At 44.2% G+C, this 72,089-nt stretch overlaps 2 protein-coding genes and 1 pseudogene across 2 annotated transcripts; all 3 read left to right on the top strand.

Moving 5' to 3' along the window:
- Window positions 1-9,375: 9,375 nt before the first annotated feature.
- C15H1orf68 (chromosome 15 C1orf68 homolog) lies at window positions 9,376-10,325 on the top strand. Its single transcript, XM_051157627.1, has one exon. It carries the CDS (start codon window positions 9,441-9,443, stop codon window positions 10,266-10,268), a length of 828 nt encoding a protein of 275 aa, XP_051013584.1. The 5' UTR covers window positions 9,376-9,440; the 3' UTR covers window positions 10,269-10,325.
- Window positions 10,326-47,502: 37,177 nt separating this feature from the next.
- Kprp (keratinocyte proline rich protein) lies at window positions 47,503-51,086 on the top strand. Its single transcript, XM_051157625.1, has 2 exons — window positions 47,503-47,522; window positions 48,928-51,086. The coding sequence occupies exon 2, from the start codon at window positions 48,956-48,958 to the stop codon at window positions 50,960-50,962; it is 2,007 nt and encodes a 668-aa protein (XP_051013582.1). The 5' UTR covers window positions 47,503-47,522; window positions 48,928-48,955; the 3' UTR covers window positions 50,963-51,086.
- Window positions 51,087-52,260: 1,174 nt separating this feature from the next.
- On the top strand, window positions 52,261-53,006 carry LOC127199078 (sodium/potassium-transporting ATPase subunit beta-3-like; annotated as a pseudogene).
- The last annotated feature ends 19,083 nt before the right edge of the window (window positions 53,007-72,089 follow it).

Genomic DNA, 72,089 nt, shown 5'->3' with positions numbered 1-72,089 from the left:
TTGGGTCTGAAGTGTTGGTCAATGCCTCTGTCTTATGCTTGGTCCCCAGGTTTTAGTGCTATTGAGGGTTGGTGAGACCTTCAGAAGGTGAGCCCCAGTGAAAGAAAATTAGATTATTGGGCAGGGGTGTACCTTACAGGGGCTCCTATCTTATTGCAGACTCTTGTTACTTCTTGGCTGCTGTGACTTTCTGCCATAATGTGTGTTCTCACCAGAGACCAAGAGGGAAGAGCCAAGTAAATGCGCATGAGCTGAAATTCTGAATCTATGACTTGATTTATCTCTGGTCCTTTTTTTACGGTGCTTGGAAACTAGTGAGCACACGTGGGATGAGATGTCTTTTTATTTTTAATACATTTGCAAATAATAGCATTATTTTGAACAATATTTTTTTTAAAAAATTGTAACTTGTTTCTTCAACAAATTTTAGATTTTGCTTTGAGTTTTATGAAAGCTACCGGTGGGGAAAGAGTAACTTTCTCCCTAATGAAAGCACAGTGTGCCCTCCACTTACTTGAATGTTTTGTGAGCTGTTTTACAGTTTCATTAATTTGAGTTTTGATCACTTCTTATCAAAATGGCTTGTCATTTTAAGCTTTATTTTTTTAATGAAATTTGCCATTCCTATTACTATTTTTAATCTGGTTATATGATAGTAGGAATTTTTCTTGTTAATGTCAATTTTTTTCCACACTAGAACATGTAATATTCTGTTTCTAAACACATCATTTCAAAACAACAATAATTTTGTGCTCTACCTTGTCTTTTACATTTTAAATAAGTTATTTTTGACAACTATATATGTGAGTATGGTGTTTATATCGTATCCTCCCTTCACTCCTCCCTCCAACTCCTTCATCCTCTTCTTTTTCAAATTCATGGTATTTTACTTTTTATTACATAAATAAACACAACCTGCTGAGGTCATTTAGTGTTGCTCATATGTGTTTTAGGGCTGACATTTTGGGATTGGCTACCCCATGAGGGGATGGTCCTTGAGAAGCCTGACTTTCCCTTACTCGACCTCTAACCATTGCTTGTAGGTATTCTAGGGGTGGGGGCGTATGTCACTGTGAAGCCAAAGAGCTGGTCTTCACGGGTGCAGCCTCCTCGTCAGACACGGAGGGCACCACAGATATCTCACCACAGTCCCTCAGCTCTTGTGACCTTTCACCCTCCTTCCTTGTTGTTCCCTGGGATATAGCCGTGCTTTTAGACGACGGTGGACACATACTGCGTCACTCCTAATGGTCCTATGTTTGTGAAAACAACTAATAAGGGCTGTTTTCCTCTTAATGGAAAGATCTTCTCCTCAAAAAAGTCCCCAGACACAGCTTCTGAGGGGAAAAAAAAAACCCTACTCTTTTCATTAAACAACTTTTTTGAATTTACTTATTTTATTTTATGCTCATGAGTGTTGTGCCTGTGTGTATGTATGTGTACCACGTATATGTCTGGTGTTCACAAAAGTTAAAAAAAAAAAAAAAAAAAGAAGACAATATCCTCTGGAATTAAGGATGGTTGTGAGCCACCATGAGGATGCTGGGAACCAAACATAGGTCTCTGCAAGAGCAACAAATATTCTTAAGGCTGAGCCATGGCTCCAGCCTTCTCATCTGCTCTGTCTTCCCAGAGATGCAACTCCGATTCCCTCTGAGACAAGGGTGAAAATTTCTCTGGGAATTCAGAGCAGGGTGCCGACAAGGCTGGAAACAGGGCCGGACAGAGGTTGGGTGATGAAGGTGGTGGACTGTGAAGAAGGACACGACAGTGACCAAGACAGGCCAGGAGCAATGGACGGAGCAAAGGACACTACAGTGACCAAGACAGGCCAGGAGCAATGGACGGAGCAAAGGACACGACAGTGACCAAGACAGGCCAGGAGCAATGGACGGAGCAGGAACCAGTTTGGGAAAAAAGTCATTTTTGTCACTCAATGGGAAAGGTGACAGGGTTGTTGCTATGACTGAGCCGTTGGTGGAAAAGAAACTTTTCTCAGATTCTTTTAGATCCCAAATTCATATACGATTTTCTACTGATATCTGAATTCCTTGTCAAAGTAACCCCATGCAGGTAATATGTGCTTACTGTGTCTTTGAAAGAGCAGAGGACATTTTACATTACTTGATCCATTATTTTCACAGTCATCTACCAGTGGCCTAACAAACACCAGGAGCCATAGAAGATCTAGAGACACAAAAGTAAAGGAGACATATTCCTGTCTCACAGTTTCTATAAATGCATCTACTTTACGCATTCTTTCCTTATAAGTCTGGGGAAGAATTTTAAAATAGGAAAATTTTATATAGTTCTAGATACAGAGTTTAGAAGAATGAGTTTCTGTGTATGTCGATATTACCATTCAAGTCTACCCAAACCCCTCCCAGATGTCTTGCCACTAAAGCCACCATCAGTGCCGACCTCTCCCCTACCTGTTCCCCAGAGGCCTACCCATGCCAACTGGCTCTTTTTCCGCTGTGGCCTCGGTTCTGGGAACTGCTGACTTCATCTCTGGTATCTAGTTTTGTGGATGGCAGCTATTGCCCGAGCCAACCCAGGATCTCCTAATTCTTCTGTCACCCACACCAGGATTCTGGCTGCTGTGGTGGTGGTGGCTGACAGTGTTTCTGGGGAGCAGATTCACCACTGGCCATTAACTGGGGGGCTCTGGACATTGCTCCAGGACATGAGAGAGCGTTAAAGGAAGGACGGCTTTGGCCTGGTGCTTGACTTCTCTTCCTTCTGACTTGGTGTCGACCTCAGTCACCTTAACAAACATGAGAGCTTGCATCTCAGCCCTCACCCACCATCTGTGTGCTTTGAATTCGTGCTCCTTTTCTGCACATTCATCAGATTATTGAAAAAAAAAAACAGTGTAAATTACACTATTTCCAATAGTATATTTACTTTCAAGTCTCAATTTTACTGTTTTTTTTTTTTTTTTTTTACATTTATTTTTTTTTTTTAATCTAAATCACAACTTCTTTCTTGGGTAGACATACAGACATTTTGCCTGGACTCCAGAAGAATCAACTGGCTAAAACATTAATTAATTCTTAATATTTTTATAGAAAAATCTAAAAATTTTCAATATTTGTGAAAACAACTAATAAGGGTCAGCTAGAATTCCAAGTGGGTCTATTTAAATTAATTAGTTCTGTTCACTGTGTGTGTGTGTGCACATGTGTGTGCATGTGTGTACGCACATGTGTGTTTGTGCTTGCGTGTGCATATGTGCATATCCATGTGCTTGTGCACATGCACATGTGTGGAGGTCAGGAGATAACTTGTGGGTATCAGTTTTCTCTTTTCTCTGATATTGTGGAGATTGAATTCATCAGGTTTGTACACGTGCTTTTTCACACAACTTGTTGGCTCTGAACTTATATTTTAAAATTGACAATTAATATCTAGAATATATAAAGAAATAAAAAAGTTAACAACAAAAGAACAAATAGTCCAAACAATAAATAGTCCATTGACTCAAAAAGATACTTTCCCAGTAAAGCGCAAATGACCAAAAAGTACATGAAAAATTTGTCCCACATAGTAGTAATGTGTCAGGAAAGTAAATTTAGAGTTATACTGATTTTCATCCCAATCATCTCAGTCAGTTTGGTTATCATCAAGAAAGCAAACTGATAATCAGATTAAACTCTACCAAATATTGACAAGAATTCAGCAGAGGGGAAGACCCTCTTATCCACTATTGGTGGAAATGTAAATTGATATCCTTAAAGAGATTAATATGGAAGTTTCCCCCACATAAAAAAGAGAACTACCATATGTCCTGTCTATATCACTTCTGGGCATGTACCCACAACGAATCAGCCATCTTACTTACTATGGAGGCACCCGCAGACCCATGCTCACTGCTGCACTGCCCACAGAAGCAGTTACAGAGTCAGGCTATGGTCCACCAGAGGATGAACAGTTAAAGGAAACAGGAAATGCATACACAATGGGATTTCCCCCTGTCACAAATAAGAATGAAATAGTGTTGTTTTCAGGAAAATGAATGGGATTTCAGATATACCCAGTGTATCATGTTAAGTGAAAGAAGCTGATCCCACAAGGGCACACACCATGTTTTCTGTTATACATAGACTCTAGGGATAAGATAGAGTGACTAAGGGGTGAATATGGTTAGAGCATATCCCATGGGCATGCCATAAGGAAACTCCTTACTTTGTACAGTAAATATGCATTATGACATAAGAACTTAATAAAGCAGCACATATTCTTTTGGGAAGCAAGTGGGAAAGTTCTGGATCTTAACAGTGTCGCTCGTTGTTTGTGTTTTGCACATAAGGGCTAGTTAAAGTACTATTGCCCTCCAGACAATTTTCAAACAAGTCTATTTACTGTCATCTGCCAGTCAGACTTAGAATCTGTGGAAGCGTTGCCTTGAGTATTTTCCTGCCCTCTCGGTCAGGGAGGGAGTGCTGCAGATGTAGTACTCTGAGACAGTTGTTCTTCATCTTTGAGACCAAAGATGAAAACATGCCACTGTGTGCCCATAAGGTGTCTCAATAAAGGTTTAACCAAGGAAGATGAACCCATCGTGAATATGGCCATGACTGACATCCCAGATGAGAAAAGGGGAGAAAGCAAGCTGAACACCAGCGTTCACTTCTCTCTGTTTCATCACAGCAGACACAATGTGACCAGGTCCCTCATGTGCCCACTGCCACGCCTTCCCCATCACAACGGACAGCATCCCTTCTAAACTACAAATCTTTCTGTCAATAGTTGGTTTTGTCAATAATTTTGCCACATCAATGAGAAGAGTAACTAATATCAGTTCTCTAGAGACAAAAGCATTAGCTACAATAGACCCGAAATTGCTGAAGTGTCTATGCTTTGTGACCATGCAGGAGCCTAAAAAGAATTCACCCTGGGGAGGCAAGAACTGAAATGGGTATTGGAGTGGCTCCTGCGGTCTTTCCTGGAAAGCTACTGGAATAAACCTAGATTGTTGTTGCACCAACACTTGCCACTAGTTTCATATTTTATTTCCTTCGCTTATTTCCATCAACTGCGTCTATCATTTTCAGGAGTATGCTCTAGCTCACTTACTATATACAGTAAGGGTGCTTCAGGATGTTGGTGTCTCCTCAGGTGAACCAGCCACTCTACTTGAAATAGAAAGGTCCAGCACAGTGAATTTGTTATGAAAGGCTTGGAAAAGCTGAGGGAGTCTTAGTATTACTTAGAAATTTGGAAGCAACAGTCACACTCCTCTGTAGTTCTAGAACCTACTTAGCAGCTGTGATGGCTTGGGATGTGCCCTCACCAGCAGCCATGGCATAGGCAGCTTACAAAAACGGTACTTGAAACTCTGGTCCTACAGTGCCCAGAGCAATGTAATGGGTGAGAAAGGGCCAAGGGGGGCTGTGGCCAGAGGTGGTTGTGACAACCCCTTTCAGTCATAACAAACGGGAAGAATTGGCCTATTTCTGGTGCTGTCCACCTGCTCCGGTCTCAAGTTTACTGTCTGGATGCTTAGGATTCCTAGATGAATTGACAATCTAATATGTGCTTCCTGATTATTCAGCCGGGAAATTATGAAACATGTTAACCAAGAGATTCCAAAGAGCTTTTAAAACCCACTAGGACTTTCTGCATAGAATAGGACCGGAGGCCAGATCCGATGACTTGTTTTACGACCCTCTGTCTCAGAGGTAATTCCCTCTAATTAATCTCACGTGAGCCTATTGGACTGTTACCGCATAAGCCCACAAGTCTGTGATCCTATATGCTGCCAAAGGGACAAAGGGGCGGGGCCTCTGAAACTTTTTGGGATATCCTCATGACTCATCTTGACGCTGGCACTAATCTCCTGACTCCTGCAACTCTGACTTCCAGCCTGGAAAATGGGTGGAGTATAGCCCACCCACCTGTCTGCATGGCACATGGATGCAGGATCTCTCACCAGTGATGTCGGCGCTACCGGAAGACATCAAAGCCATTAGTGAGAACCTCACCCCACAGAGCAGGAATTGAGCCAATCAGAGCCCGCAGCTGGCATGAGACACGCAGATTGGCTAACGGCAGAGCAGGATCACTTTAACCACAGGAGGAGGGAAATCAATCTGCTCTGTGCCCTGAACGTAACAAATCATTCCCTACTTCCTTTCATTTATTTGGTTAATGTTTCCCAGGTCCTAAGACGAGATATGGTCATCGACACATACTTACCAACACCTGAGAATTGTAAACTAATGAGAATACCTCTATGGGCAGGTAGGCTGTGGGAGCATACATTTTGTGTGTAGAACAGAGCCTTATATTCAGTAGTCTAGACTAGCCAGAGGAGCTGAAGAATTGTAGGACAAGGGGTCAGTTCTCTTCATCTGGGTTCTGAAGAGCCTCTGTCCTGTTCTGCGGACGTGTTCTGAGACAGCCGGCCTTCTAAGTCTTTATCATTGCTGTGAATTGTGTGTGTGTTTGTGTATGTGTGTGCTTGTGTGTGTGTGCATGTGTGTGTGTGTGCACACGGGTGTGTTTGTGTGTGTGTGTCTGTGTGCATGCACACATGTGTGTGTGTGTAGCCCAAGGGCTGCGCAACTAAAACAGGCAATCAGAGGCAGCATGTTGTGGAGAAATAATAGGCTCTGAGGTGTCTCCCGTCTGGTTTTAAGTTATGGCTCAATTAGTTTTAGCTAAGTGGGTTTTCACAGTTGCCTTCGTGTGTCCTCTTCCATTTCAGCTACCATTGCGAAGACTAAACTAACAAGTTATTGGTGTGGAGAGTTTGAAGTCCACCCCCCGGCCCCACCCCGACCCCATCGAAATCACGTTCTTCTCCTTCCCATGAGGCATTGCTCCTGGGAAACAACTGAGGGCTGTGATGGCTTGGACCCATGTCCCCCCCTTTAGTCCTGCTTCCCCCTGACAGATAGCGGTCCTCACATTGATGGTACACAGCGTGGCAAGCCCACTGGGCAGGGATGACAGGAAAAGCCAGGATTCTTTCCAAGGCCGAGGCAGATCTTCTCCTTCTCCTTTCCTCAAAATTGTCCAGAGCAGACTTTGTAAGACTCGTGTAGGATGTGGTGGGGTTAATGGACTAGTGGCACTTTGATTTTCCTTAGGAAAATGTTTATGGATCCTGGGAGAACTGAGGGTCTATTTGGAGTCACTTTAGGACCACCTTTCACCCAAGAGGTCACAGTGACCTTGTGGAGCCTTGACTGGGTAATCTAAAGGACTTGGCATTTGAAACCGACTCCAGGCAGAAGCTTGATAGCGTCCCATAGCAGATACCACTCACTCTCTGCTGGCTCAGTCGGTGGTGACTATGGTGAGATATTTTGACCCTCCTGGGCCGCCTTATCCTCTACAGCCTATATCACAGAGTTATGATGAAAGCTAAGTGAAGACACAGACTGGGCTGGTATTCAATAGTGCTCAAGAGATATCACTTGCATCTTTCTCTCCACGGTCACTGTATTGAGAAAATGAAATGTGGCCGATATTCATAGACTGTGTCTACTACAGCAAGCTGGCTACACTTGAGTTCCGGCTTGCCGACTTACTTCCTTTGGATGCTCCGTAACCTCCTTTTACCCACCCTTCAGGCCTCTGTTGCATGCACATGCCTCATAAATTTTTGGCACGTAAAAATATTCAACTAACAAATAGATTTTTATCAGTGTCACCACTCACATTCATTTGGATGGAATTCTTCCAGTCCTAGGTCCCTGGACTCTCTTCCCGGAAATGAGACCGGGGAGGTGAGCTGAGGGAAGGCCACGGGAGCAGGCGAGGCTGAGATGAGCCGGCGCAGGGAAGGCCACGGGAGCAGGAGAGGCTGAGATGAGCCGGCGCAGGCCTAAATCCTGGGGTCTGAGGTCATACACCATCCGTCCACTTCCAAAATTAGAATAACCTATGGCTCATGCAACAAACAAAGTTGTGGTGGCTTTCTGGGGCTATACTGAGCCAGAGACCTAACTTACTTTTGGGGATTTGAGATCGTACAACACTCATCCAGTCCCCAAATTGACTTAGAGTAACCTATGGCTCATGGAACAAACACAGTGTACCTGGTGACCTTCCTTCCTGCTATACTGAGCCAGAGACTACCATACCAATGTCTTTCCCTAACAACTAAGACCAGCAGAGGACCCCCCCCCCCTCACTGCAGTCCACAGAAGAATGCTCATGTCAAGTTGGAAGGAACAGTACTTTTTGACACAGTGTATGTGTGTGTGTGTGTGTGTGTGTGTGTGTGGGTGTGTGTGTGAAATAGTGGGAGTCTTGAGTAAATCACCCTGATATTAGAATTCCATTGCACAGGAATGACTCATGGCTTCTAGGAAAAGAAGGAGCCCTGTTTCATGAAGAAGGTGGCCCCTTTTAAAATCTCATATTTAGGAAAATTCAATTATCAAGTAGAGACATGCTCTGCCTCTGACTGAACGGCCAGACATACTGGGGAGGAATCTCACCAATGCCACATCGGCGCTTGTCCTCGTGATCGCAGGTGCTTCATTTAAATGGCATCAAATTGCTTCATTGCCAGCCTATAAAAGTCTCACCATAACACAAGTTCCTCAGAGCCTTGACTTCGTCCACTGTTGCTCCTGCTAAGAAAGAAGGTAAGTCTTGCCGACCTGCAATAGGGACTTGGCAAGAAACAGAGTTGAGATGGAGCTGGGGTGGAGTGTTTTGGAATAAAGAATGAGCCAGGAATAAACATTGAGGACGTCTGTGGAAAAAGAGGATGCCATTGATAATGGAAAACTGGGGCTTTGGCTGGATAGGGCAGGGGGCAGTTCCACCTGGGCAGGGATTTCAGAGGACTGGGTTCCTCTGGGGCCACGTGCAACATCTTTTCTTGGCTCTACTAACTATCAAATTAAACCAGCATTCAAGTGCTCCAACAGGTAGAGACTTACTAAGGTCTTGAGGCCGCATATTGCTTTCTTGGGTTCAGTTTAAGACTCAGGTTAGCTCAGACACATACATCTGCCCTCCCCGAGGACTTTCTGGATTAGAAGAAATAAGAAGGGATGCCACCCCTAAGGGGAATAATGGTGGAGGGCAAACTGGTTGAGAGTAATGCAAGGCTGATTTACAATGTAGACACTGAAGGATGAAGGCGGAAACCTGCAGAGTTTGGTAGAAATGTGCAGTTGCTGTTTCAAGCCTGTCCTCTGTTTCCTACTGTGGGAGAAGAGTAGCAGGTGTGAGTGGTGGCTTGTCTGAAGTCACATAGCCAGCTAGAGGTGTAAGGAGTGAACATGGAATCCTTGACTCTGCACCTACCTTACTGCCAGATGGACAGTCTCTGGATGGTAATGATCTCAAAAAAGGAGACCTTTTTCAGGTCACCCTCCCAAGTGGATGCACTGCAGAATTATCTGAAAACTTTTCTAGTCTTAGAGTTTTGATGGATCTTTTCTTTTCAGATTTTTCAAAACCACAGCAAGATGTGTGATCAGCAAAAGCAGCCACAGTTCCTTCCATCTTGTGTGAAGGGTTCTGGACTGGGAGCAGGTCAAGGTAGCATTGGCGCCTCTGGGGAAAGCCAGGCTTCAGGACCGGTACAAACTGTTGGTGCTCCAGGGCCTGTTCCCTTCCAGCCTCAAACCATCGTGAGATACTACTCAGCTCCGGTTCCAGCTCAGACTTATGTAAAATACCAAGTTCCATGCCAGACTAAAACTTACGTGAAATGCCCAACTCCTTGCCAAACATACGTGAAGTGCCCAGCCCCGTGCCAGACGACATATGTGAAATGTCCAGCCCCGTGCCAGACAACCAGTGTGAAGTGCCCAGCTCCGTGCCAGACAACCAGTGTGAAGTGCCCAGCCCCGTGTCAGACAACCTACGTGAAGTGCCCAGCCCCGGGCCAGGCTCAGACGTATTACGTGCAGTACCAGGTTCCTTGCCAGACCTACTACACCCAGGCGTCTTCAAGCGGTTTAAGTTCTCAGTGTGGTGTCCCTGACCCATGCTCTGTCCCATGTTCCATGAGCTACTGCTGTTTGGCTCCCCGGTCCTTTGGGGTGAGTCCTCTGAGACGCTGGGTCCAGCGGCCCCAGGGATGGAACACAGGATCTGGTTGCTGTGAGGATTCTGGGTGCTGTGGCTCCGGAGGCTGTGGCTCTGGAGGTTGCGGTGGCAGCGGCTGTGGCTCTGGAGGCTGTGGCTGTGGCTGTGGTTCTGGTTGCTGCTGTTTAGGAATTATTCCCATGAGGTCCCGAGGTCCTGCATGCTGTGACAACTGTGACAACGACGATGACTGCTGCTGTTAAACACAAAAGGACTCTACCCTGCTTCCAAAATTTACCTCCTGCTATGTCTTCTGAAACTACCAGCTTCCCCGTTTCTCCGTAACTTGCTTCCTTTATCAAGGCATCCTGCCAGAGTTAGCACAGCCCCCAAACTGTGGCAAGAATAAAGCTCTAAGTGCAAGGCATGGCGGCTCCTGTTGACTTCTTTGCTCTGTGTTTATGCCTCTCGTTAGAAAGCCCTGTCTTCCTCTTGCTCTTGGCTTTCAACTATCAGATGGAAGATCTAAATGAACAGCACAAGTAGATAAAGCTGGTGAACTTCCAGCTCGGGATCCTGACGTCATCTAGTGCTGTAAACAGCCCCGTCCGAGCTAGGGAGCGAGGCTGTAGCTTTTGGGTTTGGGGTCGGCTTCCCTCATTTCTTCTGATTAATCTGCGGGGATTTGGTCGCAGACCTTCACTGAGGCGTGGCTTTTGCTGCTGTTCCTATGCAATTCTTGAGTTCCTTGACACCATAGGATGGTCCCACTGTTGTGAAAGTGGTTTGATACTGGTGGGCTTTGTGTGTTAATTTTTTCTCATTTATTAGGCCTTTCTTCTTGAGGATACAGGGTTCAGGCCTGATGCTTTAGTCAAGGCCTCTCTTGCTCCGGGAAGACAGTGTTCAGGTCAGTTCTGGCAGTAAGAAAGGTATCTCCAAGAAGAAGGAGAACCTTGTGTGACAAGCATCCTAGCTCCGAGGCCAGGTCGCCATTGTCGTTAGTACTCAGTCACAGACGATTCTGAATGACGTTTTATGTCTGAAGGCTCTAAAACGTGTACACACACACACACACACACACACACACACACACACACACACACACACTATCTGGGTGATGTTGGTTTCTGGATTGACAGTTCAATTAGCAAAATGACTCTTAAGTAAGATGAGTCCAATCCCCAGGACCCACATATAAGTCAGTGTTTGGCACGTTAGCCCGAATGCTGCACACTGGCAATCCCAGTGTTTGGCACGTTAGCCCGGATGCTGCACACTGGCAATCCCAGTGTTTGGCACGTTAGCCCGGATGCTGCACACTGGCAATCCCAGTGTTTGGCACGTTAGCCCGAATGCTGCACACTGGCAATCCCAGTGTTTGGCACGTTAGCCCGAATGCTGCACACTGGCAATCCCAGTGTTTGGCACGTTAGCCCGAATGCTGCACACTGGCAATCCCAGTGTTTGGCACGTTAGCCCGAATGCTGCACACTGGCAATCCCAGTGTTTGGCACGTTAGCCCGAATGCTGCACACTGGCAATCCCAGTAATGGGGGGGGGGGGGTCAGCCAACATAGTCTACACAGCAGAGAGACCTTTTCTGAAAAATAAAAACAGACAAACAAACACCAGGAAACATACAAACAGCAGCAGCAGCAGCAATAACAACAGCCAAGGTTGATGGCACGCTGAGGAACATCTACAGCTGACTTCTGGCTTCCAAAGGAATGCCTTCACCCATGCACACGCACATAGACACACACATACAAAACACACCAAGGGTAACTTCTGTCCGCAAGAACCACACAGGCCTGGTACACAGAGACATTGTATTTAGCGAATCCATAAATGATTGGCAGAGAGAGGGTGGGCAGGTAGAGGAGCAGGAAACAGTGGGATATAACTAGGAAATTGTTTAGTTGTATCTAGTGCCCTGTTGTCTTTTAATGTTTAAGCACCTGATACTCCTTAAATCAGAGTCGGGAATGGCCTTGCCCAGGATCGTGTGCTCTTCTTGAACCACCAAGTGGTACTTGCAGCGTGGGAAGATTAGTGTGCCGCTCACTCTGAAGTTAACACAGGATGAGGGGCCTTTCTATATTGCCTGTTTAGCAGTTCTGTAACTAGCGTAAGCTATACTTCCAATCTTTTCATTTTTCTTAATTAAAAAGAATTCACATGCATTTACATGCGCCTGAGTGAGCTTATGTAAACAATGTGTGTACAGTTCCCATAGAAGCCAGAAGAGGGAATTGGGTCCCCTGGAACTGGAGCTATAGGCAGTTGGAAGGCTCCATGTGGATGCAAGAAACTGAACCCAGGTCCTCTACAAGAGCAGTACGCATTCTTAACTGTTTTGCCATCTCTCAATCCCACCATCTCTTTTTTTACACTAGGTAACAACATTTTTTTACTATATGACGTGATGTCTTAAAAAAAAATCTTTGGAAGCCAGGTATGGTAGCACACACCTTTAGCTCCAGCACTCAGGGAGGCAGAGGCAGATGGATCGCTGTGAGTTTGAGGCCAGCCTGGTCTACAAACTGAGTCCAGTGTAGCAAAGGCTATGTTGGAGTTAAAGATGGTTGTGAGTTGCTATTATGTGATGGCTGGAAACCAATCCTGGGTCCTTCAAGTGCTTTTAACTCTGGTAGCCTCTTTTTTAGTGTTTGGGCTTTACCCATATTTACATTACTATCTATCCATCCAGCTACACATTACATGCTAGGATCCATATATGGCCTTTTTTTTGGAATTTGGCTTACCTCACTTAATATTATGCTTTCCAGATTCACCCATTTTTCTCTTTACAATTCATGGATGTACTGTCTGAATGGAGTAAGTAACACATCTAATTATATCCTGTCACTGTTGACTTCTAGTGCTCTGTGCATCTAACTAGGCCCTTGCTATTGGCCTTTTGTTGAAACAAGCTTTCCATATGTAACTATGGCAGGCTTAGATCTTGTAGATAGTCCAGACTGGCTTTGAACTTAAGGATGAGCGCTGTAAATTCACAGCTTAGGGATTGTGTAAATTACATGCATTATTCTCAGGCCAAGAAATTTATTTTCAGTTTGAGAATTAGGTCTCTGACCTCCATGAAGACACATGATGGAATATCACATAAATACTTTCCACAACCCATGTCTTCAGCAAAGCCCTGGTATGTGTTAGATGGACACACAGAAAAGAAAACAGAGGTTGTTTCACTTCTCAAGGCACCTGAAATGAGTACTTGGGAGATTCTCCCAGTAAATGCAACACTGGTCAGCAGGGACCCTTGTTTTATACAGACTTCAGGAGACCAAACAGCCCAAAGCCAGAGTTTGGCTGCTTTCAGGAACATGGCCAATCTGGAAAGGCTATAGGGAAGTCATATGACCGATTTCCAAGGATTCATCAGTCAATAGATATTGAAAGATATTGAAATATGTTTTGTCTCAGGTGCCATTTGTGTGGTTTTGGGGGTTTGTAGGGGAGAGGCAGGGGAGAAGAAAGTGAACAATTCAGTATTCGAACGAAGGAATAAAGGAATGTGACTACTCAACTACGATGGTAAGGAGGGTTCCAAACACTGTGTAGTTTTACCTGGTCAGGAGAATAGAATGACATGGCTCGGAGAAAGTGCGGCTCATCCAGGCTGGACAGGACTCGGCTGGGAGGGAAGGCATTCCCTGCACAGGTGAGAGCACATATGGGTTCTGTGCTGGGGGCTCAATACATTGAAGGGTCTGACAGACAAAGAGAGGAGCAGGTGGGCAGCAGGAGGGCCTGGAATCAGGCCAAGTCACCAGAGCGGTCTAAGCAGCTGCTCTCAAACTCCATGGAGGCAGGTGAGAACACGTGATATTTCCATAGTGAAAAATCTCACATTTCAGAACAATAAACACAATGTAAATCAGTTGAAAAATAACATTAGTTTATCTTGTTCTCTCCTGGTCCTGTATATAACTCCATCTCTGCGCCTAGCTGGCACAGCTGTAAAGTGACAGGTATGAGTCAAGGATTTTAGGTGATATTAGGTCCTGGTATGAGAGGACCTCAACTACATGATGGTGACTCTCTCTCTCTCTCTCTTTTTTTTAATTTTTTATTAATTTATTCTTGTTACATCTCAATGGTTATCCCATCCCTTGTATCCTCCCATTCTTCCCTCCCTCCCATTTTCCCCTTATTCCCCTCCCCTATGCCTGTTCCTGAGGGGGATTTCCTCCCCCTGTCTATGCTCATAGGGTATCAAGTCTCTTCTTGGTAACCTGCTGTCCTTCCTCTGAGTGTCACCAGGTCTCCCCCTTCAGGGGACGTGGTCAAATGTGAGGCACCAGAGTACGTGTGAAAGTCATACCCCACTCTCCAATCAACTATATGGGAGAATAGCAAAGTAGAAGGATCCAGAGGGTCCTAGAAACCTACAAGTAGAACATTATGATAGGCAGATTTGGGCCCAGGGGTTCCGCTCAAACTAAGGCACCAGCCAAGGACAATATAGGTGGTAAACTTTAAACCCCTACCCAGATCTAGCCAATGGTGACTCTCTTTTTCCTAAAACTGACAGGTTAGAAATGCGGCCTTCTAAATGTTTGGGTCCTGGGAATTTGTAGGCTAATAAAAATGCCAGTCTGCATTTTACAACCTGAACATCTTGCTATGCCATTTCTTATGTGAAACTGATTTTCTGGCTCATAGTCTCAGGGCTACAGTATATGCTGGGAACTTCACGATGGGTAGTTTTGAGGACCTCAGAAATTCAGAGCATAGAAGCAAATACTTTTGAGGTGGGAAGTGTCTTCTTGGACAGGTCATGACGCTGCTATGTGGAATTTAGCACTGGTCACTTCCCTGTAGATTTATGGAGTAGAAAAGTCCTCTGAGTAGAATCATAACTTCCCCAAACCAATGTGTATGTGTGTGTGTGCACGTGCGTGTGTGTGTGTGCGCGTGCGTGCGCGCATTTACACAAATCTATGGCCAATATTTTAAAGAATCTGTAAGAGAAATTTCTCAAATCTCTGTTTAATCTCAACACCTAGAAGAAAAAGCTAACAATAATACTCACCAACAAACAGTTGAGGGTCTTCTATATGCCAGTCACTGTGTTGGTCACTGTGCTGTGGTATTCTCTTACTTGAGTACTGAGACAGTTGGACTGAACTGCAGCAGTCTGAAGGGAACAATATGGCTCTACTGCCAGGTCTAGACTTGAGTGAGACCCTACGACTCCAGGCAGGTAACACGAGCTCTGAGTTCAGGGGGAGTGTGTAATAAAATCCCTGGCAACAGTACCTAGGATATCTTAGGAATAATAGTTAATAGCTTTTCTCCCAGGACTGCAGTCAGTAAATATGTGTGTCAGCTTAGGAAACATGAGGAGGTGGGCAGACAAAAAGTGTGGAAGTGGTAGCATGATTTGAAATCCTTTGTTTTGCAGTAAAACGCAGCGAGAGAAAAGAATTTTGTTGTAGACAAAGTTATGAAGATTCATCGTTGAACACATTCCTGCTTCTTCCACCTCTGTCCTTCGTCCAACTCTTCCACAAATTCCTTTTGTTACACTGAATAAATCACCTCCTTGGACCTAAATTTCTTCTTCTGTAAAATGAGTACTTTCAGAGGAGACAGACTCAAGACCTATGTAATTTTAATTCTCTGAATTTTACTTGAAGATCACAGAGAATATCCGCCTAAAATATTAAAAACAGGGCAGAGAGGTTTGGTTGGTACCCACGAGCATCACTTGAAGAGGTTTGGTTGGTACCTACGAGCATCACTTGAAGAGGTTTGGTTGGTACCTACGAGCATCACTTGAAGAGGATGAAGGAGGAGCAGAGTCAGTGCTTGGTAAGAAGGGCATCTGGACCAAGTCATCGACAGAAACTGGCAAGACTATCTCACCATCAGATGTCATTTCTGCGTCTCCACCCAGCTGATGGCAACTCATGACCTGATTTGCACACCTGCTGGGTGAGACAGATGGGTGTTAAGGAAGGCTGGGCCACAGGGGAAAAGAGGGGGTGGAATAGATGTCAGCACTAAGGGCTGAGAAGGGCAGGCAGTGAGCACGCACGGACAGCCTCGTGTCCTGCACCCGTGGGTCTGTAGGAGACCTGTCTGTCTTACCTTACCTTAGCCTGAGCACTCTGAAGTGACAACTGGGCCTTATTTGTTTGAAACCAGGAAACCCACACCTAGGGTGAAACACAATATGTCCTTGTCAGATAAAATAATGACTCTTCCTGTTTATGTGTCTGTTCTGTGGGGTTTGCTTCTCATGATCCCAGGGACAGCATCAATGGCTGCTTCTGAGGCTTCCTAATACAGGGGCAAACACTTTTGTGAGCTGGCCGTGGAGCTAAGCGCTCCATCACATACATGGCCTTCAACTACAGGACTAGGTGCTGGGTCCACTTTGTGCTCTTTCTTACTTTGTTTCCTTCCTGGCTGCTTCGTTGCCTGATGCTGCAGACTGTTTCCATTTCCTTACTGTGTTCCTTTCCTGTTGGACCCCTGGTGCCCATTTACCATCTGTATACCCACACCAAAAACAATGCAACACTCAAGCAAGCAGCGTTATTTATTGGAAGAATAGTTTTCACATCTCACCCAGAGAGCAGATATAGTTTTATCCTCATGTAGGAGTGAGCTTTTCTTTTAGAAATTTATTTTTTTTTATGTGCATTTATGTTTTGCCTGCATTAATTACTATGACAATGCTGGTGATGGCCCCAGATCCCCTGAAATTGGAGTTACAGATAATTGCAAGCTGCCATGTGGGTGCTGGTAACTGAACCCAGGTCCTCTGAAGGAGCAGCCACTGCTCTTAACCACTGAACCATCTCTCTCTAGCCCCAGTAGTGAGCTTCTGAAGCCTAAGTAACTGGCCTAAAGTCACAGTAACACCTCAGATTTTAGCCTAGCTTTACTTCAGGGCCCTGTTTTTCCTCATTGCCTTGCTTTGTTCTCTGTTCCAGAACCTCGGTTCTCACATGGAGAACACTTGTAGGCGACACCAGGATTCTTCTTCCTGTTAAATAAGCAGCATCTTTCTTTTCAGCCTCTTTCCCCACTGTGGCTTTTAGTCCCCCGGATTCCCCATAAGTACCAGCAGTAATGCTAACCAAAAGCCTCAAGTGAAATCTGGCCTCCACCCATTTTGAATTATAAAGCAACTTTAAACCCAACTTTACCCCTATCTTACTCAAATCATAGACATGTACAACAGTAAACGAAACAATAGCACTGTCACTGCTTCTCGTTTACAGCACAGAAAACTGGGAGTCTGGGATGGCAAGGTGCACTCAACCAGTTGAGAGGATGGGCACACGGTCAGGCAGGATCCAGAGCAGGAGTCCTAAACATGACTCACCCCTTGCTTCCTTCCTTTTTTTTCTCATCCTCCTGTTCTTTGTCTTCCTCCATTTTCATGTTGTGAATGCTTCAAAGGCTCTTCGGATTGAGCCCATCTCTCCCAAGAGTGACCCCTCGGAACACAATAGAACACACAGCGCCAAGCACTGAGAAGGGCAGGCAGTGAGCAATGTTCTCAAAGATGCCCGTGGCCGGCCTCATGGCCACCCCATGCAGAACTACAAGGAGACTTGTGATTAGGGACTCAGGTTAGGGATATAACAAGACCTTTCTAGAAGTTCCGGGCAGAGTTGGACTTTATCTTGGCATCTTGAGAGTTATCTATATTATTTATTCCTGAACCTCTAATACTCAGTTCTCACACCTTTGGAAAATGTTTATAATGCTCATGTTCCGTGCTTCGAGCTGGGTGTAGGGAACTTTGAGGTAATGGACGCATGGTTCCTGCCTCCCTCTGGTGAGTTTGGTGTCCTGGTTAAGGTAGCACAGCAAACAGCAAAGATAAAATACCACAGTAGGTAAGACAGTGTGGGAACACAGAGGAAGGATGCTCCTCTCAGACTGAAGAGAGATTTACGAAAAGCTCATCGTGAAACTTAAGCTAGAGAGGATCAGAACTTTAGCAGAAGATGGAGTGACTCACCCGAGAAATGTAAATCTGGGAGTTATTGAAAGACTGGGGTGCAGGTGTCTCCTCCAGATGTCATTGTTTCTGGGGACAACAATAGTGTGAAGTTCATAGGTAGCAGGTGATTGGAACACAGCCACAAGCCTGTGGGGTTGGCTCCTGGTGAGCACTAGGAGTGACCCTGATAAGTCTAGGATGGAGCTGCCACACTTGCTGTCCTGTCTGGACAGTGCCTGGTGGTCTAAAGGGAACCATGAGCTGCCTGTGGCTCAGTGAATGGCAGGTGTACCCTTCCTCTGAGTGGATCAATATTCTTAGTGCCAATCACTTCTAGATTAGTTGTATTGACTAACAGGCAAATAAGAACTCAAGGAACCGTGAGAGCAGACTTTATGTCTCCTTGGGGGCTAAAATACTGGGGTTTATGTAGGAAATACTGGCAGGAATATAGAAAGCTGACATATCCATACTGTGCATAAAGATGGAAAGTCATTCCCAAATAGGAGAGAAGTAAATGCCATATTTTCAGCAAAACCATCTACTAGCAAATTTTCAATGTCCCCATTTAAACTTTTTCCCTCTTCTTTAGTCCATCCATCTTTATATTGGAATTTTAATTTTTTACTCAACCAGTGTGTTTTCCTTCTGGCATGGAGGATTAAGAAAAGAGTTTGCAATTTTGAGCTTCTGATATTTTCTGTTCCTATTTTTAATATATTTTTTTATTTTAAACTTTTATTTATTTAATCACTTTACAGCATGATCCTATCTGCCCCCCTCTCCTCCCAGTCCTGCCCTCATGCCCCCGTCTCGTCTCACTATTCTATTCTCTCCTTCTTCTTAGAGAAGGTGAGATCCCTAAGGGGTGCCAACCCACCCTGGCACCTCAGGTCACAGCAGAGCTAAGCACATCCTCTCCCATTGAGGCTAGACAAGGCAGGCCAGCTAAGGGTAAGGGATCCAAAATCAGGCAACAGAGTCAGAGACAGCCCCTACTCCCAATGTTAGGGGACCCAATCATAGAGTTGCCCTGCTGAGAACTGTGTGTTAGTATCTCAGTCCCTTATACCAGAACGTATCTTCTGGCACTGTAGCTGCTAAGGCTATGGTTGCAAGGAGGGAGAAACATTGAGTTCATTTGAAGAAAAGAGATTAGCACTTTAGTTTTGCAAAAGTCTTTTTAAAAATATATTTTATTAATTTATTCATATTACATCTCAATTGTTATCCGATCCCTTGTATCCTCCCATTCCTCCCTCCCGCCCATTTCCCCCCTACTCCCCTCCCCTATGACTGTTCCTGAGGGGGACCTCTTCCCCCTGTATATGCTCATAGGGTATCAAGTCTCTTCTTGGTAGCCTGCTGTCCTTCCTCTGAGTGCCACCAGGTCTCCTCATCCAGGGGACGTGGTCAAATATGGGGCACCAGAGTTCGTGTGAAAGTCAGACCCCACTCTCCACTCAACTGTGGAGGATGCCATGTCCATTGTATAGATCTGGGTAGGGGTTCGAAGTTTACTGCACGTATTATCCTTGGCTGGTGCCATAGTTTGAGCAGAACCCCTGGGCCCAGATCCACCCATCATAATGTTCTACTTGTCGGTCTCTAGGACCCTCTGGATCCTTCTATTTCCCCATTCTCCTTGCTTCTCTCACCTAGAGTCCCAACAGGAAGTCTTCCCCTCTGTCCCACTTTCCTGGTAAGTGAAGACTTTCAGGAGACATGCCCCTTGGGCTAGTGTCCAGATATAAGTGAGTATATACCATTTGACTCTTTCTGCTTCTGGGTTAACTCACTCATTACGATCATTTCTAGTTCAATCCATTTGTCCACAAATTTCAGGAATCTCTGAGATTCCATCTTTCACCCATCAGAATGGCTAAGATCAAAAATTCAAGTGACACCACATGCTGGCGAGGACGTGGACAGAGAGGAACACTCCTTCATTGCTGGTGGGAATGCAAACTAGTACAGCCACTTTGGAAATCTATCTGGCGCTATCTCAGAAAACTGGAAATAAAGGCTTCCTCAAGATCCAGCTATTCCACTCCTTGTAATATACCCAGAAGATGCTCCAGCACACAACACAGACATATGCTCAACCATGTTCATAGCAGCCTTATTCATAATAGCCAGAACATGGAAACAGCCTAAGTGTCCCTCAGTAGAAGAGTGGATAAAGAAACTGTGGTACAGTTACACTATGGAATACTACTCGGCAAAAGTCTTAATTATCTTTTACATTGTCTTTATTTTAGAAAAAAATTAATTTAAAAAACCATGTTTTTAATTGAAACAGACACATCATGCTCCTTCTTCCCGGTTTACCCTCCGGTCCCTCCCGCTGCTCTCCCTCTGACCCCTCCCAGCTGCCCTCCCTCCGGTTCCTCCCGCTGCCCTCCCTCCGGTCCTTCCCAGCTGCCCTCCCTCTGACCCCTCCCAGCTGCCCTCCCTCCGGTCCCTCCCATGCCCTCTACTCTTCAATAACATTTTTGATTGTTATTGCTACACAGTGCATTCCTCTATGCACGCTCGTGCGCGCGTACACACACACACACACACATACACACACACACACACACACACACACACCGTTGCTGAGTCCATTTTTGTTGTTTGTGTGTATATACAACACATGGGCACCATCACAGAAAAACACAACTGTACACAATGCAGCAATTGATAGACTGTGGGGAACCCAGCTCTGCCTGCTGCATCTCCTTTGCATTTCCCGCATCTGTGTCTCAGGGAACAGCGAGGAGGAGAAACAGTGTCAGAAAGCTGTGAAACAGTCTTAGATGGAATGCCCTGCATGAACAAGGTCAGAACAAGGTATCAAGAGACATGTTAGCGGGAGAGGGGAAAGTTTCATGGGGTCCCACGCCTAGACAAAGAACGACAAGCAAGTAATTACCAGGAGAAGGAGAAATAACCTTTCCCAAGGATGAGCCCCCTCATTGGTTGACCAAAGCAGGGTGAAAAAGATTTTTAATTTGGGGGAAAAAAATCACAAATTATACACAGGTTTCAGATTAGACTTTATTCTGCATTACATAATCTGTAGCCATGTATCCATTTTTCACACTCACTAGTACCAAGGGATTAAACAGGATAGAGGAAACATTAGGAGAATTTCTACAAAAAATCAAATAAAGTGAAGATATCACCAAGCATTGGAGGATATGGTGAGCTCCATCCAGGAAAGGCCAGGAAAAACCCTGAAGGCTTCAGAAATGTGGCCAACTTCACGGTGTGTATAATTTGTGCATTACTATTGTTAGCCCTGGAGTGCTATTTGAGGACAACACTGGCTAAATTCGCTGAAAAAAAAAAGGGGGGGGGTGTATATGTGTGATATGGACAAAAAGTAGAATGGAATTTTCCTGAGACTCAGGTTGGGTAGACCTGTCAAGGTTTTCATCACGGCGCTCAGGTGCTTAGGGTGCCGGTATTAGCGGAAGAGGACCCTGGAGGAGACCAGCAGCCATCAGAGAGATGGGGGTAACTACCTCCCATATCACTCTTACGTCAGTCCTAGCACCTCTCCTCTTGCCATGATAGATGAGGAGGCCCACTCTGAGCCTGAGGCTTCCCTGACCGCTCATGATATGCATGTATACACAGTTTATGTTAATGCTTTTATATGTCTACAACATGAGCAGAGATACGGTGAGCACCTGAAGCCAGTGGGCACAGTCGGAGGGAGATGGGTGAGCGAAGAAAGGCCTGATGCTGGAAGTCAAACACAGGACAGGAGGGAGTCAGGAAGAAGTTCCCGTACACTTCATGGTGTGTCAGGGAACCTTCTCGAAGATACTTCTTGGATCTGCGTGTGTTTCCCTGTCTATATGATTCACGTCAGTACAAGGCCTATGAATCTTTGTTTACAACAAAATGCCATGTCTAACAAGTACGTGTTCCTTCACATAGACTGCAAAGGGAGAAATCCACAGGAAAGGGGTTAGGTGTGCAGCACTGCATGTGGTTTGAAGTTAGAATGCCTAGTGTCAAAATCTGAGCAAGTTTCTTAACTTGTCTTTTCTACAGTTTCCATATTCAAAATCTGAGTAATCACAATTCTTATTTTATATATGTCACTGTAAGGCTTTGGTGACACATAGTATGCAAAGTAGTAAGAGAGTCCTCATAATTAATTACTGTTGTCTGTGTTGGAAAAAATAAACCGATCCATCTATTGATCCAGATACAAATGGGTGGAAGAGATGTGTGGGATCTCTCCCTGTCCTCTAACACACTGATGTGCACCCACCTTCCTCTAGCTCCACCCTCTCTGCAGAATAGGGTTCAATAGACCTTGCTTTCTCCTATTATAAACCTGTATTGCCAGGTCAGGAAATGTGTTTTTGTTTGTTTGTTTTTGTTGTTGTTTTGAGACAGGATTTCTGTGTGTAGCTCTGGCTGTCCTGGACTCACTTTGCAGACCAGGCTGGTCTCGAACTCACAGAGATCCACCTGCCTCTGCCTCCCTGAGTGCTGGGATTAAAGGTGTGTGCCATCATGCCTGGATGAGGAAATGTTATTCATTTATTAACATTTTATTCCTCCCAGATGTCTGTTTATGAATGAGTAAGTCTGTGGAAAATGAATTTGCCTTGCTAATTGCTGGGTGGAGCTAAGTCTTTTTTTTTTTTTTTTTTTTTTTTTTTTGCAAAACAGGTGCCTCCATGTGAACAGATGGTTAAATGCTCTGTGTCCCCCGGCTTTCCCCTACACATCTGTGTCTTATGTGACTATCTATTGCTGCAGGATTCTTCAGAGCATCAGATCGCCTTCATCATTTAGAGTTGGGTGAAGAGAAGCCTGATGAAGAATAAGTGAGGTCTCATTGCATTGAGGAAAACAAGACTATGTAGCTGTAACTAGAAGCTTTTGACATTGTTTTTATTTTTTATTTTATTGGTTATGTGTTTGTGTGTTAGGGATGGGTATGTATATCTGAGTGTAAGAGGCTGAGGAAGCCAGAGACACCAAGTGCCTTGGAGCTTGACTTCTAGCCAGCTGTGAGCTGTCCCATGTGGGAGCTATTCCATGGGTCCGAGTCCTGTGGAAGAGCAGCAAGTGCTCTTGACTGCTGAACCATCTCTACAGCCCCATATTTGACAGAGTCTCACCTAGCCTGGGATTACTTTAAACTTTATGTAAAGCTGAGGATGACCTTAAACTCCCAATCTTCCTGCTTCCAGCTCCCAAGTGCTGCGATTGCAGATGTGTGCCCCCCATGCCAGGTTCTATACAGTGCTGTGGATTGAATCCAGGGTCTTATGCATGCTAGGTAAATGCTTGAATAATTGGACTAATTTTGTCCTTTAAATCCTTATTTTAAAAAGAGCAATTTCGGTTTTAATTGTGAGTTAGAGACATATATAATCTATTAAGAAAGCAATTTTTAGTAGTATAAAAAATAGGAGAACCATTTATGCTATAAATAAGTTTGGCATCTTCTCACTTATGTTTAAGTGCTCAGATAAAAAAATGTATAAGCACAGTAGATAACAATTCCACTGTAATTTCTATTAGTTACAATAGATGTAAAACATGTTTTACTTTTTCTAGCCAATAAGAATATTTCTCTGAATTCAAACAACCCACAGAATCATTATTTCAATTAGAGACTAGAGTGTGGACCATTTGTTTTATGTTAAGATTAGAGATATATATGTGTCCCTCATATCACTTTATATCATAATCCCTTCTCAACTATTTGATGTAATTGCCCTGTTTTTGCACACCAGGATAGTCATATTTCTGTACCCACCTCTTCACAGTTTCCTCATGTAGTGTTTATCTACAGACAGCCACACCTTGGTTTTCCATAGAACAACCCTCTCTGTAGTTGTTACTTTCTGCCCTCTGCTAAAGTGGCACAGTGCTTGTTTGGACTTCTAGATGGGAAGTTCTGTAGACACGTCTTTGGCGATAAGGGCGGTTTCCAGTATCTCCCAATACTGCTTGCATCTAGGGTGACGCTTTGCATGCAGAGTGCTAAACCCATGCTTTAGAAGAAGCCACGCCTCACCCCCCAATTCTTCTCCTATCTTCATAAATATCAGCCAAGGGTCTGATTTGAAAGCCCCAAGAAAAACGGGACAAAATGAACACTGTTAATTACAGCAGGTGGCGTCACTTCTCCTCGGCGGTGATGGAGTCTTGTTGGGCGGAACAGTACCTAGTTAAGCACTGAAGCACATTAGGCATTGGCTGCAGAATAGCAGCCCCTGCAGCTGTGGAAGCGGCTGCCTGCTCTGAGCCGCAGGCTCACTTGGGGACCTGCGTGCAGAGCTTTATAGACAGTGTCACACTTTGTTTGCAGACGAACAGAATCACAGTCACAGTTTTGGGGAGAATGAAACTTCACCACAGTAAATGCACTTAACTTCCTTGCATTTGCACTACTTGCTTTGTGGAGGAGGGAAAGCAATGCAAATTTAAGTCTCTCTTATTCCAAAACTTACCCCTTTAAATTAATATCCTGAAACAACTCTTCTTTTCACTCAGCATTTCCTCTTAAGTTTCTGTTTTTATTCTGTGAGAATTTCACACATGCAGAATGTATTCTGATCATATCTACCTCCCTCCCTTCCTTCAACTCCTTAGAGATAACCCCCACATCCTGGCCCCAACTTTATGTTCTAATTATTTACCAGATCCCATTAGTTGCCCCTGTACACTGCGGTATGGGCTACTCACAGGATCCAGGTCAACCTATCAACAGCCACCAGCAGCCACCAGCTCCACAGGCAGGAGTGGGATTTATGTGCCCTTCCTCCACCCATGCTGGAATCTTGACTGGCTTGATCTTGTATAGGCCATACGCAGCTAACTACAGCTGCTATGAGTTTGTGGGTGTAATGGCCCAATCACGTCAGAAGACATTGCCTGGAAACAATCCTCCCCAAACTCACTCTTACCAGCTTCCATGCCTCTTCTGCATGTTCCCTGAGCTCGGTGGGGGAGAGATATGGTATAGATGCCCCCACTGATGGCGGAGCACCCCAGAGACACTTGTTCTCTTCACTCTGTCCAGCTGTTAGTCATTTTGTGGATTGCTGTCCACGGCACAAAGACACTTTTCTGACAACTGAGAGCCGCACTGACCTGTGGGTGTACAGATGTGCATTTTGAAGGCTGTTTGATGCTATTTCGTTTTAGCAAAGTAACAACACAATAGTAAGTCCACTTCTGGGGCCCATGAACTCCAAATCTTCAGGTTCTTGCTTAGATTGACAGTCCACGGCCTGCGTTTTCTCCCACGAAGCGGGGGCCTACGTCCTATTAGAAAGCAGTTGGCTACCCCCATATCGTTCATGCCACTATTGTACCCAGGCCACTAATTCACCCCATGCATGCCTTTTGCTAGGTTCATCACTATTGTGTCTCACCAGGGTCACAGAAAGTGATCAGTTCCCTTGTTTATTTTTTAGTCTTCTGCTGCTCAATTGTTAGCTTCGGCTTCTCTCGGTTGTAGATATAACCAGAGTCAACAGGGTCAAAATTGCCATTGGCTTTTGAATAATCCATTCTTTAAAATTCACATGTTCTTTTTTTTAACCTTTTGCTGTCATTTCTTTATTCTTATTTTTAATATATTTTATTAATTTATTCATATTACATCTCAGTTGTTATCCCATAATCGATGTGTTCTTAAAAGTGAACTTTTGATTCACTCAAAAAAAAAAAAAAAAGAAGATATTTCTCAAAAACTGTGCCTTTTCAATTGCTGTTGTTCTCTAATTCAGCACATCTAGTGGTTTGCCATAGTTATCTCGGTTGCTATGTGCAATACAAAAACAATGGTTTCCTTACTCCTTATTCATAATTCCTTTATTTCTTCATCTTTCTAAAACAGTGATCTTTGCTTTATGCATATTGACTCCTTTTCCAAATTACCAATTAGTTTTAGACCAGTGACCTGTCTCTTGCCCTGTGATGCCGTGAACTTCCTTGGGACTCCATTAGCAACAAGGTCAGGGACTCCATTAGCAACAAGGTCATTACCTTTCTGTATAGATAGTACTCTTAAACTTTGACCTCCTGGAACTGTGAGCCCAAATAATCCCTTTCCTTAGGTGTAATAGGTGGTTTAGTTTCAAAAGCAAAACACATTAATTTGTCTTCTTTACCTACCCTTTAGAGTGTCATCTCCCAGCATTTGTCCTCTCCTTTACTGACTTTTATCTACTTGCACAATTTCTCAAATGCCCATTTAATTGCCACAAAGCCACGCACAATCAGCTTTAGCTGTTGTCCCCCTGTGCATATTCCTAGTAAGCCTTGACAGACTCCTGCCACAGGATTGCTGTGCTCTCTTAAAAGAGTGCCCACTTTCACGATGAGTTCATTAAATGTGGTGACAATGCCCTGTCCATGGTAATGTCACCCTGTATGTGCTAGTTAGTGCTACTGAATTGGTACAGATGCAAACACCACAATTGTCTGATTATATTCACCCTCACTGTGTCTGCTGAGAGCTGGTAATAGCTCACAAATACAACAGTGCTAATTCTCAAGAAGTTTCACACCATTCCCGGAGCGAAAGCCTGTAGTAACCTCTAAAACAAAATTAATATTTGCTTTTTTCCTAACTCCTCCTTATGGCAGTCCTTCTGTGTGCTCTGTGAATCCAGATCTTCCTGGGCCTTTGCCTTCTACACCTCACGATTCCTTCAGATCTAACTTTGGATCCAACCTCATCCCTATAGAGTTATCAATCCAGGTAATTGATCTCTAGAGGTACTAGCAGAAATGGCACTCCATCTTTCTTGAACTCAAGGGATACTGAACACCAGAGGCTGCTGAGCTACTGAGCCTTTCTCAGTGCTGTGTGAACATCAGCCCTCTTTTCTTTTCTTTTTCTTTTCCTTTTCCTTGCCTTTTCTTTCTTTCTTTCTTTTTTTCAGGATGGGGATTTCTCTGTGTAGCCTGGGCTGCTCTGGAACTTACTCTAGACCTCAAACTCAAAGAGATCCACCTGTCTCTGCCTCCTGAGTGCTGCGATTAAAGGCGTGCGCCACCACGCCCGACTGCCCTCCTTTTTCTTGATGGTTAATCTTCTTCCTAAATTTGCTCTGTCAAGCAATGTACAATGTACGCAGAACCCACAGGTGAATAAAATGTATCCTACCTTCAACTGTTTACAAAGACTGTGGCACCACCCATAGGAAGAGCTATAAGAAGCCAAGCAGGAGATCACATGACACCATTGTGAACCATTGCTCGCATATTCATGCTCGAAGACTATGTGTTCCTCATGGCAATCATGTCATCCTTTTTTTTTTTTTTTTTTTTTTTTTTTTTTTGGTCATTAATATCTTGCAAATGTGTGAACCTTAGTAATAGAGAGGATACATATTAGTAACTGAGTGAGTGCTTGAAGGTGGAATGGCTGCCTGTGATAGACTTGGTGAAGAGATAGCTGCACAGCCTCTAACTCCCAAGATTCCTTTTGAACTGTTCCCACAGAGATCCTAGAGTTCCAGAGTAGGGAGTATGGGAAGAGTCATGCTCATCCCAGCCCGTGAAAGTGACTGCTCCGCATACACAGGCCATGCCTCACCTCTAGGAGGGTCCCGGGCCTAGCATAAAAGGGCTCCCATGCCCGGCTCACCAGCCCTCTCAGCCTTACCAGCCTCAGTTCCTGCTTGTTCCGGTGAACGGGTGAGTGCTTAGCAAGCAAGGCTGGGGAGGAAGAGAGAGAGGCAGAACTGCATGGAAGGAGGGCAGAAAAAGGCAGGGGAAATGGAGAGACCCCAGGGGAGAGGGAGCCAAGGTGAGGGGTTCTTCAGTCTCATCTTGACCTCGGCTTCAATCTGTCTCTGAGAACAGCGGTCTGTGACATCTCCCGACCTCTCTTGGTCCTGTCGATACCTGGAGAAGCAAGTGCTGTGGCTGTGAGGGCAAAGCAGTCAGGACAATGGCCATGGGGGAATACAGCTAACCAGGAGGGGTCATGAGAGATGGGCTGCTGGGGTTAGGGCCTTTCACAGCCTCCCCTCTAGGCTTCATCTAGGAAATGCTCTCAGAGTGGACGAGGTCTCCCTGACATCACAGTGAGAACCGCGAGTTCCGAGGAGCTCCGATTCAGAGCCTAGGGACCCTGTATGGGATATGTATTAAGGACTTTGTCAGAAGGTGGTAAGGACCCCTTACTGGTGGACAGGGGGATATGAGAGAGCATTCACTGTACTCAGCTTCACGTCACACCAGTCCTCCGATTACAGTTATAGGTCTTGTTCGTAGAATAGCTTGTCTTGGAATCAGTATCGCAAAGAACAGAGGATATAGCTGCCTGACACTTGTGCTGATGGCGTTTATGTTTCTCTATAGGTTACAGACTTTGTCTCAGAAATGTCTTGCCAGCAGAGCCAGCAGCAGTGCACCCCCAAGTGCCCTCCCAAGTGCCAGACCCCAAAGTGCCCCCCTAAGTGTCCTCCTAAGTGTCCCCCTGTGTCTTCCTGCTGTAGCCTTGGATCTGGGGGCTGCTGTGGTTCCAGCTCTGGGGGCTGCTGCGGCTCCAGCTCTGGGGGATGCTGCAGCTCTGGGGGTGGTGGCTGCTGCCTGAGCCACCACAGGCCCCGCAGATCTCTGCGTCGCCATCGTCACAGCTCTGGATGCTGTAGCAGTGGTGGCAGCAGTGGCTGCTGTGGCAGCAGTGGTGGCAGCAGTGGTGGCAGCAGTGGCTGCTGTGGCAGCAGTGGTGGCAGCAGTGGCTGCTGTGGCAGCAGTGGTGGCAGCAGTGGATGCTGTGGCAGTAGCCAGCAGTCTGGGGGCTGCTGTTGACCTGGGCGAGGAAGACTTCAGACAAGCAGTAAAGGAGAAAGCTATGTTCAGAAGACCTGTTACTGCCTGTTCTTCCTCCCATCTCATGCTGCCTTCCGTGTTTTGGACTATGAGATGATGAAACTTTGCATGAACTTTCAAATTGTGCTTCCTAGTTACACTCCTTTCTGTGGTTTGAAATAAATCCTTCCTACTAATATTCATTGGTCTCTTGCTTATTTTTTCCCAGTATTTTCCTCACAGGTCATTGTTTGCAACTGGGGCACAATGGTGCCCTTTTTTGGGATATAAGCCTGCTTAGAAGTATGGGGAAGGTCACGATGCAAAGTGGGGAAGATGAGACAAACTATTCCCAGTGTATACTGGATATGTTTAAAATTAGAAAACATATCTTTTGATGTTGGCCTATCAGTAATCATGAAAGATTATATACAAAGGGAAATATTGATAAGCTTATTTTAGAATAGATATATTTGGTGTGGAAAAGCTGGAGAGGGAAAGGTCTAGGCACGTGGCCGGTTATGTCAAGAACCTAATTTATTTTACTTGTCTCCTGGTTTTTTTTGTTTTGTTTTGTTTTGTTTTTTTTTTGTTGTTGTTGTTTTTTAACATGGCTAAACTTTTTCAACTAAATGAAAAACAGATGGGAGCACCACAAACTAGAAAATTCAGGGGACTGTATTTGTCATGATATTTTTTATCACTATGAAAACTTTTAATGTTTTCAAATTACTTTCAGTACTCCTTTGAATATATGACTTTGAAGCAGTATTAATTTTCAGAGTCAGAAATTAGGCCTCATAAGTTTAATTTGTCTAAGTTCGCACAGCAGGAGCAAGAGATGCTGTCAGTGTTTGCCTTCTTACCCCTGCCTGCTCATCTTCTCATTTCCTGCTCTCACAGGCACTGTTTTCCCACCATCCCATAGCAGTGAAGGACACTGTTGGCTAAGGAGCTCTCCTCGGTGACCCCTGAACCCGGTGCAGCTTCCTCCTCTCAGTCACTTCACTTTGCTTTCAGAACATCCTTAACCCAGGAGAATAAATGTCCTTGCATTCACATGCTTTTCTGCAATCTGTGCCTCTCCACTCTAACATAAACCTCCAGAGGGAAGAGAGGTCTTTCCCTGCCCACTGCTGCATCTCCTGCACCCACCTCCAGAGGGAAGAGAGGTCTTTCCTTGCCCACTGCTGCATCTCCTGCACCCAGGACGCGCTCATTCTGCACTGTAAACACAAGTCCAAGAGTCTACATTTGGCTCCTGTGAGATCTCATCAGTCAGAGATTTTATTTTAACCTCAACTTCAAGTTTACAAAATGAAATTCAGCTCCAGCCTCCATTCAATGGGTCTCCTTCTGTTTAGCCTCTGCAGGGAGAGAGGTATTGTTTCCTGCCCAGTGGAAAAATGAAAGCATATCAAATTATTCTTCCTCTTCTAATCAATGCTCACCAAATCGTTTTTGTCAGTGATGATTATGAATCAGAGAGCTACATAGTATTTAGTGAAATTTTGATTGCATGACTTGAAGTACATTATTAGCTCTACTTGGTTTCAATATAGTCCTTGAAAAGGGGAGAGAAAGCTAATTGTGCATGTTCTAGGCTGTTAGGAAGATTGAGGCGATCAATTGTGTGACTGAATTTAACATCACATGCATGGCATGTTTCTATGCTGATCCCACCATCTTCTAACCATCACTAGTTTCTAATAATTCAATTTACTTCTAACCCCAGCTCCCTGAGTTAACATAGACCCCGTGGGCTAAGGATCAGACCTACACTCATTCTTCTTACTTCATCTTCCCACTGTAAGCTGGGTCCTGGTGTATCCATCCTTCTGCCTGGATGGCTACAAACTTCCTCCCTGGGTTTAGTGAACTCAGGAAAGGGTCCACCTACGATGATGTGTCTGTTATGAAGGTTACAGCTGCATAATAAACCAATGGGAGAGATGCTGCATTAGTCACCTTTGTGTCATCATGACAAAATACTTGAGCTGTTGTAAGGAGGAAAGATTTATTTTGGCTCAAGCTTTTGGAGGCTTCAATCATTTCTTACTTGGGCTTGTCTTGAGTCAGTACATAATGAGAGAAAAGGCCTCATTTAATGGTCAGAGTAAACAGTGAGAGCAAGATAAAAGGTTGGGGCCCAATATTTCTTTCAAGGGACATGCCTTGAGGAATTTCATTTCTTCTCTTTAAGTCCCACACTCTAAAGATCTCACTACTTCCCCAAAGCATCTTAGGGGAGGGACCAAGTCTTTAACACTTGGTTCTTTGGTGGGGACACTTATACAAATTGTAGAAGATGTGTAAAGTCATGTATAGAGAGGAGGGAGATAGTTTTTTAAGTCCTTTCCTTGGAACTGCTCAATTCCCACAAGGTTAATATACTTATGTACCCAGAAGCTGACTGACTGATGATCTTGTGGGTTAACCATCTTGGTGAGGCTGAAACTTCCAACTCTCCAACCATGTTCCAGCTCCCACTACTGAGGGCATATATATTCCTCATAATCTCATAAATATATATATGCAGGCATGGTCTAGTCTAAAGTTTAGACTCTAAAGGGACTTTCTTTGAATAACAAAGGCTACTCCAGACCCTGAGGAGACCCCAGGAATGCCAAGGAGCAGGGACAAACATTAAAGCAAAAAGTCTACTGGAAGGAACTTATCTCATGGAGTGTGTGTCTTTTTCAAATACCACTGAGGTCAAACTGTATTCATCATTAGTGAGAACGACACCGCTATGACCATGGCCACTCCCAACAGCGACCTCCATTCCTTGAGCAGACCACCCTTAACTAACTCAGTCCTTATTGTCCTCAACCTTTTTAAACATCAGATCCCTGCAATGAATTCCACAGTGCTGACACTCATTTGGACACACCTCATTACATTCCAATCAAGTTTTTGTTTCTATAGTTGTTACGGACTTGTCCCTCACAATTTATTATAAAGTTTTTTTTTTCCTTCTTATTTACTATTTTCTTAAACCCATTCATCCGTTGCCAGGCAAAATAATGACTTTTGTCTTTCATTCATGTTAAGATCAGTTTCTCCAGAAACACAGTGGTTGACTAAGAAGCTAAAGGAAGGGAGCTCGCTTTCTGGATCATTCTTAAATCGTCTCCACTTAAATAATGCTGCTTTCTAGTTTTTATGTCTTAGTTGAATTCTGACTCTTTTCTTTCCTCATCTCATATCCATACACAGGAGCCATGAACCCAGACTTTTCTCTGATCCTGATACTCATGCTGGCTTCGCTCTAGCTCATACAGTTCTTTATGTTCCTTCTGCCCCCTAGTTTATGAGCCCTCTCACAGAACAAGTAGCACCCAGGCCTTCTCTAGTTGGGAAATCACCTAAACACTCATGAGCTCTTGAATTCTTCAGCACAAGGGTTTTCTTTTTATTTTACTTAGCAGAGTGCCCATTCTAAGGTAGGGCACATTTGCTTTCCGATTAAGTCCTTTTGTTTCTAAATTCAGATTTATCGCTGAGGCATCTAGAGACTCACACAGTTTTACATTCTCTGCCGTTTTGTTTTACACCTAAGCCCAGCAGGCTCTCTGATAACTAAAGTGCATCTATCAGTATCTCTGTTCCTTTCCAAAGGGACAAGACTGCCCCTCATGATGCTGACTGTACCATAATTCTACAGTGCCTTAGGCTGTCTTTGGTCTATCCTTGAGCCCTTGTTCCTTGTCAGTGAACTTAACTTCACCCCTTCTGCTCACCTGCTCATTTACCCTTCACTACACCCAAATGTCATTCTCTTAGGCCCTTTCTCTCAGCTAAGGTGACATTATGGGAATAGCAAGATGTGATTGCATCCCAAGGCCACATTGCATTGGACCTAATGTGTGTTGTCCTTCAGGGAATTCCTAAGTCTCAAATAATGGTGTCGTGAGACACTGGCCTCACCCATTGGTCTAGAAAGTCCCAAATCATTCATGCTTTTATTTGTTTAGTTAATCAGTTCTTTAAGGCTACTAGAGTAAGAATTCCTGAAAAGAAGCTCTGTCTACAAATGGTGACAGATTACATTTCAACAACATGGAGAGTTTAGTCTGTTGTAGGTCTAAACCTACACCATTGCTTATCTATCTCTGTCAGACCTAACACCCTGATAAACAAATAAAATCCTTTTAACTATATCACTTATTGAAACTCTATTCTCTACCAACCAAAGAACTAAGAACATTGTCTTAGAATCTGAGGCCACTCTGCCTAGTTGTAACATGTTTCGATATTTATGCCAGGGTATTTAAAAACAATTCCTTGATTGACAACTGTCTTTCTTCTGTTGCGACAAAAACTCCATGAAACTAATTCCACACTGGAATTTACACAATGGAAATTAGAGTAACCTATATCCTTGTGCCCAAACTGTGTGTGACTGTTCAAATTTGACTATAGAAAGATCTATCTCTTATTCTTTGTGCTGAGAGATGTGTTTCTGTGCCAACACCAGGTGAATGAAGATGAATGAATTCTAGCAATTCTGCCTTAAGCAGGTTTCCATTTGGAAAAACAGAAACATATACAACTAGGTGTGACATTGTCCTGGTGTAATAGCTTCTTCTTAGGCGCTCTACTTGGGTCAGGTGAGCTTTGCTATGACACTTAGTAGGTTGTTTTACTGTGCGTTGCTTATACAGTATGTCCTCAGGGCAACTTAGCTAATCTTTATGACAAAAGCATCTTTCAAAACTCAGGACCAAAACAGAGGATGCGTATTTATCGAATCAGTGAATACATGAGTGCCTGAGGGACGAATGTCTGACCACAGCAGGCCTGTGAGCAGATATCTAGGCGTCCCTGTCTTCTAGGATTTGTTGTATTTGAAGTGCTTCCCGGAGACCCAGTGTTGGCAGTAGAGAAGAGTTACCCTCATTCCAGCCATGAAAGTGACATACAGAGGCTGCGCCTCATTCCTGGGAAGACAGAAGGCCCCAAAGAAAAGGCCTTTAGTGCTAGTCTCCTTGGTCTTCAGCCAAGTCCCTTCTCATGGCTCCTTCTTCCTTTTTGAAGCCAAGTGAATGTTTGGTTTAAAAAAAAAGAGGAAGGACAGAATAAGATGTAAAAGAGGAGGTAGGGGCTGGGATATGTGAAAGATGTCGCACCCTGAAGAGCATTGGTTTTCAGAATCACTATTTGCTCTTTAGCTGTTAGAGAATTTATGTTCTAGGATATGACATGCTATCACCACCGAGATACCAGAAATTATGAAGTGAAAAAGTCATCTGTTTCTTTTGAATAATAGGCTGGCTTTGTAGCCCATTTAGAAGAAAGTGCAGGCAACATGGAAGCAAAAGAAGAGAATATTAAGACTTAATATTAAGCTGGGCGTGGTGGCGCACGCCTTTAATCCCAGCACTTGGGAGGCAGAGGCAGGCGGATCACTGTGAGTTCGAGGCCAGCCTGGTCTACAAAGTGAGTCCAGGACAGCCAAGGCTACACAGAGAAACTGTTTCAAAAAGTCTCCTCCCAAAAGACTTATTGTCTGACAAATCAGTTCTCAAACCTCTTTGTAGATGGTGAACCATCAACCAGCTCATTGTACAGGGTACTTTTCAATGACATCTAGGAACAGGAGACTATCAAGACTTAATCCTTGGACTGGTGAACTATTTTCTTTCCATTTCTCCAGTTGACTGAATTTTGTTCAGCATCTCCAACAGTGTCATCCTCGTTTTTGTTTATGTTTTGTTTTGTTTTAAGACAGAGTTTCTCTAAGTAGCCTTGGCTGTCCTGGACTCACTTTGTAGACCAGGCTGGCCTTGAACTCACCTGTATCTGCCCCCAAGAGTGCTGGGATTATAAGTGTGCGTGGCCATGGCCAGCTGGGTCAGCCCCTTTGAAGCTCCTGCAAAGTACTATCTAAAACAGCCATACAGTGCTCTGCCAAATACCTACCTCCAGGCTCCCTCTACTGTGGCTTCTGCTCTATGATGCACAGACAGTTCATGGCTGGTAACTGCTGCCAGAGCCACCTCAGGTCCTGTATTCTCCCCAGTATGTCTGGACCATAACTCCAGCCATGTGACCCATCTGAGCACTCCCTGCTGCCACCATGGCTCCAGGGGCTGCTGCTGTCCTTTCTGCAGGGAGTAGCAGTGGGAAGATGCAAGCTGGCAGCAACTTGCCTCTGAACTTTCCATTCCCTTCTCTTCCTTCATCTTAGAATTTGGGGGTGTTGAGGAAAACCTCTTCTCACCCCACATTTCTGATAACCGGTCTGTGGCCCCAAGTTCTAAATGACTGTGGTGCCATCTTGCATCCCACTGCATGTACATGTGTACACACACACACACACACACACACACACACACACACACACCTCTTTTTTGTACTCACCGTACACACAATACACACAGTATTAATCACTGCTCTGATGCCAGCTTGTCCTGACTCCGTTTTGTGTTTACATAAACAGCTCTCTGCCCTCTACCCCACCTCCCAACAGTCACCTCTGCCTTGGCAATACATTTGATATTTCCAGGACCTTGACCATGGTTCAGATGTATTAACTAAAATAGCTAATGTTTATACAAACTTAACATAAAGTAGCATAACTGAGGAAGGTGTGACTTAAAAAACTCCTTGTTAAGTCATAATTACTATATTCTGCCAGAAATGACCGTTTCAAAGTTACTCTGACCTCACCTAACTTTGATGTAAACTATGCTTTCCGTGGTTTCTGCTGTTAAAACGCTGCATCCTGAGCTGCTGCACTAAGAGATTTTTGAGGCATGAGCCCGCTCTTGTTTGCTTGATAATAAAGACCTTATTCCCGTTTAATTGGCTTAATCACTGCAGTTGTCTGAATCTTTCCTTGGTGGGTTTTCACAGTTCTTCTAGGCAAAATGGCCCCATTTGGGTTTCACACATTCCCGGGCGTAGGCTGTGACTCCCCACAAGACACAGGCCCAGAGACACTTAACAAACTCGTCATTTAATCAAGAGTCTCCAACCTTCTGCCAGCTCCAAGGTTGGAGACCAGAAGGTCCAGAAACGAAGAAACTGATCGTGAGAGAGCTGCCTGGATGGAGTGGTCGCTATATGGAACTTCAGTCAGTTACTCTTCCAGTTATATCACATGTCACATTACCAGGCTCTGGGATTTTAGATTCCAAATGATTTCAGCTGATTGGGAACTGTTTGACAATTATTATTATTATTTTTCCATTAGGTGAGGCCATGGTGCAATAAGCAGCTATAATGTTAAGTAATAAGGACATAATGATGCTAACCAGATAATTATCTCCGTTCAAGGCTGACTCATAGCTTGCCTCTTTGTATGCTTTTTCCACAACCCATGAGATGAACATTATTTACCTTTTCTATGTGTCGAAACCAACCAGGGCTTGGAGAGAGTGAAAGACTTGCTCTGCCACACAGTTAATTGCAGGGAGTCACAGTGGCAGCTCAGATGCCTGAGCAGGGAGGGTCTGTCACTTCCCTGGCATGTTTCAGGCTCCTACTCAGGTTTTTTTGTTTCCTGAGATTAAATAAGAGGCGGTAGGTGGTGGCTGCTGGTGCACAGCGCTAGCACAGGTCCATGGTAGGCTTAGCTGAGACAAATGGTCTCCACCCATGTCCCTGGTTCTACTCTAGCGCCCCAAGCTATCCCTTCAGGCTACCCAGAGTCAGACCACATTGTACGTCTACTTACAATAGTCGGCCACATTCTGTGGTCTGCACGTCCACCCGCAAAGTAGCCCCTTCCTCCTGTTCAGACATCACTGGGTGGTTCCAGTTGCACTTATGTACTGCAATTCCCTATTCCACCTGCTATTCCCTCATAAATTCTCTCTCTAGTTCCTGCATGCTCTCTTCTCACGCCTTTCCAACCCTAGGGATTTAGATCTCATATTTACTTATCTTTCTTGTCTCTGTAGTCAGGTCAGCTCTTCTGGTTTGTCTGCGGACCTTGGCCTTGGACACTTTCATTGCTTTGTAGATAAATTCCACCTAAGACTAATCAAGGACACTGACTGGCTATTTATTTGTGACTTTTTTTCCTGGTATTTTTTGCCCCACTCAGTCAGAGTACTAGAGCTATATGCGCATGGTTCTATGTCTTTCCTCTGTCACTCAGAGCATAGTATAATTCTTTCTACCTACTCAGAGTTGAATACATATTTGCTGAATGAACAGATACATGCATGGGTGAATGAATCAGCATAATTACCACCATAGCTATCATCCCTGAAATGGTTGTTGGCCTAGAAATATTTCTCCTAGCTCTTCCAGGCCTATGGAACCACACGTATGATGGAATTGAAGGAAATGAGAGAGCAACGGAAAGTTGGGTGGGTGAGGAAGTGGGAGCAGATCTGGGACCAGCTGAGGGATGAGAGAGACTACCAAAGTATATTACATGAAGTTCTCAATGAGCTAATACAAATAGTACTAAAATATTTTTTAGTTTAAATTTTAAGTTCCGATGGACATTCTGTATTTTCATTTGCTAGGAAACTCCCTCTCATGTACTAGATTTTTCTGTGGCCTGGACTAAGCAATGTCGTGATGGAAGTTCATGATCTCATCCCATCCCTGGTGTTGTTTGAATGTTTTTCTCCATAGATGAAGGTAGACGCTTCAGAGGATGTGCCCCATGATGTTGCTTCTTCTGAAATTCTTGTGCTTGGTGAGTTTATGCCGTACCTGGGTCTCCTGGAGTCACCAGGCTGCGATATCATTGTCTATTTGCCTTTTAAAAAAAACAGGATAGATACAAATCTGTAATTAGAAAAGACATAACCATTTCCCGTCCATTTACCTTTTCATTTTCCTCATTAGACTATAAGATCCTTGAGGCAACCTTTGCGTTGTGCTCAAAGTATTTGCTGGATGAATAGATAATGACTCCTCTTAATCTAATTCTAGAATTAAATGGTGGCGTGTTCTTACTCGTTGAGTAAACTGAACTTAAGAAGATCCACCAGGGGAGCTAAGATCTTATCCATTGTGTGAGACAATAGCTATTAGCTGTGAAGACATTTTTAAACGGTGACTATCTTCAAGAGCACCGAACTGCTGCCTTGGAGTGTAACTTGGCTTCCGGTGAACAAGCCAGACGCTTGGGTGAAATTCACTGGACCTCGAGAGAGACTCAGTGGCAGGGATAATGTAGAAGATGCACGTGCAGCTACGAGGGTGGGTCTCAAGAAGTTTGTGCTGCGTTTCAAGAATGTGATTTAAATTTCTTGAGAACACATGTGTATGGTTATCTCTTATCAATCTGTCTGTATCTGAGCATATGTATTTAGCATATTTGTCTATGTTTACACACACAGTTCATGTAAATAGGCATATTCATATTATATTTGTAGGCTGTAAAAATCTATCTATTTAAAGATATAAAATCCAATGTCTTAGTGTTTACATAGAACCATATAATTATCATCACAATATAACTTTTGAGCTTTTTGCTACTGTGTGCTGAAATATCCAGAGGCCACCAGCAGTTATGTTCTTTCAGGTCTTTCTTTCGATTGCACACAGCGTGTTCTTCCTTATGCTTCTTTTCACTTACAATCAGTAAAGTCCAGCTATGTCACAGAGTGTGTAAAAAAAAAAAAAAAAAACCTCCTTTCCATGGTTGATTAATATTCCATTTTATGGGTAAACCACACGAGAGTACCCACCCACTAGCTGACACCTCTATGGATTGTTCCTGCCTTTTGTATACTGCAAATCTTACTGCCGTGAAGCCTCCATAAACAGGTCTGTGTGCGTACATGCACTTCTGTTGTAGTTGGTGGGATTTTCATTTTACTTGAAGTAAGACTGATGGTTCATAGAGTAACAGAGCAACTCTCCCTTAATTATTTGGAGAACTATTTTTTCAGTGATTGTGCCATGTGTGTCCCATTAGAGCTTACTGAAGGTTCTAATTTTATGTTCAATTATAGCCATGTTGGTGAATGTGAAACATGCTGTTATGGCTTTGTTTGGATTTCCTTAGAGGCTTACTACGCTGAGGATCTTTCTCTGCACTTCTTGACTGTTCACGCAGGTCCTGGGAAGAAATGTCTCTTCAAACTCACTGCTCACATGTAAATGACATTATTCTCTGTTACTGAGTTGTAGGACTTGGTGCATATATTCTAGTTGCAAGTCTTTTTTCAGATATACAATTTACACTTTTTAGTGGCAAAATTTGCAGCATAGCAATTTCGTTTTTGTTTGTGCATTTAATTCAGTGGTAGAGTACCTACCAAACATGTGGAAAACCCTGATTTTTCTTCCTCAGCACCATAATAATGTACATACAGTGTGTCACATATATGTATGTAATATGGCATACATGTGACAGTATGTGACAAAAACAAAAAACAATCCTGCCATGAAAAAATTTTCAGTGTTTATGAAGTCTCCTTTTTCTATGCTTTTCTTTCATTATCCAATATTATATCTCAAATTTACAGAGATTTGTCTCCATGTTTTCTTCTGAAAGTTTTTACAATGTTGGCTTTAGCCATCTATTTTAAGTAGTTGTTCAGGTTCCATGAGAATGCTTGCCATCTAGGGAAGGAGCTAAACACAGCAGCAAAAGCCTGCAGCATTTTGTTGGTCCTGTAAAGCAGGGTTCTGAGGCGGCGAATGAGGCCCAGCCTAGAATAGGGCCCGTGTGAAGCCTTGGATGTAGCTACAGCCTTACCAGAGACAATACAGCCTACTTTGCTGCATCCTAAATTTTTGAAAATTAGAAATTATTTTGTACCATTTATTGAAGCCACAGTCTGAATAAACACCAGTCACGGTGCTGGTTAGAGTAAGTGTCAACTTGACATAGCCTAGCGTCACCTGAGAAAAGGGAACCTTAACTCAAAAATTGTCTCTATCAGCTGGGCCGGTGGTCATATCTGTGAGGGATGGTTTTGATTATTGATTCATTTTAGAAGGCCGTGGTAGGCAGTGCTATGCCTAGGCAGGTTGTTTTAGGCTACAGAAGAAAACTACGTAAGCATGAGTTAGGAAGCAGCTTTTCTCCATGGTTTCTGCTTCAGTGTCCATTTGACTTCCTCTGCCCTAACTTCCCTCTATGATGTACTGTGACATGGAAGTCAAAAAAACTCCCCCTCTAAGTTGCTTTTGGTCCTGATGTTTATCACAGCAACAGAGATCACACTAGGACACACACCAATTGTGATGACCAAGAATTTACTATGATTTAAAAATCACTTGAATTGTGGATCTGGACTCAGAGGAGCCTGTACGAACTGTTGCACCAACCAAGGACAACACATGCAATAAACCTAGACCCTCTGTTCAGATCTAGCCGATGGACAGCTCACTCTCCACGGTTGTGGGGAGAGTAGGGACTGCCTCTGACATGACCTCTGGTGCCCCGAATTTGACCACCTCCCCTTGGTGGGGAGGCCTGGCAGGCACACAGAGGAAGGGGAAGCAGGCTATCCAGATGAGACCTGATAGGCTGTGGTCATATGTGGGGGGAGAGGAGGTCCCCTCCTGTCAGATGTGCTGGGGAGGGGGATAGGGGGCTAGGGGTAAGGAGAGTGGGAAGATACAAGTCAGGGGATAAAAATTGAGATGTAATTCATGTAAATTATAATATATTAAAAATTTAAAAAATAACTTGATTCAAAGGGGAGTTCAGGGTTGTCAAACTACATCATCTTCTTTTGTGAAATTTCTTTATGAAATCCATCTATATATAATATAGTATATTACAGTATATATAATAAATATATACAATGAGTTTTTATATTAAGAGTAGTTGATTCACCCTTATATTAGGCTGAGAATATTACTGCTTTTGTGAGATGGATATAACAAAGTAGTCAGCTTTTGAAAGGTTCAAATTCTTTTTATAAGAGTACAGTTTATGTAAATTAGTTTTTATTCTGCCAATAAACATGCATATAACTCCATTTAGCTGAAGCAACATTATTAAATTTGAAAAATCAAAAAGGTGATAAATTGGAAGCAGAATTCTACTTTTGGTTTTCACACTCATATCATTGTTTTTTATCTAATCTCTGGTTTCAGTGTCAAACACTATGCCTGTCTGCCTGCCTGTGGCCTTCCATGCACATGTCCATTTTGTGCTAGCAGCTGCTCGCATTGCTGAGCAGGGAACAGAACTGAGAAGCTCGTCTTCACTGTTAACTCTTGGTCTCTTCCTTGCTTCCTTATGCTAGTCCTTGGATGTTTGTGTTTCTTCAGCTGTTTAGTCATGTGTCAGAAACTTGTGATGTTGTGTGTTTACCTTTGACACATAGGTTTGGAGTGATTAGACACACGAGGTTGATTTAATGAAGCTGGGACTTGGGTCAGAAGGCTCAATGCTACTCTTGTATCAGGCTAAATACCTGGAATTTTTCAACGGATGAATTTCAAAAGACTCTAGAATTTACGTGAAAAGATTGAAAGATAAAGGTGACAAATACAATCTCTGTTTCAGAGGTGAGGCCCTCTGCCCTTCACTATTACAATGGAGAGCAGGAAGCTAAGACAAAAAGATTGTAAAATTATATCACCTTTCCTACGGAGACCTGCACCTCTTCTACGTACAGGGAATAAGAGGTGGTCAGGTGCTCAGTTCTAAGGAACATGTATATTATGTCTTCTCTTACCAAGGCTCAGAGTAGCTGAGCTCAGCAGAAATAGTATTCACCAGACATGGCAGCACAGTTAGTTCCATACATGAATCCAGGACAGTTGGGATGGAATGCAGGAGATTAAGCCAAATTTCAACACGGATTTAGAGAGGCTTCAAGAGCCCCCATAAGGTGCTGTTAGTACTTGACAGCTGCTGAGATAGGGAAATTCAACTTTCTTTAAGGATGTGGATCTTAAGGGCTTGCCCTTGCTTCAGCATGTGGGTCCCACACCAACGCACATCAGGCAGCAGTACATGTACTCAGTTCATATTACAATCTTCTATTTCAAAAAAGAGAGAGAACATCAAGCTGGGAAGAAGACGTGGTGGGATAAGAGGGGAGCAACCGAAAGAGAGAGAATGAGGGAGATTTGATCAAAACATGTTATATACTTGTATGAATAACATATAAAATATTTTAAAGTCATCTTTGTAGCATGAAGCAAGCCTGCTCATCTCTCAGGATCACTATGATGTCACTGAATTCTTCCAGGGATTGACAGCACAGAGTCTCAAATGGTTGCCAGGCTCTATAATGAAACATGGAGCATCTCTGTGTATCACTGTGCTCAAGTAACGTATTTGCTTCTAAAAGCATTTTGCTAAATAATGTGGCCATGAACACTCGCTCTGACGTTCCCAGGCCTGGGACCTCCAAAATATTACTTTGCTTTTGAACCCCTATTCTAACAGTTATAAAATAATGATCTGTACCACAGAGAAAAAATTTTTTTAAAAAACCTATTAACGACTTCTTCCTGGAAATAACCTTTACTTTTAAGACATTTAAAAAACCCATCTATCAATTACATCCCCTGTCTCTTAGGAACTATTACTGCTTTCAATTTGACTGGAATGTATTATCAGTGCTCACCTGTTGTGTTTCAACATTCAATGAAACAGACCAGCTCATAAACTACAAGAAGAGACATAAACTAGACTACATATTCACATGTTCGTTTGAACAAATAAGAATGAAATGGTTTAGTCTACAAGGGAAAATGCAGGGCACAGTGTCTCCTTCTTGGATACAAGGCTTTAAACACCACAGCCTGCTTTTCTTGTGAAAACTGCATTAGTGTGGAAGACAGGAATGCAAATTGTCAGAGCGCACGACAGTCTCAATGACAGACAGGCTTCTGGTGCTACCAGAGAGCCGGGTGAGTCACGGCCATCGTGGCTGTGCAGTCAGAATCATTACCAAAGACTATTATTAGAGTTGTCTCAGCAATGAGCAATGGTTCACATGTAGAAAGAAATGAAAGGATGCTATAGGAAGAAGAAAAGACATCTGCAAAGGTCTGGAAATATCAAAGCACGTGGAGAGAATGAGAACTTCTCCACATGAGTTTGTAGTTGTGTGTCATGGCGGGTGAGTGGGAGCTAGTGATGCCGAGAGGGACATGAGCTTGGAAATGTAGAAAAAAGCCAGTTCGCGAAGGGTTCATATTCCTTGCTAAGGAATTTGGGTTCTTTATAGTAGACAATGGAAAACAAATTAAATAACATAAATAATTGTTGTTTTATTATTTTATTAAAATCACTCTTATGACTGCTTTCAGATAAAGCCTGGATGCTGTAGGCTCAATTTTCTTAACAAATATATTTTATCACGAACTCATTAACCAAGAATACCTCACTTAACCTGACTAACTTAAACAATAGGAAAGGGAGATTAAAGAATACAATAACAGCTGGTGCACACCTTTAATCCCAGCACCTGGGAGGCAGAGGCAGGTGGATCCCTGTGAGTTCAAGGCCAGCCTGGTCTACAAAGCGAGTCCAGGATGTCCAAGGCTACACAGAGAAACCCTGTCTTGAAAAACAAACAAACAAACAACCAGAATACAATAACAAAACTGTAAGGCTATCAGTTCCGAAGAACGATTTTCCTGGCATAATCAGCAGGATTTCTTCTACTGGAACCTGGAGTAACCAGAACCCCGGAACCTCAGCAGGAGCCCAGAGCCCTGAAGCCTTCCCTCCAGCGGTTCTCTCTATGAGCGTCTCGAAGTGGAGCGATGAACAGCCAAAACTATCCCAAGTCTCCAAAGGCCCCGCCTCCTGTTTTTGGCTCACATTTATACCTCCTCTCAGAATTTGCTCAAGGATGTTTTTCAGCTGGTTAACAACCAATCTCCCCCACACGGTGGTTCGACTTCTAAGGGGATAAACATCACCTGCTCTCTCACAGTCTTTTTCCCATTCCCTGCTTGTGATGTAAACAACAACAAAAACATGTTTATCTCTCCTTCAGGCTGCAGAGAAAGTAGGGAGACCATTGTATTAATAGGAGAACAAAAGCCTGACATACGTGTAGGCAACAGTGACGGACATGTGCAGGCGCATGTGAGAGGAATTCTGGAGCATGATGAGGGTTATGTAAGGACCGTGTGTTGGAGTAAAGCAGAAAAAGGAGCAAGTGTTCCTCATCGTTTAACAACGAGACTGTGACAGGAAGATCTTTCTAGAACTCCATGACATATTTTTAATCTGTTGAAATGTTCAAGATGAAAAGCACACAAGAGCAATACAGAATTAAAACACATACACACAAACACTAAACACAAATACGGCTTCTCATAGAACCTTCCCCGCCTTCTGTTCATCACTGGGGCTACAGGCATGGAGCCCCACAACCTGGCTTTCTGTTTGGGCGCTGGTTCCCGGGGATGTCTGCATGCTCATGCGGCAGACGCTGTACTCATTGAACCATCCCCCCCCATCCTGGACCCAGATGCTGCCAGATAAGGAATGCACTTTGGAAGAAGTCTAAACCTTGTTGGGAATTAAAAAAAAAAAAAAAAAAAAAAACCAACAACAACAAAAAAACACACCACATTTATCATTGTCTTCAGGAAATCTCAGCACCCATTCTAGCACTTGGCCAAGGACAACTTTTGATGTGTGCTGTATTTGTGTTTAGTGTTTGTGTGCATGTGCCAGAGGTCAACACTGAGTGTCTTCCTCAATCACTCTACATTTTTTTTTTTTTTTTGAGACAGAATCTCTCACTAAACCTGGAGCTCACTGCTTAAGCAAGGCCGACTGTCCTACAAGCCTCAGCGATCCTTTTGTCTTTGTCTCCCTACAGCTGGGGTTACAGAATCAAAGAACAACACTTAGCTTTTCATGTGAGAGTGCTGGGAATCCTAACTCTGCTTTTATTGTTTGTGTGGAAAACACGTTACGGATGAGCTATTTCCCTAACCCCACCAACGACAACTTTTAATTTCTAGAAACTTATACATAATAGGAGAAGGAGTATTAGAGGTTTAACATTTTGCTTAATCCAGTGACTGGTGTCTGAAACTGTATTTTCGAAAACTATATGACTAACTCTAAAGACTAGCTTTCCCCACCACCATCTCCCCTCTTGTCTCTGTAAGTTCCGACAAGTAGTAAAGATTAACAATGTTCCTTTTGTTTGTCAACTCCTTCTCTAGTGATGTAAGATATGTGAGCCAAGCCCAATTTCATGGCCAATCTTCTACTCATCTGCCATTGACAGATTCATCTTCTGTCAGGACATACACAAACAGGAACTCCACAGCTATGTTTCCCTTCAAAAATGCAGATTCCACAAAAAGTTGAATAGAGGGGACAGATGTCGTTGTTCAACAATTCATGTCCCGGCGTTGACGAGTAGTCTCCGTTCTTAGCTGTTATTGCTTGCTGTTTTCTGAGCTGCTCATATGTTTATTCAAGCTCAGAAGTTTGGGATTAGAGAAATAACTCAGCAGAAACGCCAGTGGCCCTGTACTCGACCTACCTAGGATTTAGTCTCTCCACGCCAGCCATTAGCATATGGTACCCAGACAGTTTTCTTCTGCCTGGGCTTCAGAATCCTCATCTGCAGAAGGGCAAAGTAGGAGCTGAAAGCGTTTGAGGATTCTGGTTTCTGTACAGAGGCCAGAATGATACACGGGTCTTCTCTGGAGTGAGAGTTGGGGATGAGAGCTGAGACTCTGAAGTCGCATTGAACTGGGCAGATTGCACCTTGGGAGGGACTTCAGAGACATGATCGGCATGTTCACTGTAGGTCACAAAGACCTTTCACGCCTACTCTGTAGTTTTCTCCCCAGCAGGAGAGGCTGCCAGGGAATTATCATTCCATCATTTCATGAAGAAAACGAATCACAGAGAGTGAAATGACTGCATCAAGCACTTTATGCTAATTTTCTTATTTGTTTCACCCAAATAGTCTTAAGGCCTTTCACTGTGACTCCAGCTCCTCACCATTGTTTCTTTTCCTTTGTTTTCTTAAGTGATTATAGACAATGGTTATAGGTTTTTGAAAACTAAGTAGATTTCACCTCGTTAGTAAGCACTAGGGCTCAAAATATGTCTGAATTTACAATATTTGCTCACAAGCTTGGTCAGAATTCTGAATGACAGCAAAGGATAGAGGGTGAGGGAAGCACGCGAAATGATTTAGGGAAGACTGTTAACACTTCAATTTCTTTTAAAAAATATTTATTTTTATTTATTTATGTGCACGAGTGGGTGTCTGTGTGAGTGCCTATGGATGGATAGATGTGGGTACTTATGCCTGGTACTTATGTGGGTGCCGGAAGAGGATGTCAAGTGTCCCCCTCCGTTATTCACCACACGCTCTTCCTTTTGAACCCAGAGATTCACAGCTGGGCTAGGATAGAATTCAGCATGTCCACCCCAGCTTGGTGCCCACCCCAGTGATACTCCTGGCTTGGTGTCCACCCCAGCGATACCCTGGCTTGGTGTCCACCCCAACGATACTCCTGGCTTGGTGTCCACCCCAGCGATACTCCTGGCTTGGTGCCTACCCCAGCGATACTCCTGGCTTGGTGACCCCCAAAAAGCTGAAGTTATGGGTGCTGGCAGGGATGCCTGGTAGGTTGCTAGGTGACTGTTGAGATCTGAACTCTGGTCCTCAGGATTGCAGAGCAAGTGCTATTAACCACCTAGCATCTCTCAAGCCCGATGTTCACTTTCTTTCCAACCATAAAAAGTAACTCAAGAAAACTAACATAAGGAGCCTTCACTTTAGACTACATTGTACATATCGAATGAAGAACGGTAAAGCTTTGTAGAATGGAAAATTGCATGCTTTATTTATGGAAGGTGGCTGCTGTCAGGCTGACTAAAGGCAGGCAATCTTAGACCAATTTGATTTTTAAAAGAAAACCTGGAGATCTAGGACCTTAACTAAAGCCCTCTTATTTGAAAAAAAAAAAATACTAGCTACTAATTTTAACAAGATGCAGATAAACATAAAAGACACCCGACTTGTGTTTATGTGGCTCCTGGGGTCACCTTGTTAGTTCTTTTCTGAGTTGTGCTATCGTCACAGACAGCTGCATCACACGAAGACCTTTATACTGCCTTGGAAGGCTGCTCTGTCTCATTAGCCAGGCACCTTCTGCTCAGCCACCGTCTCCTCAGCTTCAGCCTGGGTCGTAACTGATGCCCATAGCTGTAGCTGCCTCTGTTGCTTGAGCATGCTAACCCATGAGAGGATGTCGCAAATTTTGAACATCATCCCGGTAAGATGGTTTTGTATGAAAGACCTGCCATTGTCTCTGTGACATTTGTAAGAAGGAGATTCAATTTTGCCCATTTTTTTAGAAGAGCAAATTGTTATCTAGTATGGTTATAAAGGTCCCCAAACTGTAAGCCATCAACACAAAACCCTAGATGCAGCTTCTCGTGATACTCAGAGGCAAGGAGACGGTAGAGCATGCGCTAATTTTGTAGGAGAGATGCTACCTCAACGCCTCCTCATCACCTTCACCATCTGGCCCTGCTGGGATGGATAGAAAACTGATAGGGTGAAAAAAAAAAAAAAAAAGGAGGACGAAAACAAACAACAAACTGCTTCTTCACAGCCTGGAAGCTTTGACACTAAGGCCAGGCACTCCCAGCCCAGTAGGTGACTAGACAGACAGCGCATGGGGAGGGAATTGGCTGGTGGAATGTTACCTTGCGCAGATGCCAACCAGCTGCCTCACAGCCTGAGCCAGACCCACAACTCTTTATATAAACACAGCCCTCGGCCCAGATGCCTTAGCCTGAATGACTTTGCGCCTGTTGAGGAGGGTGAGTTTGGGAGCTGGGTCCTCCTGGGATTGAAGTGGGGGTGGTCGATGCACAAGAAGTTCTCAGACTCAAAAGAATGAGGAGTGATTAAGGGAGAAGCTGGGGCAGAGGAATATCAGTCTGAGGAGAAAAACTGACTATGTGGCGTTTATGGGAAGAGATGGGACTATCAAGTCAATGTCTTTATCTTTGACAGCCCTGGTCTCTTCTCCATGCACGATTTTCCTTTGGTAGGAACTTGTTGTCCCATGAAAAGATACAATAGTTATTTATTTTGTGAGAGTATGGGCACATGAGGGTAGTTCATCCCCTCTAAGGAACACAGAAGAGAGACACTTGGAAAAATGGAAAATGTTTAGCTTTGTCTTCCAGTGGAAGCATTTTTGGTATTTTGGAAGCTTGTGAGGGATGCTTTGTTGTTATGATTCATCTGTCAGAGTAGCCACGATTTTTGCTGGTCCCTGGGATACCTGACCACGGACTGGTGCCTCTGAGGAGAGCAGGTGGCAGCTACTGTGTTTTCTTGCTAGCTAAGGGTGGTGGTACGTGAGTGTATGCCTTAGGCCAAGTGGGAAAGATTGTGCAGTGTAGATCCGTAAGTGTGCTTGAACGTCCTTACACAGCTGTACATCCTTGAGCGTGAGGAATAATATGGCAGCTAATTACCTTAATTAACTCTATCCTGAATCTCTGAGGGTCTGAAGAGAAAATGTTTCTGAGGCCAGCAGACTGCCACCTTCCAGGTGATTAGTAAGAGCAGCCTGCCTGGGCAAGTGGTCATGTTCATCTTAAGGCTGGTGTGTTTGGCGTATGAAGTACACGCGAACTTGTATATTTCTGTGAGGGTCTGTTGAAATTAACTCACATAAAAAGGATTGAATGGAAGGTAGCAAATATTAAACACTGGGCCAGAACCTGCCTGGATCCTTCTCTTCTCAGTGGACTCTTTGATGTGATATGAGCACAGAGCACAGATGATGCCTTGTTTTTTACATCCACCTGCGGCATGGGTGAAGAAATCCAGGCTCTCAAGAGCATGGAAGCCTCAGTTTGGGTTATGTCCTGAAAACAAGCTGTTAGCAGTTCTGCCTGTAGGGCTGTTTCTCCCACCTGACTTTGTTAAGTGTGGAGAAACTGCTTCTCATCAGTGCCCTCTGGTGGCAGACACTGGTATGCTTACGTGTGTGTGCGCGCACGCGCAGAACTGAACCCTTTTGCCAAACCAGGGCCAGGTCTCGTGAACGATAGCAACTAGCATGGGCTGCACCTAAGTCAGTAAGGATTCTGGGGTGAAGGTGGAGGGCATATGAAGAAAAACCCGAGAAGATGCCAGGCTCCTGGTTCTAGATCCGAGCTCTTTCCCTCCCAGTTCTCAGGCCCCTGACCCTGGTTTCTCTACCCTCAGGTCTTGCTCACCCACCCGGATCAGGACCATGTGTGACCAGCAGCAGACTCAGCGTTGTGTGCCGATCCCCCAGTGCTGTGTCAAGGGTTCCTCTTTTGGTCCCTCACAGTTTCCCCATGCCAACAACCAGGTCCTGGTGGAAGTTCCGTGCGGGATGCAAATTCTGGAATGCGCTGCACCGTGCCCAGTTCAGGGTTCCCAGGCTCCAGGCCAGTCCAGTGCCACTGAAGTGAAGGGCCAGGCTCCGTGCCCATCTAAGACCACCAAGAGTAAATGCCAGGCTCCCTGCCAACCAAAGGCCACTCAGGTGAAATGCCAGTCTAAGACCACTGAAGTTAAGTGCCAACCTCCCTGCCAGACTCAGGTTTCCTGTGTTCAGTGCCAGGCTCCATGCCAGCCTCAGGTTGCCTACGTCCAAGTCCCACAACCTGTTCAGACCTACTATGTAGATAGCGCTCCAGTGTATTATACAGAAACTAGTTATGTGGAGTATCCAGTTTCAACCTATGTACCTGCTCCAGTTCCTCAGCCTAGCCACGTTTATGTAGAATGTCCCTCAGTAGGCCAGGGCCCAGGAAGTTTCTCCGCTCCGTGCCGTTATCAGGGCTCCTACGGTAGCTGCACTCCTCAATCACAGTCGTGGGGTACTTACAGCAGCTGTGGTCCACAGCCTCAGTCTCAGGCTTCCTACAGTCGGTGTGTACCCCAATTCCAGTCTGGGCCCTCCTACACCAACTGCGGCCCCCAGCGCCAGTCACAGGCTTCCTATGGCAGCTGCACCACCGAGTTCCAGTCTCGGGCATCCTACAGCAACTGCTCCTCCCAGCGTCGGTCCGGGACTTCATTCAGAACCTGTGCACCTCAATGCCAGCCCCAGGGCTCCTACGGAAGCTTCACCACACAGCGTAGGTCTCAGAGCACCAGCCGGTGCCTCCCTCCTCGTCAGCTCCAGCCATCTTACCGCAGCTGCTCCCCACCAAGACGTTTTGAGCCCTCTTACAGCGGCTGCCTGCCATCCCGATGCTCCTCAGGCTCCTACAACTACTGCACTCCACCCCGCCGCTCAGAGCCCATCTACAGCAGTCACTGCCCTCCTCGGGGCCGCCCTTCAGGCTGTTCTCAAAGATGTGGACCCAGATGCCGGGTCGAGATTTCCTCCCCCTGCTGCCCCAGGCAGGTTTCCCCGCAGAGGTGTCCTGTCCAGATTCCTCCCATCAGAGGAAGATCCCAGAGCTGTGGCCGGCAACCCTCTTGGGGTGTCTCCTGCCCGGATCTGAGGCCACGCTCAGAACCACGTCCACTCGCAAGGTCCTGTGGGCCACTGCGTCTTGATCGATCTCCAGAGTCATCATGGCAGCGGTGCCCAGTTCCTGCTCCACGTCCATGCCCACGCCCAGAGCCATGCCTAAGTCCAGAACCCTGCGCACCACGTCCATACCCACGCCCAGAGCCATGCCCAAGTCCAGAACCCCGCCCACGTCCTCCTCTGAGAAGATTTTCAGAACCCTGTCTGTATCCAGAACCATGCCCGGCTCCTCAACCAGTGCCACGTCCAGCGCCACGTCCAGTGCCACGTCCCCGTCCAGTTCACTGTGAGGATCCAGAGCCATGCCTGCGTCCACAGCCACAGCCGTGTCCACATCCAGAGCCAATGCCACGTCCTCGCCCGGTTCACTGTGAGAATCCAGAACCATTCCCACGCCGACAGCCCTGCCCTCATCCAGAGCCATTGCCACGTCCGGTGCCCTGCTCCAGCCCAGAGCCTTGTGGGGAGCGCATTCGCTGCCCCAGTCCCTGCTCTCGTCCCAATCCAGTTCCCTACCACCAAGAACTAGGCTGTCATGAATCTAACCCATGCCACCTGGATACTGAAGGCCCGAGCTGTGGCCCGTACAGCTACAGCCACCGGCCGGGGAGCAATAGCAGCTGTGGATCTGGTGACGTCTTTTCAGGGTCACAAGGTCTAGGTGGTTGTGGAGACCAAGGAAACACCTACGGTGGCAGGAACAGTGGGGCGAAGGGCGCCTACTTTTAAACAAAAGTGTGGTCAAGATAAATGCTCCCGCCTCAGCTTCTTTAGAATATTTCTCCCTTCTCATCTGGGCTACATCTCTCCACAGCCACTGAGGTGTTTCCTGCTCCAAACTCCTTGTCTGTCGTCTCGGGTTCCAATGATGCGTTCCAGACATTCCAGCCTTACGTCTCACTCCTCCTCTGCACACAGCTTTAACAATACCTAGACCAGCTTGGCCACTAGGGTGCTCCTTGGGTGTTCCCGGACCGTCCCCAGCTCCTCTTACCTCAGCAGAGACTCTCACAGCCTGAATTATTCCTCACCTTTGTACCTTCTTCCTTGAAACCTTTAGCTACTGTTGTTGTTTCCTGTTTTCACTAGGAGGGGCCTGTCTTGACTTTCTAGAATCCACTGCCCCAACACCATCTATTTAGCCAGTGCTCCACAACGCTCTTGAGTTGGTTAACCTCTCTTTGCAGCTACTGCCCTCTCTGCCCAGCTAGGTTGTAAACTTTTATTCAAGAGAACTCAGTGTATCCTTACATCTCTGTGCCTACCTCAAGCCAGGTAGTAGCTGGCCAGGGTTGTGGTTGGCAGCTTGACTCATATTCCGTCCTGTTGGGAAACTACAGGAACTGGGCCAAGAGGGGGATACATGAGAATAAAATCCAGTTGTGTTCACAGCCTTCTTCCTGCGTAACGTCTGCTCTTTATTTGATGCCAACTTGCTGAGAAAGAAGTGTCTTTTTAAATCATCGTAAAAACACACATAACAAAACCTATCATCACAGCCACGTCAGAGTGTACAGATCAGGGGATTAATTATATTTACATTACTATATTACCATCACTACCATTGTCTGTCCTACAGGACATTGCCCACTTCCCCTTAGCCTCCACACACTACCATTCCATTTTTCACTTTTAAAATTTGCGGCCGTATGTGTCACAAGTAGACTGATACAACATTTGTACTTTTGCTAGTGGCTTATTTCACTTAGCACAATGCTCTCTCCAGGTTCATCTTTGCTGTAGCTTGTGGCAGCTATTTAAGGCAGTGCGGTGTTATGTGGCTCAGTACTTGAGTTGCTTCAGTCGTTTGGGCACAGTTAGTAATGGTCTAATCAACACTGGCATTAAAATACTTCTTTGGAGTCGACTCTAGTGGTCTTGTAACTGAGAGACTGTGCAGTCCTCCACTGCTGTCACTGGGCTGCTCAGGCACCATCGCCAGGATGCACCTGGGAGCCCCTGGGCAGCGTTGCCAGCCCCGTGGCCCACCGTGACAAAGACTGAGAAGACATCCTTCCATCAGAGCCTGGCCGAGTGAAAGATGTTCATCTACAGCCCGACCAGCGGAGAGTTCCTGGGGTGCACCTCCAAAAGCTGGGGACTTATGGTTTTTCCGAAACCACTGACTGCCTTGGAACATACATACAGTGTGTCTGAGCCACATACTTACGAAAGGCTCATTGGAGACCTGTAGGAGTCCCTAAAGCCGTATTCTGTATATGAACAGCGGAACCTCACAAACTGTCCTGACAGAGCACTGTTTAAGCAGAACGGCTCAGATTATAATGCAAATAAATTTCCAGTTTCCTTGCTTCAAGAATGCAGTGGTGTGAATGATGTTGACTTTGGCCAGTCCAAAGGCCAGCCTTGCATTCTTGTGAAAGTGAACAGAATAATTGAGTTTATCCCAGAATAGCACCACGGATAGCGTTTATAACAAAGGATACAAACACAGCAAATAGATCAACTTGTCCTGATCATGGACTTATTGCCTTGAAGTATTTCCCATATTATGGGGAAAAAACACCATGTTGGGTATCGACAGCCTCTAGTTGCCGTCCAGGTCGTCACTGATTCTAGTGCTACAAAGAAAGAAGTAACAGCTGAGTGTACGATTGATGGGTCACACAACATGAGAAACAAGGATGAATGTGACCAGTATTTTGGGACGAGTTATATTCAAAGTATCATTGAGTTGCTTAGGAGTAGAGCATCTCCACAGAATAAATTTGGTGCTGTCTCCATTTTGTATCAGCTGGACCTGCCATTCTAGGATTATGAGGCCACCTTGGAGGTGGTACACACACTGGAGTGACACCATAATGTGCTTCTGGATCGGAGTGTTAAGGAATGTACAGTGTTACAATAAACACTGGCAAAGGGGACAAATCCAGTTGACTATCACTAAACAACTTAGCAAAGTGTTCTTGGTGGTGCCTGGAGACGAAATAGCAATATTGTTGTGTGAACTTTTCCTAATGAAGCATACGAGAATCTACCCATCCAGGATATGTCAACAATTTCAGGTCAGAGAAATGATTCCATTTAAGTCTGGCTTGATGAATAAGTGGGTTTAATTAGGGGCCCTTACAGGAGAATGAGTGAGGGGTTGTGTACAGAAGCAGGAGTAACTTATGGGCGCCTGGACAGCTGAAGAAAATAAAACATCTTTCCCAGCAACCATTAACCAATTGTATCTATTTAGGAAGAAGCCAGGCCCCCTCTCTCCTCGACAGACATCAATGGGCCCAATCTCTTAGGAATCTCACACAGGTAATCATGGCTACTGAAAGTTCAAAAAGGCAATGGCCGTGTCATTCCTGGAGGACAGCACTCTACAGCACCCTACCCTGTCCTTCGGTTCTCACATCCTTTCAGGCCCTCTTCTGTGATGCTCCCTGAGGATGGTGTGTGTGTGTGTGTGTGTGTGTGTGGTGTGTGTGTGTGTGTGTGTGTGTGGTGTATGTGTATGTGGTGTGTGTGTGTGTGTGTGGTCTGTGTGTGTGTGTGGCATGTGTGTGTGTGTGTGTGTGGTGTGTGTGTGTGTGTGTGGTGTGTGTGTGTGTGTGTGTGTGTGTGTGGTGTGTGTGGTGTGTGTGGTGTGTGTGTGTGTGGTGTGTGTGTATGTGTGTGTGGTGTGTGTGTGGTGTGTGTGTGTGTGTGTGTGGTGTGTGTGTGTGTGGTGTGTGTGTGTGTGTGTGTGTATGTGTGTGTGGTAGTGTGTGTGTGTGTGTGGTGTGTGTGTGTGTGTGTGTGGTGTGTGTGTGTGTGGTGTGTGTGTGTGTGTGGTGTGTGTGTGTGTGAGTGTGTGTGGTGTGTGTGTGTGGTGTGGTGTGTGTGAGTGTGTGTGTGTGTGTGTGGTGTGTGTGTGTGTGTGTGGTGTGTGTGTGTGTGTGTGGTGTGTGTGGTGTGTGGTGTGTGTGTGGTGTGTGTGTGTGTGTGTGTGGTGTGTGTGTGTGGTGTGTGTGTGTGTGGTGTGTGTGTGGTGTGTGTGTGTGTGTGTGTGTGTGTGTGGTGTGTGTGTGTGTGTGGTGTGTGTGTGTGTGTGGTGTGTGTGTGTGTGTGTGTGGTGTGTGTGTGTGTGTGGTGTGTGTGTGTGTGTGTGGTGTGTGTGTGTGTGTGTGTGTGTGTGTGTGTGTGTGTGTGTGTGTGGTGTGTGTGTGTGGTGTGTGTGTGTGTGTGTGGTGTGTGTGTGTGTGTGTGTGTGTGTGTGTGGTGTGTGTGTGTGTGTGTGTGTGTGTGTGTCTGTGTGTGTGGTGTGTGTGTGTGTGTGTGTGTGTGGTGTGTGTGTGTGTGTGGTGTGTGTGTGTGTGTGTGTGTGTGTGTGTGTGTGTGTGGTGTGTGTGTGTGTGTGGTGTGTGTGGTGTGTGTGTGTGTGTGTGGTGTGTGTGTGTGTGGTGTGTGTGTGTGTGTGTGTGTGGTGTCTGTGTGTGTGGTGTGTGTGTGTGTGTGTGTGTGTGTGTGTGTGTGTGTGTGTGTGTGTGTGTGTGTGTGTGTGTGTGTGTGTGTGTGTGTGTGTGTGTGTGTGTGTGTGTGTGTGTGTGTGGTGTGTGTGTGTGTGTGGTGTGTGTGTGTGTGGTGTGTGGTGTGTGGTGTGTGTGTGTGTGTGTGTGTGTGTGTATTTAGATGTTCCTTATATAGGTGCATCTTTGACAGTCTCATTTTCTCAGGATCTTTAGAGTAGTTGTGAGTCTCTGCTGTAACTGTGCCCACTGCATATAAAGTGTACTTGACCGAGGAGGAGGGCAGTGATGCCCATGTCTGTCAACACAAGTGCTCAGAAGGCAATTTGACCCACACGTCACATCCATTTAGTAAAACGCCAACAGCTGCCTTCCTGACATCCCCAGCCATCAGCTTTTGACTGGGCTTGAGTATCAGAAGTGAGTTCCCTTCTGTGGATTTGGCCTTAAGTCCAATGAGAAAGTAGTTAGTTATACCTATGATTGTACGAGTGGCTCTGCTTTGCCTGGCATTTTGGTAGTTTCTAGAATGTAGGGTCTCTAGCCCTTTCATCCCTGTCTCTCTGGATACATTCTTTGCCTTCTGCAACCCATTTTTTTTTACATTTTTTATTAATTTATTCATATTACATCTTGATTGTTAGCCTTTCCCCTGTTTCCTCTCCTTCTCCCCTCCCCTATGTCTGTGATTGAGGGAGACCTCCTCCCCCCATATATGCTCTCAGAATATCGAGTCTCTTCTTGGTAACTTGCTATCCTTCCTCTGAGTGCCGCCAGGCCTCCCCATCTGGGGGACGTGGTCAGAAGAGGGGCACCAGAGTTCGTGTGAGAGTCAGATCTCACTCTCCACTCAACGGTGGAGAATATCCTGTTCGTCGGCTAGGTCTTGGTCAGGGTTCGAAGCTTACTGCCTATATTCTCCTTGGCTGGTGCCTTAGTTTGAGGAGGAACCCAGGATCCAGATCTGCCTGTCATAAAGTTCTTCTTGTAGGTTTCCAGGACCCTGTGGGTCCTACTATTTCTCTATTCTTCCATGCTACTCTTGCCTAAAGTCTCAATAGGATGTCCTCTCCTCTGACCCACTTTCTTGGTAAGTAAAGTTTTTCATGGGACGTATCCCTTGGACTAGTGTTTTGATATAAGTGCGTATACACCATTTGTCTCTTTTTGCTTCTGGGTGAACTCACTCATTATGATAATTTCTAGATCAATCCATTTGTCCACAAATTTTGGGAATTCCTTGTTTTTAATAGCTGAGTAGTATTCCATAGTGTATATGTACCACAGTTTCTTAGTCCATTCTTCTACTGAGGGACACTTAGGCTGTTTCCATGTTCTGGCTATTATGTATAAAGCAGGTATGAACATGGTTGAGCGTATGTCCCTGTTGGCATTTTCTGGGTATATTCCAAGGAGTGGGATAGCTGGATCTTGAGGAAGCTAGTTTGCATTTCCACCAGCAATGAAGGAGTGTTCCTCTCTCTCCACATCCTTGCCAACATGTGGTGTCATTTGAGTTTTTGATCTTAGCCATTCTGATGGGTGTAAGATGGAATCTCAGTGTCGTTTTGCTTTGCATTTCTCTGATGACTAACGAGGACGAGCATTTCTTTAAGTGTTTCTCAGCCATTTGATATTCCTCTGTTGAGACTTCTCTGTTAAGTTCCAAGCCCCATTTCGCAATTGGCTGCAATCCATTTTTTTTTTTCAGGAGCTCCTACAACAACTCCAACTCCCTGGGGAGCTACTTCCAGGTGGGAACAGGATCCTTTTAGCTCTTTCCCAAAACAATTCTTAGCCTATTCTCCTAGCCAGTCTCTATTCTGATCTTCCACTTACTGACCTACAGAACCACTCTCTTCCGAGGAACCCACAGCTACCACACTTTCCTGAGATGGAGAGATGGCAACAAAACCCAAGGACCAGAACACCTACCTAACAAAGACAAGACACTTACAATCACAACCAGCTCAAGCCCAGGTGATTAGACACCAGCGCAAAAAATTGCAAATATTAATAGCTAAGACAAATATGCCTCCACTGCTGAAGCCTGCTCTGGTTAGAGGCCATGGAGGTGAACTGCTTATTAGCTTGGTCCGCATGGCTTGATCAGACTGCTTTCCTATAGTACCCAGGGCCACAAGCTGAGAGGTGGCCCTACCCACAGTACACTGGGCCCTGACACATCAATCACTTATTGAGAAAATGCTATAAAGACTTGCCTTAAGCCCAATCTTATTAATGGATTCTCTCACTTTAGGCTCCCTGCTCTCCAATGACTCGTGCTTGTGTCAAGTTGACATAAAACTAGCTAGCAACAGGAAGGTTCTCCTGAAGGATGAAAAAATAGAATATGTAGTTATGAAGGGATGTTGGGGAGACTGGAGTAGGATTTAATAATGGGGAGGGGCGTGAAAGAGGGGGATATGAAAGGGAATATGGGGAACATATAACAATTTACTATAGAGGCTTATATATATGCTATATATGCACACACACACACACACACACACACACACACACACACACACACATATATATATATATATATATATATAAAACATCTAAGTGAAGTCACTGTGTGTGACAGTAGAGACAATGCCCTACCTAGATTGCCACCAACTGAAACACCCAGTGCAAGGCATATTCTACATCTAGCTGGGTCATGGGTCAAAGGGACAACATGAAAACTCTCCATCTCAAGCTATTGCCAAGTCTGTTAGTTTCTCTCCACAACCCAATGGTAAAATTCTATTACTGAAGACAATACCTACCTATCTCATTGAACACGGAAAAGCCATGCTGGTGCCTAGCTAAAGTCATCACCCTGACTAACTAGTGTTCATCATAAAACTGAAAGGTACTCTGCACTCGGCTGGAGGAGAAAGGTTAACAGCAGCCCAGCTACAAACCCTGAAATTTACAGCAGTTACCTGCGTGTGTGATAAGCTGAGGCCAGAGTGGCACAAACATTTTGGAAGTAACCAACCACTATCTGTTTGCATGCCCAGCCTTCCGCATGAGACCCGTGTATGACACTGCTTGGGTGGCAAACTCCGTGAGACTAGATAGGCCATGGACTTAAAAGAAAGTTAAATATTATATTCTGCTGAGGAAGCACAGCAATACAATGACTCCCAACGGGATTTTGCCATGCCTGTAGATCAATGCCTTGCTCACCCATCCACACAGAAGCTTCCATTTGCAATGGGATGGGAACTAACATACACACCCACAACTGAACAATGTGCAGAGACTGAGAGGTGTTTGAAACAGTCCTACATGAGATGTTTTCATCAAGTCCCTCCCCTGAGGACTCAGGGAACTGTGCAGACGAGGAGTCAGAAAGTTTCATAGAGCCAGAAGGGATGGATGATGCCAAAGAGACAATGTCTTACAGACACAACAGGACTGACACACACCTGAACTCACAGAGACTGTGGCAGCATGCGTAGGGCCTGCAAAAGTTCAAGCCACGTGAGATCCCAGCACTGAGAGGGGAAGGGTCAAGAATTTCCATCTCTAACCAAGAGCTTTCTCTGACTGAAATCCACTTGCAAAGGGGAAAAAACCCCACAGTTTTCTTCAATAAAATACCACTGGGTATATAAAGCACACTTAAGGGTATGTTGCCTGCCCAGCATTAGATGGCCAACACACACACACACACACACACACACACACACACACACACACACACACACACACACAAACTCTCAGTAATATTTTTGTAGACTTTTTGTCTCATATTGTTTTGTTTGAATTTTTACCTTATTGGTCTTTTGCTGGCCTAGTATAATTTTGACCCTAAGTTTTTAATGATGTGTGTGTGTGTGTGTGTGTGTGTGTGTGTGTGTGTGTGTGTGTGTGCATGTGTTTTAATTTTATTTTTTGCCTGTTTTCTTTTTAAAGAGAGAAAAAAGAACCACATGGGGTTGGGTGGCTGGGGAGGTGGAGAGGATGTGGGAGGAGCTGGAGTTGAGGGGAAAACTGTAACCAGAATACAGTGCATGAAAAGGTTTTCAATAACACGCATGTACAGTCTACTCTTGAGCGCTCCATGGCACACTTCACAGAAGTGTAGATGGACAGATTTAGGGAGAACGCAGGCCTTGTCTAATCTTCCTGCCACGTTCTTCATGCTTTGCCACAGGAACCCTGAGCTGGGTTAACGTCTCCCCTGCTCTCTACAGTCTGCTCCCAGGAAGGACTTGGCTAACGCCCAGAGAGTGATTGATCTTGGAGATGCAATGCTGAGCAATGTAAACAGCGTGTGTGCTATGAGCTTCGGAATGGGAGGCATGGGTTGTTCTGGAAGCACATTGGAGAGGAATGTAGCGAACCAAACCTCCAGGAGGCAACTCCAGGCCAGACATGGACGTTGAGTGGGGTGAAGGAGGAAGGAGAAAACTGTTCCAGGAAGGCGTGACAGCAGTCATACCATCAGCATGATCTACAGGAAGATGGGCCAGGGAGAGACACATGGCTTCTCATTGACGAACTATCTTTCCTGGTGCCTTATACTGTCTGGAGGTGCCCTGATGGTGTCAGGACTCAATTTTTTGGTACACTTCCAATGACCTTGGAATCAAAAAGTTGAGGATACACTTTAAAAGACAGAGACCTGGGTTCTAGGTATCACTGAGTTTATGAGCAGGGACTGAGCTGTAAACTGCTGACCCAATGTGGGCTGGAATCATGGAACTGATGTGACAAAAAACAAACAAACAAACAAAAACACAAGATGAAATTCAATATGAACCTTTAATTTAAGATCCAGAAAAAAAAAACACAAGATGAAATTCAATATGAACTCTCAATTTAAGGTCTAGATTATCCAGATTAGCTGCACTTATTTATGAGTCACTGTGTATACAATTACATGTATGGAAAAAGCTTGGTTGATAATAATTTTAGTAAAAGCAAAGGATGACATTTCCTGTGCTACATGGCGATGGACCCTTTTATTTATTATTATTATTTGTTATACCCCCTACCCACCAACCCCAGCTCATCAAGTTGTATCCAGACTGAGCTCAGTCCTCCTCCCCTGTGGTCTGCCAAGGTAGTCCCACCAGGGGGAAGTGAACGAAAAACATGTCAAAGACAGCCCCTGCTCCCCTTACTAGGGGACCCACATGGAGCCTGAGCTGCCCTTCCCCTACATCTGTGTACAGGACCTAGGTTCAGCCCATGCCTGGTTCCTGATTGGTGCTTCCAACTCCACAACGCCCTCTGCACCCTAGGACCCTTGTGTTCTCTCTCTCTCTCTCTCTCTCTCTCTCTCTCTCTCTCTCTCTCTCTCTCTAATCTCTGGGTTTTTATTCAGTGACATGTGGTTACAGGAACAGATTTGTGAGAGACAAGCACGTCTAACAACTGAAGCTGTTCTGTGTAATCACTTAGGTGCCAGGGGCTTGCAATTTGCCCAACTGACAGTGTGATGGACTTAGAACAAGAGAATTAGAATATTTCACGAGCAGGTTTTCACCTTGTCTTCATGTTACAATACTGATATTCCATGTGTATTGGATTAAATCAAATAAATTAAATTTACCTGTCTCATTTTACTTTTAAAAATCGGTTAATAGAAAATTAAAAATATGTCCACCTTTAAAATTTTTCATTTTATTACATGTACATGTGTTTGCATGCGTGTGTGTGCGTCTGCACATGTGTCGGAGTACCCTCAGAGGCCAGAAGATTATATTGGATCCCCTGAAACTGGAGTCACAGATGGCTGTGAGCTGTGGTATCAGTGCTGGGAATGAAACGCAAACATCAGTCCTCTGTAAAAGCAGCAAGAACTCTTGATCCCCGAGCAACCTCTACAGCCCTTGTCTTACACTTTATACTTGTTGAATAGTGATCGTGTGTCCAGAGGAAGACAAAGAGGCAGCTACAGTTTTCTTCAGTGGCCCCACGTGCTCCCTCTATGTGCATCCATATACAAACAGCACCGACACACAGGGGCATGAAGTACTGTAGAGTACAGAATAGTGATGATTTTGCTGAGTGACCATGGATAAAAGATGCTATTTCTTCACCTGCAAAATGTGAAGAATTAGGTTAAATTTTCTTTTTTTTTTCAAGACAAAATATGTCTTTAAATTTGAAGTGCACTAGCTATCTTTGTTCCATTTTGTTTTCTTTTTAAAAATTTTTTACATATACATTTATATTATTACACATATATACAATAAACTACCTATAGCAAGAAGAACCATGATACAATCAGGAATTATATAAATGTTACATTCTTAGTGTTTTGGCTGTTTGTATTTGGCAGCCTTGAAGAAAACATCTTTCCTATCTTGGTGCTTCTAAAATTCTGAATGTAAATCAATCTCCACCACGTCTCATCATTATGAACTTAAACCATCTATCTAGACCTAAAAACATCTTCACCCCTAGTCAACTAAGCTTCATTGTAAAACTAAGCTACCTGATCTTCACCTCCATCAGAGGCTTGAGAAGGAACACACTTCATCACCTGAGAGGACCCTTGTTGCTAACTATGCTTTAAGAAGAGTTGCTCCTCTTGGCTCAGACGATGGACGCTTCCAGGGCTCTCTGTTTAGCTTGGGTCAATTGCAGTGAAGACAGGGCATGGTACCCCTCTGTGCACTGAACACATGAAGTTGGAATCCTTTCTCACATTTACAGTAACTTGAAACTGTTAGCATTTACTCCATTGTACAGATGGAGAGGTCAACTAGTATGTCTGTGCACTTCCCCATAGAAACAATACTAACTTTGTATTTTGAAAGGAATCTATAGTTTCCATTATTTGAACTGGCCTTCATTCAGAAAACAATTCAGCCACCTGGTATTTGGGGAATTAAATTCAATGAAAATAAACCAGCAAAGGAGGATACTAGAAAAAAATCAAGAAAAAAAAATAAATAAAAAGAACAATTTAGAGATGAAATGTGTCATTTACCCATGCATTAAAACGCTGAGTTTTATTTTGTGCTACTGTTTATTCTAATAATAGAACAGGTAGTGATATCCTGGAACAGATCAGTGAACAAAACATGTATTTTGGCTATCAAGGAGTTGAATTTATAGCAGATGAAAATGTATAATAAATAGACATATTGTTAAATCATGTAACACATTAAGTATACAGAGTGCTTTGAAACTAAAAAATAGTGTAGCCATGTAGCCTCAGGATGTGAGTAAGAAATCAAGCTACCAGGGAAGGTGGAGAGTGAGCTACATGTGTGAAGACAGAGAGGCTCACGGGAGTGCAGAGCTGTGAGCCAGAGGCTGTGGGAACGGTGCCCTAAGGTAACTCTGTAAACTCAGCCCCACCAACTCAACAGCTGGGGTCTTGGCTTAGGTGATTTTCTTGATCTATAAAATGTGGCTAATAAGCTGTAATTCTAGTCTAAATTGCAGTGATGATTAAATGAAATATAACTTAATACATTTCACATATCAAACACCAAACATATACTTTCGAAAGGGAAATACCACCCCTACGGGGAGAGGAAGAGGAATGTATGTTGGGTGGGGGAGGCCGGCTGCTGGCAGCTGGCTGCGCAGGGAAGCCAAGCCCCGCCTTAAGCAGAGGTGAGCTGAAGGAATGTAGACACAGGAATTCAGGGAAGCCCCAAGGGAGGATCGAAGGGGTTAGATCACGTGGCGCCGAAGGACAAGGATGGGTGAGTTGGTGTAGAGCACAGTTTAGGAAAACCCAAGTCAGGGGACAATAAAGGACTCGTGAGGCAGAACTTTCATATAATTTGATGAGCGTTTAAGCTTAAAAAGGCAGAGAAAAAGCAACCGTTGCAAAGGTTCCTCGGCAACTTTGCCCCTGAGATGGCTCCCAGGATCAGCTAAAGGAGACAGAATCCCAGGGGGTGGAGGCCTTGTATTCAAATAGAAACACTGTTTAGGTCTTCAGCAGAGTTGGAGCCTTAGTCACTGACAGGTTTCCTGGCTTTATGTGGCCTGGAGGGAAAAGGCAGGGCTGGGGTGGGGGTGGGGCGGATCTGTTAATCACGCACTTCCATGGTATCTCACTAGCATTTTTTCCAGAGGCTTGTTTTGGTCAGTGAGTAACTCAGGACCTAGTTCCAGTGAGTGTGGCCTCATTCCTCTCACAGCAGCGTGCCGCTTCTCACTGAGCTGGTAGGGTCCACGCTCTGATAGCAAGAGCGGAGGACAGTCACTGGAGCTTGGGAGGCTGAGGAGATTTCAAGCCATGGCAGATAAATGAACATGACATACTTTTTATTTGCCCGAACCCAAGCCATTAGAAAAGCACATTCCTGTGGCCTATATGGGCCACATGCAGGCAGATGTATAGACACACACAGCTAGGCTGGCGAGCTTGAAAGACCTCTATAGAATTTCACAAACGTGACATTTTTGTCAGGTACAGCTGGCTAGTAGACAATATAATTGTTTACTCTTGTGTTTCCTAGACATCCGATGACAATCATTTCATGCCGACTCATGTCCACCCACCATGTCTCACGTTAGTCATCTTGGTCAATGCCAGCGATCTGTATCACCACCGTATGGCTTAAAGGTAAACTGGCCCTAATGGCTGCCTGATGATTCTGCTATGAGATGGGTTTCTGGTGAATGGCACAGTGTTTAGGAGAATCTCTGGCCCCAAAGCGACAGCTATTATGACTAAACATGTCTCCAATGTGTTTAATACTGTGTTCTGGGAGCAGAGAAAAGTTAAAGCATCCTTTTCCCTCTCCAACCACTGAACGTCACTAAATTATAGAAACTCAGGCCTTTCCCTCAGGACATTCGCAGTCCAATAGAGAGTCAAGTCTTGGCCTTTTCCCCTTTCCATCCAAACCTCCAGCCATTATAAACAAAAGTCTTCACAATGTAAACATCAGTGAATTAAGTATAAATGAGCAACCACAGCATTAGGGATTTGTAGAGGGCATTTGCTTTTCTAACCCATGGGCGCTTTGGACTTACCACAGAATGTTAGATTATTTTATAGTAGATTTTATCTAAGGCTACACTAATTATTTTTATTTAGTAATGTATAGCTCTTGAGCGTCTTCGTGTTCTACCATAGAGGTGAGCTCTTCATCCATATTCATTGCTGCTGTGCTCATCGAGACATGGGAAAGCCCTACACGGCTATCATTTTGATAAGTGGACAGTGAATATGTGGTAAATTTACCCAGTTGAACATTATTTAACTGTTAATAAAAATAAAATTATGGAATTCACAGGTAAATGGATGGAGCTGGAGAAAGGCAAATTCTACAAGTCCTTTTCATATGTGTATGCTGGCTTTGAATTTTTAAAAACTATCTTTATTTTTATGTTTTTAATTAAAATTTAAGTACATAATTTTCCTGCCTCCAGCCCCTCCGATGTAGTCAACACTCTCAAACTGATAGCGTCTTTTTATATTATTGTCACATACACACATACAAAGATGTAATACAACAAGCTTTTTTCTCCCCTTTTTATTTGTGTGTGTATGGCTTAGTGATCACCACTTTGTATTGGATAACCAGTCAGGAGCCTCATCCCTAAAACCTCGAATTCCCCTCCCCTCCACAGTCATCAGTTGCCTGCAATTGTTCTTGAGTTAGAGGTGGGCTCTTCTGAGTTTTTCCTCCTTGTGTTTTAGCATGTTTATATTGATATTGTCATTGTTTAGGTCTTGTTTATGTAGATGTTTCTAGGAAAGTCAGCCACACAGGGAGCTTCCTGGTGTTCTGGATTTTATAATCTTTGCACCTTCTTCCACAGTGTTCCCTAAGCCGTGCATGGAGCAGCTGCACTGCACACATAACTACTGGGGCTTTAGACTTTTTGTTTTGCTCTTTTATGTTATTCCAGACAGGGTTTCTCTGTGCAACAGTCCTGGATGTCCTGGACTTGCTTTTGTAGATCAGGCTGGCCTTGAATTCACAGTGATCTGCCTGCCTCTGACTCCCGAGTGCTGGGATTAAAGGCACACGCCACCACGCCCAGCTGGCTTTAGACTTTTCAATCAACTAATTCTTTTCAATTTTTTTCATATGATATATTTTGACCATGTTTCCCCCTCCCCCAACCCCTCTCAAATATTCCCTATCCACCATACTTCTGCACACCCTCTCTTCCATCTCTCTTTGTTTCCTCTGTCTGTCTGTCTGTCTGTCTGTGTCTGTCTGTCTGTCTGTGTCTGTCTGTCTGTCTGTCTGTCTGTCTGTCTCTCTCTCTCTCTCTCTCTCTCTCTCTCTCTCTCTCTCTCAAAAACAAGCACAAAATCATAACAATGAAACCCCACAAAACATCACGGGTTCATTTTCTGTTGGTCAACTACTCCTGGACCCTGGAGTGTGTTTGAAATACACCTAGTGTCACTCCACCAGAGAAAACCGACTTTCCCTTCCCAACAGATCTCAATTGCAAATAGCTTCCTGGTTAGGGGCAGAACTCACATCTGTTTCTTCCTCTCAGGAGTGAGACCCTGTCTGGCTTGAACCCATGCGGGTGAGCATCTGTGAGTTCAGATGTGGTCAGTCCTATTGTGTTTGGAAAGTACGGTTTTACTGCTGACATCATCACCACTGGCTCGTACAATCTCCATAGCTCTCTGGGCCCTGAGGGAATGCTCCAAAGTCTCCCACTCTCTGCACAATGTCCGTTTGTGAGGTTTTTTTTTTCTTGAAATTGAGCGCTCATAGATGTTAGGAAGCCAGTAAGGGGCATTCAGAGGGCTTTTAAGGTAGGGAAGATAGAACAAAGGCTACCCGCATCAGCTATTTTCACATTGACCAGTTGGTCTACTCTGAGCTACAGTTCAAAGCCCGCTCATCTCTTCAGATTTGTTTTTGAAACTGCAGATTCTTCTCATGGTATATTTTAAGGCAGTGGTTCTCTTATTAGTCTTATTTTTCTATATTTTCACAAAGATAAAGTCACTGAGGTATATGGGGAGGAAAAAGTAACATGTAGTTTAACAAGAATTGTCTTGCTTGAAAGGCATCTGCAGCTTTAAAACAGCACAATTCACATTTAGAAACCCAGCTCCGCATCGTTCTCGGTTACCCCGGATCAGTCTCTCCATCTCTTTGCATCAAATCTATCAACTGTTGATCTCTGTCATCTCTTCCCACTCATCCATCTATTCATTTTTTGAATGTCAAAACAAATGGTACATTATCTTGGCTGCTTACACTTTTCCATAGTAATTAATTTTGTAATCCCATAAAAAGACATTTTTATTATTATATTAAGATCAGAAATTTGAGGTTTGAAAATGTTGAATGCTTTTCCTATCTCTCTAAGGGCTCTTTTCTCTTTAATGTATTCTGTGCATGTACACCCCCCCCAACACACATACACACACACACACATAAACACACATACACACACACACACATACACACACACAGACACACACTCTCAAAAATGAAATTTCACATAAAGCCACTAGGATCAGAGGTCTAATGAAAAATTACTGTTTTCTACTGTGGACAGAAAGAAGGAATTGAGGTGTGGCATGACCAGAATCCTTAAGAATTACTGCATTACCAGGGTTGAGGAAACACGGGAATGAAGGAAAAAGATGACTTTATGGACGGCCATTCACATCATCTCTCCAAGCACTTCCATGTCAAGCAAACACATTCTGAGATGGGAGTAGGTGGGCTGAGCTCAGTGGAGAGTGGCAGGCCAGGAACACCCAGTGATGACATGTCACAGAGCCATGTGGGCATGAGAAGGCAGTTGTCTGTGCTCAAGCCCTGTCTCATGTGCTGAGGGAAGAATTTAAGAGAGGAATAAAAAGGCTGGTGGCCAGAACGCGCGCCATCTGCTCACATCCTGAGGTGTTTGCAGAGCCTGTGCTGTGTGTAACCCAGGTAAGTGCCACACAGGGAACAGGAACAGGTGCCTCTTCAGACTAATGGCCAGATCAGAGTTGCAAGAAGCATTAAATTGTGATCAGGAAGATGTAGGGAGTGGCATTCCAAAGTAGAGAATGAGGGGAAATTTGAAAATAATCAAATGCAAATGAGAAGATTTAGGAATGTGTGTCACGTTTTCAAAGAAACTAAATTATATTCTGTTGTTCAGTGTGACCCTTTGGTCTTGTGGGATGTTGGCTACTGGGTTATTCAAGTGGTGACTGGAATACAATTTTGAAAGTCAGCCATGTTCATTTTTGGATCAGATGTACTGAGGACATCAGTGTTAGAGGAAGAGAAGGGAAGAGAGGCCAGTAGCTTTGTTTAGTCAGCAAGAAGACTGTTGTGGGGGACAGAGCCTTGGGCTGGGAGCCTGGAGGTCTGGAAACAACCCCCAGATACTGAGTGGGGACCAGCCAGGGGCCAGCACCTGCACTTCTCTTTGGTTTTTGTCTTGTTAAAGTTGATGGGTACAAATTGACCCCAAAGACCTTGTAGTTTCCCTCATTTGTGTAAAACCATGTGTTCCTGAAATTCTTTTGAGGGAATGACTTTGCTCTTTTCTGAAAGAGCTTTTCACCTTTAAGCTCCTTGAATGTTCTCAGAGTTCTGTGTGATGTGATAGAGTGCTCAACTGGACGCTCTGGTGGCTTTAATGATCAGCAACTTCCTTGGAACACTTGCCGAGTGCGTTGCTTGAACCATTCTGAATGGAGTTTGGTATGAGACACGGAAACAAAGCACTTAGTAAATGCTGAAGACAGTGAAGACCTCATAGTCCTCGCCTACGTCTGATCAAAAGACTCACGAGGAACTAGAGATGAAGCTGTGAGGACAAGAGTAGACAGTGCGGTCTTGGAACTTGGGTCTGACCTGTGTGTGACTCTCCCACAGCTCCCGTGCATCCACCAACAGAGATGCCCTGCCAACAGAACCAGCAGCAGTGCCAGCCCCCTCCCAAGTGCCCTCCCAAGTGCCAGACTCCAAAATGTCCCCCAAAGTGCCCTCCTAAGTGTCCACCTAAGTGCCCCCCTGTGTCTTCCTGCTGTAGCCTGGGTTCTGGGGGCTGCTGTGGCTCCAGCTCTGGGGGCTGTTGCAGCTCTGGGGGTGGTGGCTGCTGCCTGAGCCACCACAGGCCCCGCAGATCTCTGCGTCGCCATTGTCACAGCTCTGGGTGCTGTAGCAGTGGTGGCAGCAGTGGGTGCTGTGGCAGCAGTGGTGGCAGCAGTGGGTGCTGTGGCAGCAGTGGATGCTGCGGTGGCACTAGCCAGCAGTCTGGGGGCTGTTGCTGACTCGTGCCATGAGGACATTAGACTATCTGTGCCAATGGGAAGGCATGTTCAGATGACCCATCCCTGACTGCCGTTCTGCCCTGGTCCCCCTATCCTCCATGTCCAAGTCACTACAATGTTGAAATCTAACTCTGGAGATTCAAATTTTGTTCTACTTCCCTTCTGTGTGTCAGAGTAATAAAGCCTTTCCCAATGATCTTCACCAGACTCCTGTTTGTTTTATCAGCATCACTCCCGGAGGTCAGTCTTGGCAACCATGGATCACCAATGTACCGACAGCATGTTCTGAGACCAAAGTGACAAGGGCTGGGCCTCTCTCCCTACTCGAGCTCCATAAGTCACAAACACCTATGTTTTAATATGGGTAGGTTCTTCCAGGGAGATTAGGAAACCAGAGAATACTCAGCCTGGAGGGGAAGAATTGTCTCTTTGTTGTTTTGCCCAGTCCCCAGGTTCTAAGACACTTTTATGAGGACCGGCAGATCTTTATGGCCTGAGACTCCTTACATATGGGGGTCCTTGTAAACTTGTCTTTCTTTTCTGGCTCTCTGATGAACCCTTGACCCAGTGTCATGCGCTGGTGACTGGATATGGTTAATTCTCTCCCTCTTTTGAGAGGATACATCCTTTTCAAGCAGGGACATCCCAAGAATTGCCATCTGTTCGGAGGCTAAGACGTTAACATAGGTGAGCAACACAAGAAGCTCCAGATGCCCTCTATGAACACCTCCCTCGCTGTTTTAGGCTCAGCTCACTGGAGGGAGGGTCTCCAGGGTCCACTGTTTCCAGACAATGATCAAGAGGACACTCTCGTTGGCTAGCTTGGGGTCACCCATCTTCTCATTCCCTGAAGAATACACCTTGTCCTGCTGTCCACATTCTAACTAATGTGAATTATTACGTGGGCTGTCACTTGTAGTTCCAAATAACAGGCTCATTAACCTTGGGCCCCTCAGTTTATACTATTCAGTCATTAAAATTTCTGTGACACCAAGTCCATGCTCAATCTACTCTACAAAAATCAAAATAGAGGCTGGAGGGTCTTAGAATTTTCATGATATGGCTCATGGCTTGTGGAGGCACAAGTAAAGAGCTTGACCAGTCTGTTAGATTCTTTTCTTATTCCTTCCTTCCTGGAAATACAGGATACTTCAGTTCCACAGACCCAGACTGATAATTGGGGTTGTTTTAAAGTCCTTACGACCTTTTGTCCAGTAAGTTCTTCAAGTGCAAAAACTAGATCTCATTCTTGGAAAATACAATAAAAGAGCCAATGGGAGTGAACAGACTACCCAGAAAGTGTCCCAGTGCATGATATAATATCAAATATGTCAAGTGGGTCTTCATGTATCAGTAGAGTAGCTGAATAAGTTAAAAATTTTAAACTTCATACAGTACATTCTGATAACACTTTCTCTAACTCCTCCCAGGGTTGAAGATAAACAGAAAAGATCCAAATAATGATAGATAGATAGATAGGTAGATAGATGACACAAATAAATAGGTTAAAATGTAAAATTAAAGGGAAATAATACAGTATATAGTTTCCAGTAAATACAAAATTAAAAAATAATCAGAAAACATGACTCAGGCTGGAAAACTATGTTAATTGCACAAAAGAAACAGAACAAAGGTTTATTCTGATGAGCCAGTTTTTATCCAGAAAAAATTTCTAATAAATACAAATCATATAAACAAAGCAAAAATAGAAAAGTTAAAATACCCAATGGAAAAATAATCAGTAAATGCTAAGTATATGCCAGGAGTTCAAATGATAGAAATACACCAGTGAACAGATAGAAAAACACCTTGCTACACTATGAGTTTGAATTTTCTGAAAGAATTTCAATAAGTTCCATTTCAGACATTTCATATAAAGAATACATTAGGTATACAAGCATAGCCTTCACTGAAAGTGTTTAAATCATAAGTATAATTAAATCATTTAAAGATACTTCATTAATATTGAAGTTCTCAATTAGAATATCTTCATTTGAATTTTTAAAATTGCATTAAAATATTTGTAATTTGTTTTGGAAAATTTATACTTAAATATATATTTAAGTATAAATTAAATTACATGGGTAAATTATTTCTCATAAACCAAATATAGCATAAACAGAAGATGTTCATCTTCTCTAATCCATTAGGACTTGCCTTCATATGTAGTTTATATTACATTGTAGGTACTTATTTATTTATTTATTAAATTTAACTCAGAAATTTATTTAGGCTATGAATGGATTTTTTATTTTTTAAATATATTTTATTAGTTTATCTATATTACATCTCAATTGTTATCCCATCCCTTCTATCCTCCCATTCCTCCCTCCCTCCCATTTTCCCCTTACTCCCCTCCCCTATGACTGTGACTGAGAGGGACCTCCTCCCCCTGTATATGCTCATAGGGTATCAAGTCTCTTCTTGGTAGCCTGCTATCCTTCCTCTGAGTGCTACCAGGCCTCCCCATCCAGGGGACGTGGTCAAATATGGGGCACCAGAGTTCGTGTGAAAGTCAGACCCCACTCTCCATTCAACTGTGAAGAATGTTCTGTCCATTGGCTAGATCTGGGTAGGGGTTTGAAGTTTACTGCACGTATTGTCTTTGGTTAGTGCCATAGTTTAGCAGGACCCCTGGGTCCAGATCCGCCTGTCATAATGTTCTACTTGTAGGTTTCTAAGACTCTCTGGATTCTTCTATTTCCCCATTCTCCCATTCTTCTTTTACCTAGAGTCCCAATAGGATGTCCTCCCCTCTGTCCCACTTTCCTGGTAAGTGAAGACATTCCTGGAACATGCCCCTTGGGCTAGTGTCCAGATGTAAGTGAGTATATACCATTTGACTCTTTCTGCTTCTGGGTTAACTCACTCATTATGATCATTTCTAGTTCAGTCCATTTGTTCATAAATTTCTGGAATTCCTTGTTTTTAATAGCTGAGTAGTATTCCATAGTGTAAATGTACTACAATTTCTTTATCCATTCTTCTACTGAGAGACACTTAGGCTATTGAAAGCAGTGCTAAGAGGAAAATTCATAGCACTAAGTGCCTTTAAAAAAAATTGGAAACATCCCACATAAGCAACTTAATGACACAGCAGGAAGCCCCAGAAAAAAGAGAAGCAGAAACACCCAAGAGGAGTAGATGTCTGAAAATAATCAAACTCAGGGCTGAAATTAATAAATTAGAAACAAAGAGAACAGTCCAAAGAATAAAAAAATCAAGAGCTGGTTCTTTGAAAAATCAACAAGATAGAGAGACTGTTAGCCAAACTAACTAAAAGGCAGAGAGACAGTATCTAAATCAACAAAATCAGAAATGAAAAGGGAGCCAGAACAACAGACACTGAAGAAATTCAAAGAATCATAAGATCCTACTTTGAAGGCATATACGCCACAAAATTTGAAAATCTAAGGGAAATGGACGATTTTCTTGATCAATTTCACTTGCCAAAAGTGAGTGAAGAACAGATAAACAAGCTAAATAGTCCAATTTCCCCTACAGAAATAGAATCAATCATTGATAGTCTCCCAACAACAAGGACAACAACAAAAGCCCAGGGCCAGATGGTTTCAGTGCAGAATTCTACTAGACCTTCAAGGGCGAGCTAATACTGATACTCTTCAAGCTACTCCAAAAGATAGAAATGGATGGAACATTACCAAATTCATTCTATGAGGCCATAGTCTCATTGATATCTAAGCCTCACAAAGACCTAACAAAGAAAGAGAATTTCAGACCAATTTCTCTTATGAACATTGATGCAAAAATACTCAATAAAATACTAGCAAACCAAATCTAAGAACACACCAAATATATCATTCACCATGACCAGGTAGACTTCATTTCAGGCATGCAGGGATGGTTTAATATATGCAAATCCATGAATGTAATCCACCATATAAACAAACTGAAAATAAAAAACCACATGATCATCTCCTTAGATGCAGAGAAAGCATCCGATAAAATCCAACACCCATTCATGTTTAAAGTTTTGGAGAGATTGGGGATACAAGGCACTTTCCTCAACATAAGAAAGGCTATATACAGCAAGCCAATAGCCAAAATCAAAGTAAATGGTGAGATACTCAAGGAAATTCCTCTAAAATCGGGAACAAGGCAAGGCTGCCCACTCTCTCCATATCTCTTCAATATAGTACTGGAAGTTCTAGCCAGAGCAATAAGACAACAAAAGGAGATCAAGGGT

This window comes from Acomys russatus, chromosome 15 (assembly GCF_903995435.1).
Source record: "Acomys russatus chromosome 15, mAcoRus1.1, whole genome shotgun sequence".
NCBI classification, from domain to species: Eukaryota; Metazoa; Chordata; class Mammalia; order Rodentia; family Muridae; genus Acomys; species Acomys russatus.
Note: the sequence above shows the minus strand (reverse complement) of the source record. Positions and strands in the feature narration are given on the sequence as shown.

Excerpts from the sequence above, each read along its gene's own strand:
- C15H1orf68 (XM_051157627.1), top strand. The coding sequence starts at position 9,441 with ATGTGTGATCAGCAAAAGCAGCCACAGTTCCTTCCATCTTGTGTGAAG.
- Kprp (XM_051157625.1), top strand. The coding sequence starts at position 48,956 with ATGTGTGACCAGCAGCAGACTCAGCGTTGTGTGCCGATCCCCCAGTGC.